Raw genomic sequence first — 60,948 nt, 5'->3', positions numbered from 1 at the left:
TTCTAACTGGTAGGTATCTGTCAATTAGTTGCTTGGTAACTGTTTCTATGGGCCGATCCCTAAGGGCTATGTGTATAGCTAGGGCAAGGCTGTGTCTCTGGTTGGCTTTAGTGCTTTCTTCATCCAGCAGAAATCTCGATGAGTTTCCACGCATTGCCTTTCCTTATCTGCCCATTGATTGAGCCCAAACTCATCCCACTGTTGCTTGCAGAGGGTGTTACAACGTTGTTCGATTTGTTTGTTACGTTTTTCGATTCTTTTTCTCAGCCTACGATTTAGCTTTTGGGCCCGCCACTTTCGGCTTATGGCTTCCCTGGCCTCTATTAAGTGGGCAAGTTTAGAGTCCATTTCCTGCGCATTACTGTTTGTAACAATCTTTTTGGACGCTGTTTTGATGTCCTTTCTGATGCCCTCACACCAGTATCTGAGGTTGAGTTTGGTGGCTTCATTTCCGCTTTGGGTTTCTTACGAAAAAGGTCCCAATATACGACTTGCAATTGTCGAGTTAGGCCTTTGCGAACTTCCAGTTTGACTTGTATCGCGCAATGATCACTGCCAAAACTCGTTTGTGTTAGTCCATGAAACATGCTCTATGTTCTTAACCAACGCGAGGTCAGGTAAGGCGTCTCTGCAGACAGAGTTGGCGTGCTCATTCAGTGACACCTTTCGATGGGCCGCTGGCACCCGCCGCGGTAGTTTAGCTGCTATGCCGTCGCGCTGCTGCGCTGGAGGTCGCGGAATCAATCCCGTCAGCGGTAGCCGTATATTTGGATGGGGGCGAAATGCAAAATCGTTCGTATTCTTACATGTAGATGCACTTTCGAAAATCCCCAAATGGTCAACATTAAGCGCGAGTTCCATCAGTACAGCGCACCTCATAATCATATGCAGTTTTTTTTTTTGGCCCGTAATACCAAGAATTTAATTTTTAAGAAGCAACTGGTGCGGGCATTACTCTGAGCCGATCCTGGTGGCCATGTACTACGTTTTTGGTTACGTTACGCAAACCGACGCCACGACCAGTCCAAGAGAATTCCCATAACTGGCTAACGTTAATGAAAATGCACAGAATTTGAGTGATTTAACACATGCAAGCAACTATTGTTTCTCTATTGCTCTAAGCCATTCTAGGGCCATGGTGCTTGAACCAGTTATATTAAAGAGCGGTAAAAATGGCTTTCAAAACTACTTATATATATCACATAGCTTGTCTGCGTGTGACCAGTGTGTTGGCCAGTGTGTTTTACCGGATCCTCCGACTTATCGATTGAATTAAATTCTAGGGCTTTGCGCGAAAAAACCACGACATGATTATGAGGCACGCCGTAGCGGGGGACTAAGTATTAATTTTGACCACATGGGATTTTTTAACGGATCTAGCAATGTTCTTGCTACATCAGCAAAGTATAAAAAGATAGACTAGCACATGTTTATTTCGGAAATGACTGGCACGCAAGGAATTAAAGCGCTGATGTTTATCCGCGCCGCCTTCCTATGGGGATCCCGACACCAACTCCAACTTGGCCCTGGCCCTGGGTGCCCGTGGCTGGGTGCCGCTGGTGCGAGCCCTGACCCCAGATGGAGATAGTGGGACCACGGTTGGGGCGGTACACGTCATGGTGAATGCTACCACTCACGCTGTGCTGGGACCGCCCACCACCTCCTTGCACATCGATCCGCGTCTGCACATGAACGAGAAGTCAGTCGTGGAAAAGTCCAGCCCTGCGGTGCTTCATTTGATCATCATTATGGGCTTTGCCCGAAAGTAAAACACTACACCAGTGCGCGGAAATGGGTGCCAAATAAGAAGCCTTGTGCAACTGTAGCTAAAGAGGGTAGCAGACGTTTGGCGAGAAAACGAAACTTACGACATTTCTAGCGAAAATAACGGTTGGTGCATCCTGTGGCAGGAGCACGCAACGCCTGCGCCTATATATAGGGTGTTTCCTTTACCTGCACCGAATGTTTAAACATTGCCTGTGTAAACGATAGTGCAATTCTAACCCTTGATCTAAACTACTCGACGAGGCGGCCGTTACTTCTACGAGAAGTCAGTGATTAATTGAATAATTAACGTAATTACGCTAAGTAATATTTTTGATTATTATTGAACGGCTCATATTTCAACCTACGGATTATAACCGGCGAGTCCGCAAGGCCTGTTCACTTTGAAAATTAACATCTCTAAACTGGTGCAGTTCTGAGAATTCGTTCCAAGTGGATACGCCTTGAGGACTCACTCACTATAATTCGTAAACTATGCACCATAAAATAATTAATTAAATAGTTAATTAGCGTAAGGATGTTGCTTACTCAATTAGGCACTCCGATTGATCGTAGAAATAATGGCCGCCTTATGGAGTAATCTAGATCAAGGTTTAGAATTGGGTTATTTGGCACAGGCAGCCTTTAAAAGTTTTACGCAGGAAAAAAAACAGAAAGAAACATGCACCCTGCATACAAGAACGAGCGGTCGGCCAACCACGACAGCGAAGGAGAAGACAACGAGGATTTCGGGCAGTCACGGGCTACCATTCTAATCAGACCCAATGCTTTTCGCACGAAGTCAGTTTGGCTATAGAGCCGCAATGCGGGTGTAATGTCGTTATTTTTTAAATATTCTCTAACAGTAACACGATGCGGAAGCTCTTCGTATGCTTTCGCAGTCACTTATCAGAATGCTGCGCTTCTTCTGCGGTATATGAGGTTAAGCCTACATATGTCCTGTTTGTGAATATTAAAATCGTGTTACATAAGTGAGAAGCGGTTGGCTTTTCTACACCCACCTTCCTCGCCTCACCCCACTTTTTTTGTGTTTTTGGGATCAGGATGCATTGATACACTGCCTTCGGATGTACTTCATTTCTATCAATATTAGTGCAACATCAAAAAACAAGGAAAGAAAACAAAGAAGAATTAAAAAGGAAATAAAACAAACGAAGAGCTAGCTGAGAGGCCACCATGGCTTGGAAACGTTGACTGTGCTACACCATTTTCCCCCTCTTAAGCAAAACAACTGCACCGGTTTGGACCTTTTGAGGAGGAATGAAAAAGATGCGCAAAACGATACGTTAAGCAGAGGTACCATTTTTAGCACCTTTGTAATACGAGAATGGGAGATTCAAGAGCACTCTCCCGAAGCGATGCCTTAGCAACAACCGTGTTGATCAATACGAGCACGACTCATCGATACGTACCCTTGGCGGCGGTGGTATTTTCGGCAGGTGAATGCGCGGTGGCGGCACTCGAATGGTGTCGGGCCTCTGCAAAATAAACATGAATGATGTCGTTTCTCTTAGTCGCGTAGCACATCAGTCATCTATAGAGATGCAGCAAATGCACCTCTTAATAAAAAAAAAATGCTGCTGCTTCCCATTTCAAGAATGTGTAGAACAGAAGAGAAAGAAGCGCGTCACCATCCCGCGCACGAGCCCGCGGACAATAGGTTGGAATAAACCAGTAGCACCGAGCAGTCGTAACCGAAGGACGCTCTGTCATTTCGTTCTTTGCAATATGGTTACATGAAACCCAGAGTGTGAGAGAAAACGTACAAGATTACAAGAAAACGAACGAACGAACGAACGAACGAACGCACGCACGCACGCACGCACGCACGCACGCACGCACACACACACACACACACGCACACACACACACACACACACACACACACACACACACACACACACACACACACACACACACACACGCACACACACACACAAAAGATTTCCAATGTCTTTAAGTTATTCCACGACGTCACCAAGCAGTTTTTACATAAAGCAAAAAGAATTGTATACGTAAACAGAGTGCAACATAGGATGGTTATTGCAGCTGTGCATGCTATAACCTCCTTAATTCGCGAGGCAACGCAATGTCGCACTCCCGGTAAGTGGCAGTTTTTATGAGAAAGATCGCTTACCACCTGCTGCGCGTCGATGAGGGCAATCACTGAAAAGACAAAAAAAAGAAATGAATGTTTGGTCGAATGCTCACCGCTGTGGTACGTTGCTCAAGACATTATGCAAACCTACACACTTGCTCATCCCAGCATTACACCTATATATGCTCACCCAAATATTATCTTTGTGGCTAACCTTCTTGCATTAATTTTAGTTTATATCAAAACAGCGCTAGGGGAAATGTAGACGAGGTATTCCTTTGGAGACGCCAGGCAGCAGATGAAACGCGCCAATGCACTCAGCCTTCGGCAAAAAGCCAGTCGGCATCAGCAGCCAGTATACAGTGCACGACCACAACAGCGTTTGGCAAAGATCAAAACAAAAGGAAACCGCTTCCTACGATGCCGCAAACGGTATTGGGTCAATCGTGTTCGGAATCCAGCGCGAGAAAGTTGCAAGGCAAGGGCCTCGAAATTTTTCGCTCACCAGACAGGAAAAGCAAGCACACGGCAGCTATCCTCGAAGATATGACGCCTGGAGTTGAGCCGACGCCGGCTGTTTCTCTGCTCTTCGGAAAAAAAAAAAGTAAGACCCGTGGTCCTCAGCCGCGGTGCCTTATAAAGCGCCGCTGCGATGGGACGAGAGCAAGAGATCGGCGTGCTATCTGTTGAAACCTTGCACGCCGCCGGTATTTCCCGCGGCGCACGAGCCTCTCTCGATGACGAGCGGACGCTAATCGGTGAGCCAGACAGGAAAGACCCCGCTTTCCACCTAGCGTTGCGTTGACCGCGCTGACATCCTTCTCGTGAGAACAGTGTGTTGTTTGCCATAGCGAAACGACGTTCTCAAAGTGTCTGCGCAAAGCGCTGTTTTGTTGCAGGCTTTTTTTCTCTTATACATGTATATACGAGGGGGTGATGATAAGTTTCTGGCTTCCACCGGAAAGAAGAGAGTCAGGGTAACGAAATAACACATTTATTCAACATATCCCCCCCCCCCCCCCCCCAACACGCCTTTTAGAGACTGATGCACTTAACTGGTATAGCCCAGTTGCAGCTTTTCTAGGCCGTTCAAATAAAAGTCCTTGGTGGGGTGGGCCTCAAACTAGCCCTCAGCCCCTTCATGGGTTTCTGCTAGATTGAGATCAGATAATAGTTCGAAGGGGGCCAGGTCAGTTAAGTACGATGGATGGTGGAGCAAATGGATACCCAGGGAGCTAAATTTGGAAGCCACAATGTTGGACGTGTGCGCAGGTTCATCATAGTGCGGAAAAAAAAAAAGATCCCTGTGGTCAACTTTCCACGACGTTTTGTCTAAATTGCCTCCTTCACCTGGTTAAGGACCTAAACATAAGATTGTCTGGTAATAATAGAGCCATCAGGTAGGTAGTTCCTAAACAGAATACCATACTTGTCCCACAAAAATGGACGCCATCAATTTTTTTGGCTCATTTGTGGGTGCAGAACTTCATCGGCGGTGGAGATGCGCTGTTGCACCACTCCTTTGAGTGTTCTTTCATTTCTGGATCATAGATGTGGAGCGAGGTTTTTATCTTCGGTCACTAACCTAGCTAAAAAGTTCCGTGCAGCTTCAAAGTGGGCCAAAATTGCTTTGGATGCTTCAACTCATTGTTTCTTCCAATTCACTGTTTAAACATTTCTGCAGCCGCTTCACTGACAGCTTGCGCATTTCTAGGATGGCGGAGACAATAAACTCCACAGGCGCACGTGAGATGTCCCCTATTGGTGGTCATTCGCCCGTTGTCAACAATCAGCTAATGAACAGCATCGCAGGTTGCCTGGCCAGTTGAGGTTCGAGGACGCACACTGAGGGGCTCATCTTCGATGGTGAAGTGCCCGGTCTTCAAAAGAGATACCCATCTTTTGACAGAGCTGTAGGAAAGACGCTTCTCCTCCAGTGCTTGTCAGATCTCAGTGTGAATGTCCTTTTGCCTCAATTTCCCTGTAGAAATCAAAACTTAATTACGGCTCGTAACTCCGACGACGTGCAATTTCCTTGCGTTTCTGCTATCACAGCATCTCGCTGCAAGAAAAAAAAAAGAACAGGTCCAATAATGGCATACATATGATATTTGCACAGCTAAATTATAATATATTAGTCCGTAATATGGCCCCAGACTCTTTTTTTTTTACTATTTCATTTAGGAGGGGGCAAAACCAGGAACTTATCAGCACCCCCGCGTAAACACATATATGTGAGGAACGAGGGAGATGGTAAACAGCGAATATTCCTGCGCTTTTTGCTCGCAAAACTTCTAGTCAACTTCTTTGAGGGTTGGAGAAAACCTATATTAACCGTAGTGAAAGAGAGCAACTTAATTAAAAAGCTAAATTTATGAGGGTAACGACTTCACCGAACACTCGCTATACCGCTGAACGCATTTTTGTTTTCCGCAGCAACGCGAGCCAGGAATTTACGGGACATGAAGATTTAACACGACTTCAACGTCTTTCATAGAATGGAATATATGTCAATCATTTCATATTTCGCGCCACGCACTTATTACACCTTGACAATCTCGGTGATTGCACTTTGCCGAATGTAACGTTATTTCGCGTGGCATCACCAGATTGTGCGTACTTGAATTCACTAGCGCAATCATACGTTTATCCCGCAGATGCGCTTCTAGGTGCACATAAGGAGCACGCGTGAGTGAATTGACCTTGGCGAGGCATGTTTTCTTACGAAAAATTGTCATTCATAAGTCATGGTCATTTTCGAGAGAAGCAGACGGAAGTACGAACATCGTGACCGTGAGAGCACATGCAAGCGGTCGCTAAACGTTCGGGTGTACTTAAGCGCTTATGTGAAATGCGAAGCCTGCCGGTGTAACGCATCCCTTCCCGCACTCAGTGAATTGAATATCCAACGGCCACCAAGTTTCGCACGCACAAAATTTTACCTCTAAGAAACAGCATTTACACGAAAAGTCACCTTCGCTCCGCGAAATGTTGAGTATGTGAAACCCTTAATTTGTTCATGCTGCGTTGAGCGAGAATTAGACACGTTTAACGATTATTAGCGTATGTGTAGCAGGCTGTTGAAGACCTCGAGTGTATTTGTTATAGACGCCAATTTTCGGCTGGCACTGCTACGAATAACCAGAGGGCAGAGACAAGCTTACACGTCCTGGTGGCTATGCAATTGCGCTGCTGATCACGACGTCACGGGTTCGGTACGGGCCGCGGCGGCCGAAAATTCGATGGGGCAAAGCGCGAAAGCGCCCGTGTACCATGCTTTGGGGGCACTTTAAAAAAATCTCAGGTGGCCAAAGTTAATCAAAAGTCTCCCACAACGGCGTCCGTCGTAAACCACTTTGCAGTTTAGGGACATTATACCCCACAGAGCAGAGAGACGGAGAAGTTTTTTTGGCGGTGGTAGTAGCATAAAAAAAAGAAGAAACGTGCGCAAACATTGTTGTCGCATTGATAAAGAATGAATTCTACTCGTGTCATAAGAAAATGGCAGCAGTGTGACGATGCGGGTCATGTGACGTCTGACAACATAGTAAAGCCTGAAAAACACAACGCCTGCGTATAGGTTGAGCCGTGGGAAATCCAGATATATCTTATCTCGTCCATCACAAAGTCAGCCAGAGTGATCCCCCCTCGACGCTTGTTTATCGCGCATAGGCAAACAAACCAATCCATACGCTCAGGCACGATGGCACAAGTGTAACACGCTGCATACAGGTGCTCGCCCGTGCAGCATGAAGTCTTTCAAAAGCAGACACCTATACGAAAGAATGTTATCTTCTATTTTTCTTTGAATTATTATTTTTCTTGACGGCCCGTGCGATACCAAACCGGTACGACCGCTTGAACCCATGCCAACCCGCCGAGGTTGCTCAGTGGCTATGGTGTTAGGCTGCTGAGCACGAGGGCGCGGGATCGAATCCCGGCCACGGCGGCCGCATTTCTATGGGGGCGAAATGCGAAAACACTCGTGTACATAGATTTAGGTGCGCGTCAAAGAACCCCAGGTGGTCGAAATTTCCGGAGTCCCCCACTACGGCGTGCCTCATACGCAGAAAGTGGTTTTGGCACGTAAAACCCCATAATTTAGTTCTTCTTAACCTATGCCAACAGGTGTTTGGAACTAAATATCTGGACGGGAAGGTTCATCCGCGAGAAGCCGGTGCCGCAGAACGCGCCCCGATCCATTGTCGAGTTGAATGTGAAAGCATTCGGCGAGTAATAAACATCGCTGCAGCTTTCCTTTTGCCGCGTTTTTCTTCGTCAATGGTTCGCCTCACGACCTCGCCCACAGTTCTCGAGGACGGCGTGAACATCTCGCAGATTGGTGCCCCCGAACAGAAATCTTCACTCTTTTATGGATGTCGCTAACAACGTTGCCAATCGCCCATTCACAGTGCCATGTGTGAAGCTTAACGAGAAAAAAAGTAATGGTTACACAAAAGAAACACTAGGCAAATGTAAAATTATTCTATTAAGGGAAACATCAAGGCAAAGATTCGGAAATATGTAGCGCTGAGTGGCACTTACTAATATACTGCAAGTTCGCACTGTACACGACCTCCTGTTGATGTGAATTGGAAGCCGTAGTTTGGTTTTTGCGTTGTATAAGAAATCGTTTGGAAACAAGTGACGAGGTTGCAACGATCTCAAATAAGCAGCCATAGTCCATCTCACAGCTAAACTCAATTCATTATACTAGCCATTTCCATGAAAATACGGCAACGAAGCAGTGCGGTGGTTAGAAATGCAGCAACATTAATTTGGTGTTCTATTTTCAGTATAAGCACAACATCGGCGTCGTCGAAAGCATGATGCCTGATGACACTATAACAGCAACATTCAAATCCTAACCAACACTGATACATTTCTAGCGAACGCCGGATGGCTGTGAAAAATAAGAACACAAAAGATGGTTACGGTAGACCTTTTAAGAGGCAGACCGTGAAAGTCGATCGCATTGTGGCTTCACTTATATTTTAAAACACTTTTGAGTGAACGAGCTCAGCGTGAGTCACACAGAAGTGTCCCAGGCTTGTGCAAGATGCTCAGAAAATGTATCTAAGTTGAGTGACTAATTACCACACAAAAAAGTATTTGAGTAGAGTATTATACTTTCGTAAAATGTCGCCTTTCTTATTCTAAAGCGAACCATGCATGCTGTAAGACAGCTTCAAGAAAGGCACTGCCGGTTGTTTACTTTTGGCACGTCAACCTTGAGAGCCGCGTTCCCATTCGTTGTTTTTTTTTGTTGTTGTTTACTGTGTAAGCCTGCCGCCCATAACAGTTGTGAGACACCCGAAATGGGCGGGACAGGCCATCTGCGCATGTCGCGTCTGCCGCGACGAGCTCGCTGCGCGCAGATATCGCACCTTACAATGACGAAGGGCGTATCTTGAGTACTGAGTGGAAGATACACTGAAATTGCAAACTACTGAATCGATGAGATGGTAAAGACAAGTGCTATCCAATATCCATTTTGTGCTCCCCCCCCCCCTCTCATCATAATATTAACACCAAAAAGTTTTCTAAAGCTGTGTATTTATACAGATGTATCTAATTTCTAGAAAATGAAAAAAAAAACATTCTTCACAGCGAAGGCGCCATTCGAAGTCGCATAAGTATCGTTCCTTAGTCACGTGAGAAGGAACGAAGCACAGCGGACATTTAAGCTCTGCAGTGTTTCAGCACCACACGTATTCGCTCTTGTTTAGCCTTTGAAGAAAACATAACTATGAAAAAATTGCTGAAAACACTGAAAGATGCGTCCGTCTTGTAGGTCCACGGAATACTGCTGCAACTAACGACGCCTACAAATGCAGAGCGGGCAGTAGAATAATTATTTGTTGGATTTATTCACCAATTCCGAATCGAACAGCTTTGACGAGTGTCAACTAAATACGCAATAAATATCCTCGTTTATTGTGATAACGCTAACTTGTACCGCGGACTGGCGACTTAGCAAAGTAACAGCCGCACTGTGCAGGAATCAAATATCGATCAATTGATCGATCATCATCGCTCAATATGCTCAGAAAAATGCTCATCTCTTTGATTCATAATTTGCGGCGAAATTTAATTGGTTTTCTCTATATGCTCGATCTCTCTTCCACGTCTCTGTAGATAAAATAATAATAATAATAATAATAATAATAATAATAATAATAATAATAATAATAATAATAATAATAATAATAATAATAATAATAATAATAATAATAATAATAATAATAATAATAACAAAAATAATAATAATGTACAGAAAAAAAATTACCTTTGATTCGGAATGTGAACGTGCGGGCAAAACAGCCGTTACAGCTCCCTTTCTCTAACCGCTTGTTCACAGCATACGCCAGAGATTGATCAACGGGTTAGATGGAGCGCGACATAGGCCTGTATCAAGGCTTACCAGCATGAGTCTTTTGTAATACGTTATCAATTCACTGGGAGGCCCGTTTCTGCCATCATGCGTTCTCTTCGCAATGAGCGCTGAAGCGCCGATAAATGATGCTAAAATGTCGAAGCAGAAACGATCAAGCATCGCACCCGGTCACGTACAAACAGGTGAGGGTCGAACTCACGACGCCGTCAGTAAAGCACGTCGAGGCTGGGGCAGACTTCTTTCTGGTTCAACCCGCCAGACGTCAAGGGCGCTTATTAAACCGCTCATTCTCCAGACGACAAAAGTTGTTAGCCCGTATGCTCAAGGCTACATGTACAAGTGGCTAGCACGACACACTTGTACATGTAAGTTGCTTTAAGCTGTTGACAGTCTGTCAACAATCTAAAAGATTGAAATATGAATCGGCGAACTTTGTGGCGCTTGAAAGAAAGCGCAACTGGATCGTGAAAGCGGCGGTGCTGCCAGAATGATTTACGGTCATCGAATACGATTGCATTGCTAGAGTACACAGCAGTCGGCGGTGTTCGCTTCGATTCCCAGAATCTGCTGCTCTATTCATGGCACTCTTACCACCGGACAATGACACATTCATCACGCTAAGAGCTACAACATTCCTGAGGCATACAAGCAAGCTGATTCGCCTGCGTGTCTCACACAGAAGTGAGTGCAGGATAAACACGCGAACTCCGGCATAACGAGCTTTGCAGCTTTATCTAACCGTTTCTGTCCATTTAGAGTTAGCTTTCTCTACAAATGAGCACATGGTAGTAACCAAGTAAGATAATCTCTTTTGCACAAAAAGCGATTCGTGCAATAGTACACTTCTTGATGTGCACCTGTTTGAGACCGCTTACAGAGTCCCTGTGTATACTCGCACTCAGGGCTCACTCTTTCTTTATTTTCCCCTTTCTATTTCCCCTTTCTCTTACTCCCAGTGTAGAGTAGCAAACCGGACGCTCGTCTGATTGAGCACGCTGCCATTCCTCTCACTCGTTTGAATATAAGCTTTAGCCATTATATGAGTAACGTATTCTTCTGGTCCAATTATCTCCATTCTTTTTTTGTCATTCCTGTACTGAACACTGTAACCAGCAAAACACAGTAACACAAATATAGGAAGATAACGAGGACACTTAGTGGTCGTATAGAGACGGAGAAGGGGGGGGGGGGTGGGTTGATAAAGTCAAGAAGAAATAACGTGTACATACTTAAACCGCGGTATTACAGCTCGAAACAACCTGTCACGTCATTCACGTATCCTCGGTGGCGTGACTAACATACATTTCGAGCATTGCCAACGCTGTTGCGTAGTGGCAACGAAACAACTTTACAGAAGAACTAAATAGAGCTGTTCTCTGAAAAGGATGCGTCCCAGCGCGGCTGACTGCCGGCAAATGGCAAAAGCGATCACTCTCGGTCATCACGGCAAGGCTCCGCGTTGGTTTCACGCGGTCGGTTTCGAAGATGAACTCGTACAATGCCGCGCTCTGTTTTTCCATCTTCCTGACAAACCAGGAACTGCTAAGCGTTGAATGACCGACCCGCGTCAGACGCGTATCACGGAACCGAAGGGCAAGCGCTTGCCGGGAGGGGGGAATCCCGACCGCGCGGCTCGTGCTAGCACGTCGAGGAAACCGAAGCCGCCTCGACGTTTGCCCGATGATCCCGCACGCGCTCGGGGTCGGTGGTGTATTGCCCGGTAGCGTGGCAACCTCTCTGCGTCCGTCCGGATGCAGCTATAGGCGGGACGTAATAACCGAACCAACAAGAGCTGATGCGAGCTCGCGGAATCAAGAAAAAAAAAAAAAGAGGCATAGCCAAATGAAGTTTGATCCTCGCTCCCTTGCGCTACGAGGCGGATCGAGTATAAATGTCTGAGCGACGTCCGCCAGCCGTCATTCACTCCTGCTCTACGCTCACCACGTGCGCCTTGGAGAGTCCTCTGTTGGGTAGTATCCTGCAAACATGTGCCGTGTGTCACTCTGTGTTTTCGTACTGCTAATAGGTAAGCTTTCATGCGTGTGCTTTTGTTTTCTCTTTCTCGTGTTCTTTTTTTGTTTTTTTACGTACCGTAAGCGATGGAATATCGTGGGCCCCTATTCGGAAAAGGCTTTTGCGGTAGAATTGTTCCTTAAGAACAAGTTCCCCGCGTTCGTTATGCGGGACACATTATTAGCGAAGGCGACAGGCCCATGGTAAAGAGCACTTACGACCGAAAAAGCGTCCTTAAGGAATACTACTTGTCTTCGTAATAATAAATAAATAAATAAATAAATAAATAAATAAATAAATAAATAAAGAAAGAAAGAGAGAGAGAAAGGAAGGAAGAACGAAGAAAAACAAGAAAAAAAAAACACTCGTACTTACGTAAATAAAATGAAATTACACCATGCAAAATTTTCGAAACTGCCTTCCTGCTAAATCAGAGCGATGTTACATAATTGCCCTAAATATTTTATGCATGTTTTTTTTTCTCTTTTGCTTTGTATAAGAGAAAGAATCTACTAACTGTCCTTTCGCTCATTTTGTTTTTTCAAGCCGTCACCATGGTTGCCGGGCAGGTGAGTACATCTTTCTCTTCAACTTAATTCGGACTTTAACTGGTAACTCGTAATTGCTCATTCACATTATACGTTGTGTTTTTATATGACCGTAACCACCTGCAGTCTGATATGACATTATTTATAAACAAAAATTTATGTCACCCACAAACGTAATGGGGAAAGACAATTATGCGATTTAACCATGTACCAAAAACTGCACCGTGGCCTATGACGGACGCCGTGTAGGAGGGCTGCGAGTTAAGTGAGGCCACCTGCAGTTCCTTAACGTCCATCCCGAAACCAGTACAAAAACGTTTTCGAATTCCTCCCAACTGTAAATGAGGCAGCCGCAACCAGGAGTAGAACCCATGACTTCAGCAGATCAGTGTCGGGGCCAGTGAGCCACCACGACACGCCAAGCGAAGAAATGTAAAAGAGCTGAAAACAAATAAAGGAGTTCTCTGTAACTTGTTAAAACCATTAGTCCTTCTCAACCTGCTAAAATGAGCTCTTTTTACCGATTACACAAAGCAGGCTGCACAGTTTATTTGACTGCCAGTAGGTAAAACTGCATGAGCATTAAAGGAAAGCGTTGTGATAGCTTTCGTACACATTGTCAATGTTTCTGGGAAGGTGTTACAGCAGTCTTACGCAACGATAAAGAAACAACTATTTTTTTGTTTGTTTCCAACAGAGACGACGTCCAAACTTTGCCTTCAAGCCGGAACCTCCTCGAGTAAGTGCTCCCAGCGTGTGTAACTTGCAAGTACACCGCGTAATATTCCTGTCACGTAGGCAGTTTCAATGTTTATCGAAACCAATGGCAATTAACGTGTACGCGCTATTCATTGCAAGCAGGACGGAGATAATTGACGATATGGATTTAAGTCGTCGCAGAGTGTTCGCATCGTTTTATAAAAGGAGTTTTATTTAACATTATCATTATTATTAGTATATTTATTATTATTATTATTATTATTATTATTATTATTATTATTATTATTATTATTATTATTATTATTATTATTATTATTATTATTATTATTATTATTATTACTTTTTCTTACGTGCGGCGCAATGTTAAATTTTTACTGATGAAAGGCTGTTTATGTGCACGAAGCACGGTTTCTGTATTTACGCTTTCCCCACAGCGTACTGCATGTATGCAGCTTGCACTTTACATAACTGAAAATAATTTATGCCTGAATTCACGGAGGTTTTCGTTCATATGCGCTGTTTGCCAGTTGACCGCTATAGCCTTCGCTCACACTTTTTCTTCCGTCACGATTCACTTGCGGCATCTGCTGACATTGTTCACCCGTCTGCTTCTGATGCCGTTGCAAGTTTCTCTCTTTTTTTTTTAGTATTGTAGATCCCTACCTGCTATCGTTTGAACGCGATCCCTCACAAGTCTCGCTCCGCTTTCCCTGTGCAGTGCTGTTGAGGTGTCCTCCTCTGAGAGACAGTTACGGCACTGCACTTCTCTCTTCCTCTCCTTCGAAAATCACTACACCTCACAAGTCTCGCTCTTGTTGCCGGGCAAGAACGAGTCTCGAGTCGGCGTTCCCATCCACGCGTGTCGCCCTGTCTGTTCACCTAATTGCTCGCCTCCTGCCCTCCTCGTTGTCCCGCAGCATCGGCTGAACGTGTTCGGATCGGCGTCCGGCAGCAGCGGTCGCAACTTCGACGCCAACGTGGGTGTCCGCGGCGAGTACGACTTGCACCGCTCCAAAAACGGCGGCCGGGTGACCGGCTACGCCGAGGGCTCGCAGAGCTTTGGCCGCTTCGACGGACACTCGTACCGGGGAAAGCCGCAGGGAGAGGTCGGAGTGCGGGCCCACATACCTTTCTGAGAGCGACGCCTCTGCAACCGGGTGCGACGACCAGGGAAATTCTGTGCTCGACCAGGGAAATTCTGTGCCACGCAGCCGTTCGCGCGCGAGGGCGTGCGTACGGGGACGACGGCGAGAGCTTTGTTCGGAACGACGGGTTTTTATTGCTTTTTTTTAGTTGCTGTTCTTCTCTATTGTTAAATAAAGCAAAAAATACGCCTTGCACGCTTTCACATTTTGTTTCAAACCAGGGACGCCATTAGGTGGCAATGTGCACGACGCCTTAACTGAATCGGGATTCACCGTTGTGTCTCAGTGGCTAAATCGTCTTGCTGCTGAGCACGAGGTCTGGAGTTTAACTTCAGGCCGCGAGCGCCACATTGCGATGGCAACGGAATGCAAAAAGCGCTCGTGTGCCGCGTTTTTTTGGGTGCACGTCGAAAGGACCCCAAGCGGTCAAAATTAATCGTGAGCTCTGGACTACGGCGTCCCTCGTGACCCACTCTGTTTTGGGACGTCAAAAGTCGCAAGTTAAGTCGGTCGCTGCCCTCATGCCTTTGCGATCCGCGATGCCTTTGTACACAAACAGTTTTTATTATCATTATCGTCATTATCATTATCATTATCACACCAGTTGTATCATGTATATATGTTTTTACCGAAACCCAATCACCCTAGCCCACATCACTAAATTATCAGTGTCATTATTACAACAAAGCTGCATATGGCTAGCTGATTCTTACGTCCGTCCGTCTGTCGGTCACCTGTATGCCGAAAACTCCTCCAGCGCAACCCCGTGCGCATGCGCGCCAAAAAGAAAAAAATAGAGGGAAAGAGAGGTGCGCGATTGGCTGCGCCAGTAGTGACGTCGTTGGACTCTGTCGCAGCCGAGCGCACGCACAGCTGTTTCTCTCCGGCTCCGAAATGGGTAGGCCATGTGTCATACGGTCTTCTTAGGAGCAGGCAGCTTTAGATCAGCAACGCCGCGAGCAAAACCGGGAACGAGCTCGTCTACGCCGTGCCGATGCTGCAGCTCGGGCACAAGAACGTGCTCGTGCAGCCGAGTGCAAGCAGCAACTGCATACGCAGGATCCGGCAGTCTATACAAAGCCTTCGTTTAATGAACCATCGGGATTAACCCAGTGATAAACACCGTGGCCGCACGTTTCAGCTTCGCTGGTTAACCATCTGTACGGATTGTTAGGGTGGTGATTTTTTTAGTACCTATATGTTTTACGGAGCCACAGATTTTAAGTCGCTTTCAGCCATGAAGCGTCTACCATAAGGAATTCATTGTCCCTCCCATACAAAATACATCCATAACAATGCCATTTGTCATGACGCTCTTTCGCCATAGCTGGCCTTCGTGCCATAATACACCGGACATCATCATCATTATCATCATTACTTAATTCCCCGATACCATTGTGAACGGAGGTGTTGATGATTGTGCAAGATGGTTACCGTGGTTTTTCTCGGTCGGTTTCTTGGTTGGTTCTTTAAGAATAGCACATACCTGTTATAAGGAATTTGCCAAGAATTAGGTGGCATTTGAAAGTACATTTACTCCTGTTTAGAAAGAAAAGTACATTTGGGAAAGAAAAGAAGTAAAACTGCTAAATGTAATGAGGACTTAGCAGACAGATCACCTTGAATCAAATATAGATACCTCGTCGCCGTAGCGCACATTGCTATGAAAATCTCCATTAAATGAAGCTTGCAAAAATAGATAATCAGGAATGGAAAAATAGCCCCTTCTTCTTGCGTGCGTCTTGTTGTTAAGGCAAAAGCCTGAGACGGCTCATGGGACTAAACATCTGATGTCGGGCGTTACACCGTCCGGCGTTATGACACAAAATTAATAAGGAATCGAACCCTTGATCTTTGATGGGAGTCAAATCCGCGACCTCTGGGGTTAATTAAGGCGAATTAGGCCGTTAGTTTCTTTATAAGCAAGCATGAGGCCGAGGTGGAAAAGAAACGTCAGCACGACCTGTGGTGCTAATTAAGGCAAACTTAAGTAAAGCAAGGTTGATTAAGACATAGTTCATTAAGACACTTGAACTCATGACCTTTGGTGGGAGTTGGAGATATGGCGAACCGGCCATATCTCCAAGTTGGATTCCGATTGACAATGTGAGGGAGGAGATTTGAACGAATATCCTTTGGTGTTAATTAGAGATAAGTTAGTTTAGGTACGGCTAATTAAGGCAGAGTTAATTAATGCAATCGAACCGTGACCTTTGGTGGGAGAAAATAAGTAACAGGAAGTGACAACGCATTAGAATGAAAATCTCAAGTAATGTAATGAATGTCTCGTGAGCGGGCAGGCTTTCCCCTTCATCATCGTTAGCGTATGCTAAAGTGACAGACAGGCAGACAAAGAACTTTATTTATTCCTGAGGAGCTACTGTCAGGACCTCCTAACGGGAGGCCTTTGTAGCCCCTGGCCGAACCCACGTAGAGGACAGAACGCCGTGACGCTCCGCCCTTTCCTGGGCCCTCTGGATAGCCTGGGTTCGATTTTGGAGTACCGTGCTTCTGATGGCCTCCTCCCAAGCTAAAGTGACTGTCAACTTTATTCTTGCGCCTTGCCCAGAAATATTTAACCAGGCCTTTCAGCAAGGCCTGCTGAAATACCATTTGGTTGCTTTGTTTTTTTAAATATATTTTTGCCTCAGAGAAATGTAAATTAATCGTTGCGTTTCACGAGATAAATTTCTTAGTTAAATGACGTACAGAACTTATTATGTGTGGTAAAAAAATTGTTCTTATAATAATTAGCGCATTCAGCCAGCCTGTACATAGAAAGCGGACAATAAAAAGAGATTGAGCCTTGAGTGCACGCCGGAGTACGCACAGGGACACCATAAGCGGTCTCAAACCGTAGCATATCAAGAAGTGTACTAGTGCACGAATCGCTTTTTGTGCACTGTTGTCTTGAATAGTCGGTGGGCTGAAATTTTTTTTTTCATTTTCACTCTTTTCAGCATACGGCTAATATTTGTCGCGTAGGGCAACCGGCACTATGTCAGCAAGCATAGAGCCCACAACAAATTCCGTTGTAAAACGGCATTTACTAATGAAAACCGCTCTGATTTCCAAGTTGTAATGAATCTAGGGGCTGCTTTGTGATGTACCTGATATGTTGCTCTGAAACGCGTCGGGTTTCTTTGCCAAAGTATATATATATATATATATATATATATATATAATCATAACAAACTAACAAGCACACCAAGGAGAGCTTAGGAGAAATTAGCTGTACTTGTTAAATGATTAAAGAAATGATAAATTATTAAAAATGAAAGTTGATGAAAAAACAACTGGCAGCAGGTGGGATGCGAAGACGAGGGTTCGTATTGCATCTGCGATCGGTTGTTTGTTTATCCACTTTCGTTTCCCTTAATTCATAACTTCTTTAATCAGTTAATGACTACACGTATTTCCCCTGCACTGTCCTTGGTGTCTTTGTTTGTTGGCTTCTTATAATAATAGTAATAAAAATCGGGCCCCTCACCTTCCGTTCTTCTCGGTCGTAAATATAGGAGGAGGACGTGTATGCCAAGTGAGCTACTGAACAATATTTTGCAATATAGCGAACGCAGTTTAATCATGTATGCGAGACGTAAAAGATGTGCGACGTACTGCTAACGCATTTAACTCTAATTTAGCCCTCAATCGTCGCCGATTGTTTTACTTGCGCTTTTCGCAGATGCAGGATTGCCAACCCTCGACCACTCGGCCGACGGAGCTCCGACAATGAGCTGCTTTAACGCTTACTCCGTTTAAACTGCCTTACAGTGCGCGCTACATTTAACTTTCATCCCCTATTAATTTTAACGAACAAGAGAATAACATACACCATGGGAAACATGTGGAAGAAATAATCGAACAACAGTTTAGCGCTTCCATCAAGAAATTTATTTTGAATCACTTTCCAATGACGTAAGACAAGGTTTCGTAAATGAACTCGTGACGCCTTCCAATCATTCGATCTTCCACGGGGAGCCAATGCAAATCCCAAGTGCCGATTTTCACTGGATGTGACCAGCGCTCTTCTACGATCACTCTGACGTCACTTGCCCTTGCCACTTTTCTTGAGCTTGGAAGCACCCGTCCGCTTGGCCCGCCGTGATTTCGACGAGGACCTGCTCGCCGCCTCCTTCGACTTCACCCGCCTACCTCCACGGCTCGATGACGAGTGGTTGCTACGGGCGCGGCGGTGCCGTTTACGTCCGCTACTCTTGGTGGTCCCGCTCGCGGCAGAAGAGCGACTCTTGGAGCGGTGGCGTCGGCTCTTGCTGCGTCCCCTTTTCCTGCCGCGGCTGCTCTCCGTGCCGGTGGTGGACGTCGCTCGGTGACTGCCTCTGTGCTTGCGGCCACCTCGGCCGCTGCGGGACGAGTGTTGGGAGCGGCCACGGCTCCTCCTCCTGGCATGGTGGCTGCTGCTGCCGGAGGAGCGACTACGCGAGCGGTGACGACGCTTGGTACCCTTGCCAGCGACCGAGGAGGCATCGCTCGGGGACGAGCTGCGTGCTCGAGCCTTGCGGCTCACTCTGGGAGCCTTTTTTGGGCGTCCCTTGCTGGTGAAGGGGGCGATCACACCGGCGTCGGCCGCCGGTTCATCGAAGGCCTTTCTTGTCTTAGCAGAAGCCCTGGTGGTGATGGCTTTCTGCGCGGCCGGCTTCACTGACCTGGACCTCGTCGTTGGTGTAGACGAATCCTTGGTCGCGTTCCCGCGCGGCCGCTTGACGACGGGCGCCTCTTCAGATGGACTGCCCCCATCGTGGGCAGCAGCCGGCTTCCGCTTCGCCCGGGTTGTCTTGGGCGGGGCCGCTTTCCTTTTGGCTGAATCATCCTCCCCCGTCATGGCGGCAACAGCTCGGCGCACTCCCTCGGCCTCGGTCCTCCGTCGGCGCGCACTCCCGCTGTCTCCCTGCCGTTGGCCTCCGCCTTGAGGCTGACAGGGAATCGGGTGGCAGGCCTGGCTTCCGGAGCAGCCGCGCCCACAGTGCGACGACGGCCGCCTTGCGCGATCCAAGCAAGGCTGCTCTGGCCGGTCGAGCCGCACTCGCGAGCCCCGTGGAACGGCGCGTGAAGTGCCGGGCTTCTTTCTCTTTCGGCGTGCCAATCTTCTAGCGAGGAGCCCTCGCTTTTGCAGCATTCCAATGCTTGGAATGGTTAGCCATGTTAGTACAAGATTCATAAAAAGTATGGCACATTTATTAGCAGTCTGTTTTAACCCCAATGTTTAGTATTTCCGGATGCTTCGGAGCGGGATACGAGTCAGAATTGTACTCGGGCATTTCGTAATCGCATGTGTTGCAGTTAGCAGCTGTGCAGTACGGTTCTAACACAAAATTGTACTGATGTATATGTGTATGGCTTCGCCGTCGAACGCAAGATCGCCCTCATCATTCCTAAGGTCAGTGGCCGTGTACTGCAACCGGTGGTATTGGCCCTAGAGGTGGAAGTGACCTCATCCTTGAGGCCCCGAACAAGCCCCGGTTGCAGCTCGATCCTGCACGTCCACCTCCGCCTCCGAAGATGACGACCATAATTATGGTGATGATGATGATGATCATGATGATGGGCTCATAATATGGCTCATACTTACATTGGAGGAGTGGTGGTGGTAACAACTTTATTGACAATCCGGCAAATTCGTGGCCTGGGCTTAGGCCGCCCCCGAGGAGGTCCGGAGATCCTGTCTCCTCGCCACCTCACAGGCTTGCTGGATGGCCCATAGTTGATTTTCGAGGTTTGAGCTGCGCAACGCGGCCGTCCATCGCGCCGCAGCTTCATCTGGGGAGACTACATTTTCTCTGCAGATAACCTCACATTCCCAGAGAATGTGCCTAAGAGATGCGTGAGGCCTGCCACATAGTTTGCAGTTATCGTCTGAGTAGATGTCTGGATACATCCTCCTGAGAGGGACGGGGTTAGGGAAGGTCTTTGTTCGTAGCGGCCTCCAGTCTACCGCTTGGGCCCTGTCGAGTTTGGGGTTAGGGGCGGATAAACACCCCTTGAGTTTTGATAAAATTTTGTAATATCACAGTACCTGGTCATTCTGTCCCTCTCTGTCCATGCCTCCGTTGGATTTCCAACCCCAAGAGAGGATCCTTCTTCGCGGCCGCGGAATGTGAGACCTCGCGCTACGCGGTGCACCTCCTCGTTGAGGTTGGGTACGGGGTGTCGGGGGACGTGTGAGCCTGGAACCATATAATGTGTCGTTCCTCCGTCTCCTCGGAGGTGACATAGTTCGCGTTGGCTTTGAGTATAGCCTAAGCCTTCGGCGAAATTCTGCCTTGTGTATAGTTTCTGACCACCGTCTGCGAGTCACTGAGTACGTATCTGCAACTGGGGTTAACGATGGCTAGGGCTATTGCCACCTCTTCTGCTACCTCGGGGTTTTTGACACGTATGCTACAAGAACTGACCAATTGTTTGTCGGTATTGAGGACGGCCACTGCAAAAGCACTTCGATCCTCGTATTCTGCAACGTCTACGTACAGTGCTTCCTTTTCCCTACCGAAGGCTTAGAGTAAAGCTTTGGCTCTACTCTCTCTTCGACCCTGATTGAATTCGGGGCTCATGTTCTTGGACATATGAGCCACCTGCTGCTTTTCCCTGATCGCGCTTGGAAGGGATGTCTTGTCGCTGTGCTGCTTGTGACAACTTATCCCGAGTTTGTCCAGGATGCTCCTGCCCGTTCGTGTCTTCGCTAGTCTCTCGAGTTGCGAGGTTTGGTGTGCCTCAATTAACTCTTCAAGCGGGTTGTGGGCGCCCAGCTGTAGCAGAAGTTCCGTGCTGGTGCTGTCTGGAAGGCCCAGTGCCCAGTAAGGAGTGGCCAAGAATTTTGGTTTGGGCATCTTCTTGCTCGCTGCCTTCTCGCCCATGATGCTCCACGCGCCATCCCCTTTGCTCTCAGTGAGTGAGTGAAATAACTTCATTGGATGTCCGGCAAGGACGTGAACTGGTCATGCACCCGGCTAGTGCTACGTCGGGATCGGCAGGTCTAGCCCACCAGCCCGGTCGCGGGCATGCCGGACAGCCGGGATTTGCTTGTCTTGAGAAGGCCGTGCAGAAATGAGTCCCACTCCTCATTGCTGAACGTGGGGTATATCGACCCGCACTACCAGAGCGTGCGTGCTAGAGTGGAAGAGTGCCCGCAGGACAGGCAGGCGTCATCGCGATATACGTCGGGGTAAGCCTAGTGGAGAACGGACAGACACGGATATGTGCTGGTCTGCAAAAGTCTAAGCGAAACGGCTTGCTCCCTATTCAACTTGGGGTGAGGGGGTGGGAAGACCCTTCTAAACATGTAGAAAAATGTATTAATCTCGTTGCGAGTAGCGGGAGCGTCCCTGTGGCCGTAGAGAAGAGGGTAGTAAACGTTCCTTATAGAGGAAGCGCAGTCGGTGAGGTCACGCGCAGCCTCGTTAGCAGACTCATTGTTGTTCGGGGGAGCGCCCTCGACCGACCCTACGTGAGCGGGAAACCAGTGAATCGAATGGCTTGTGAGAGCATGTGGACTCGAGCCGCTAAGATGACGAACAGCTTCCTTGGCGATGCAACCCTTCTGAAAAGCCCTAACTGCCATTTTGGAATCGCTATATATCTCGGACCCACGACCGCCTAGCAGGGCGAAGGTGATGGCGACTTGCTCGGCGACTCCAGAGTCTGAAGTGCAAATCGAGGCGCTGTTGGGAATCTTTCCGTTCGAGTCGAGCACAACGACGGCAAAGATCTTCCCATCGCTGTACTCCGCGGCGTCGACGAAGCTTGCTTTACTGTCTCGTTGCTTGATCTGTTTGAGGATGGCTGCTGCTCTGGCCTTGCGTCTGCCTTCGTTGTGGACGGGATGGACATTTCGGGGCGCAGGGGCCACTATGAACTTGTCTCGAATGCACCTAAAAACCGGGTACTGGCCATCGAGAATCCCGCAGGGTGGTAACCCAGCTCTACGAGGATGCGCTTTCCTGACACTGTGGTTGTCAGGCGAGTGAGTTGCGCACGTAACCCAGCTCTTCGAGGATGCGCTTTCTTGCCACTGTGGTTGTCAGGCGAGTGAGTTGCGCACGTTCTTGGGCTTCGGCAATCTCCTCGATGGTGTTATGTACCCCCAGCTTTAGGAGATCGTCGGTATGGGTCCTGATGGGTAGCCCGAGCGCCCTTTTGACTTCATTGCGGATAAGAGCGTTGAGCTTGTCTCGCTCCGCTCTGATTCAGTTGTGCATAGAAACCTTGTACGTGAGGTGGCATAGTACGAAGGCATTGATCAGCCTGAGGAGATTGTTTTCCTTCATGCCTCGGTGCCAGTTTGCGATTCTGCGAACGAGGCGGAAAAGCATTGTCCGTCTTTGCGATGATCTTGCGGAGAGCCGTTCCGTTCCCGCAGTTGAATTCGACAAACATGCCAAGGACCCGAATTACGTCGACCCTTGGTATCACCGTCCCTCCCCCCCCCCCCCCCCCTCGTCACAAGTGCGAAGCCTGATGGTGCTTTCGGAAACTAGCTTTAAATCTTCGGGTATGCCTCCTTACTCTTTTCTGTAAAGCAGAAGCTCCGACTTGGCGGAAGCAGCCATGCAATAGGCGATCGACGTGATCGAGGAGTATCTCCGTTCCACCCGACTTCGATGCTCCTCCGCCAAGAAACGGATTGCGCTCTATTCAGCTTGGCGTTAGGGGATGGAAAGACCCTTCTAGACACGTAGAAGAATTTCGTAGCCTGGTTGTGACTAGCAGGAGTGTCCCTGTGAACGTAGTGACTCTATATAAGGAACCTGTGATTGATTTCTTTAGTATCCAAACCAATGTAATCTCTTAGTACTGTGATCAATGAAGCTTCGTAGTCAGTTCTATTTTCTTAATTTCTGTTAAATGTGCATCAGCATACACACACACACACACACACACACACACACACACACACACACACACACACACACACACACACACACACACACACGCACACTTGCTTGTACTCATTAATTAATTAAAAAGTTGATAAATTATTGAAAACCCAGTGGGCGAAAAAGCAACCGGCAGCACGTGGCATGCTACCACGAAGCTTCGTAATCTACCTACGACCAGTTGTTTTTTTGTCCTGTTACATTTTCATTAATTTATAGCTTTTTTATCAATTAATAAGTACAAGTAATTCCCTCCCTCCCCCCCTGCGCTTTCCATGGTGTCTGTTTCTTGGCTTCTAAGGACAGTAGTAATGCAAATCGGACCGCTCGGCTTCATTTCTTCTCGGTCATATATATATATATATACGGGAGGGCGTGTGAGTGAGTGAGTGAGTGAAGACACCTTTATTGTAGGTCCGGCGAGGACGCGAACTCGTCGCGCACCCGGCTAGTCCCACGTCGGGACCGGCAGGTCTAGCCCACCGTCCCGGTCGCGGGAACGCCGGACCAACGTTACTAGACTAGCTAGTTTAGTAACGTTGCGCCAGACAGCCAGGATTTGCTTTTCTAGAGCGGGGCTACGCAGAAGCGAGTCCCACTCCTCCTTGATGAACTTGGGGTATGTCGACCCACACTCCCACAGCACGTGCGCTAGAGTGGAAGTCTGGCCGCAGGAGGGGCAGGCGTCGTCGCGATACACGTCCGCGTAAGCCTCATGGAGAACGGACGTGTATGCCGAGTCAGTGAATAAATTTTTATTGGGCCCAGAAAAACGCGATAAAACGCGCACCCCCGACTAATCCCACGACGCGACTGACAGATCTAGCCTGTCGGCCCGATGGCGGGCGCGCTGGACGGCCAGGATTTGGTCCTCGAAGACGGGACTTCGCAGGAGCGCGTTCCACTCTTCCTTGGTGACCTTCGGGCGCAGCGACCCGCACACCGCGAGCATATGAGGCAAAGTAGCAACCTCACCACAGGCCACGCAAGAACAAATCGGATAAATCTCGGGATATATGCTGTTAAGAGACACCGGATTTGGGTAGGAGTTTGTTTGCAAGAGCCTGAGTGTGACCACCTGCGGCCTGCAGCTTAGCTTGGAGTGAGGCGGCAGGAAAACTTTTCTCTCTAAGTAAAAAAATTTAGTCAGTTCATTGTGCGTTATAGTGAGCTCCTGAAGAATATTTTGCAATATAGCGAACGCAGTTTAAATAATGGTTCCGGGACTTCACAGAGGTGCGACGTACTGCTATCCCATTTTACTTTCATTTTACCCTGAATCATCACGGATTTTTTTTTTTTACTTGCGCTGTCCGCACAAGCAGCGTTGCCAACCCTCGGGCACTCGGCCGGCGGAGCACCAACGGGGATCTGCTTAATAATAATAATAATATTTGGGGTTTTACGTGCCAAAACCACTTTCTGATTATGAGGCACGCCGTAGTGGAGGACTCCGGAAATTTTGACCACCTGGGGTTCTTTAACGTGCACCTAAATCTAAGCACACGGGTGTTTTCGCATTTCGCCCCCATCGAAATGCGGCCGCCGTGGCCGGGATTCGATCCCGCGACCTCGTGCTCAGCAGCCCAACACCATAGCCACTGAGCAACCACGGCGGGTTATCTGCTTTAACGTTGTGTGTTTTTTTTTTAAAGTGAATATTAGGAGAGGTTGGCGCCTTTATGGTGGCGCCGGCTACTCCTTTTTACTTAGCAAAGGAAAGAAATTTGCGTGAAAAGGGAGTAGTGACACAGAATAAGGCACTCAGTAGCACACCAGCTGAATAAAAACTCTACAGTCTAACAGTACATGAATCGCAAAGATTTGTGCAGGAGTTGAGTACACAATGCCATATGTAAAGGCAGACATCCTGAATAGCTAAACAAATAACAAATGTAATTACACAGCAAGCACAGAACACAATCACACACTGCGTAAAAATCATGAACCCACAACAACACCCATATAACTCATTTAGCTTATTAGGATAGACTGAAACATATTTCCCCAAAATGTTGGTGTCCTCGAAAAACTTCTTGCAATGAATAAGTGCTCTTTTCTGAAGGCGCGGAGTTGGCCATGAACGAAGTATCCTGGTCATCAGTCTTTAACGCTTACCGATTTGACGTGCCTTACAGTGAGCGCTACATTTACCTTTAATCCCCTATTAATTTTACCGAACAAGAGAATAACATACACCATGGGAAACAAATCTTGAATAAATAATTGAACAACAGTTCTGCGCCTTCATCGAGAAATTTATTGTGAATCACTTTCCAATGAAGGAAGACAAGCTTTCGGGAATGAACTCACGACGCCTTCCAATTATTCGAACTTGCACGGGGAGCCAATGCAAATCCCAAGTGCCGATTTTCACTGGATGTGACGAGCGCTCTTCTGCGATTACTGTGACGTCACTTGCCCTTGCCACTTTTCTTGGGCTTGGATGCACTCGTCCGCTTGGCCCGCCGTGATTTCGACGAGGACCTGCTCGACGCCTTCGACTTCACCCGCCTACCTCCACGGCTCGACGACGAGTGGCTGCTACGGGCACGGCGGTGCCGTTTACGTCCGCCACTCTTGGTGGTCCCGCTCCCGGCAGACGAGCGACTCTTGGAGCGATGGCGTCGGCTCTTGCTGCGTCCCCTTTTCCTGCCGCGGCTGCTCTCCGAGCTGGTGGTGGACGTCGCTCGGTGACTGCCTCTGTGCTTGCGGCCACCTCGGCCGCTGCGGGACGAGTGTCGCGATCTGCCACGGCTTCTTCCCCTCCTGGAATGGTGGCGGCTGCTCCCGGAGTGGTGACTACGGGAGCGGTGGCGACGTTTGGTTCCCTTGCCAGCGACCGAGGAGGCATCGCTCGGGGACGAGCTCCGAGCTCGAGCCTTGCGGCTCACTCTGGGAGCCTTTTGTGGGAGTCCCTTGCTGGTGGAGGGGACGTTCCCACCGGCGTCGGCCACGGGTTCATCGGAGGCCTTTGTTGTCTTAGCAGAAGCCCTGGTGGTGATGGCTTTCTGCGCGGCCGGCTTCACTGACCTGGACCTCGTCGCTGGTGTAGACGAATCCTTGGTCCCGCGCGGCCGCTTGACGACGGGCGCCTCTTCAGGTGGACTGCCCCCATCGTCGGCAGCAGCCGGCTTCCGCTTCGCCCTGGTTGTCTTGGGCGGGGCCGCTTTCTTGTTGGCTGAATCATCCTCCCCCGTCATGGCGGCAACAGCTCGGCGCACTCCCTCGGCCTCGGTCCTCCGTCGGCGCGCAGTCCTGCTGTCTCCCTGCCGTTGGCCTCCGCCTTGAGGCTGACAGGGAATCGGGTGGCAGGCCTGGCTTCCAGTACAGCCGCGCCCACAGTGCGACGACGGCTGCCTTGCGCGATCCAACCGAGGCTGCTCTGGCCGGTCGAGCCGCACTCGCGAGCCCCGTGGAACGGCGCGTGAAGTGCCGGGTTTCTTTCTCTTTTGGCGTGCCAATCTTCGAGCGAGGAGCCCTCAGTTTTGCAGCATTGCAATGCTTGGAATGGTTAGCCATGTTATTATAAACTTCATAAAAAGTATCCCGCATTTATTAGCATTCCGTTTTAGCTTGAATGTTTAGAATTTTCGGACGCTTAGGAGCGGGATACAAGTGAGAATTGTTCTCGGACATTTTGTAATTGCACGTCTTGCAGTTAGGAGCAGTACGGTTCTAACACAAAATTGTTCTGATGTATATGTGTAGGGCTTAGCAACTCGATTTCTATGTTATTGTATTTTATAAGGTTTTCACTGAATAAGTCTACATTATTGGTTTGTTCCTCTCATTAAATGTACGGTAATGCATATACATTCGTAGCCCTGTTACTACTTTATAGTAGAACAATATACTCTCTTGTGTAATGTACGCATAATTGCAGAGCAATACTTCTCGGCAAATTTGATACGATTGCTGGACGCTTAGGAGCGGGATACAAATGAGAATTGCTCTCGGACATTTTGTAATTGCACGTCTTGCAGTTAGGAGCTGTGCAGTACGGTTCTAACACAAAATTGTTCTGATGTATATGTGTAGGGCTTAGCAACTCGATTTCTATGCTATTGTATTTTATAAGGTTTTCACTGAATAAGACTACATTATTGGTTTGTTCCTCTCGTTAAATGTACGGTAATGCATATACATTCGCAGCCCTATTACTACTTTATAGTAGAACAATATACTCTCTTGTGTAATGTACGCGTAATCGCAGAGCAATACTTCTCGTAGAATTTGATACGATTTTTTTTTATTGAAATGAATATTAGGAGAGCTTGGCGCCTTTATGGTGTCACCGGCTACTCCTTGTCACTTGGCAAAGGAAACAAATTTGCGTAAAAAGGGAGAATAGCGACACGAAATATGGCACTCAGTAGAACACTGGATGAATAAAAAATATACAGTCCAACAGTACATGAGTCGCATAGTTCTGTGCATTACTTCAGTCCACGTACGCATATATAAAGTCAGATATTTAGAACAGCCATAACACACAACACATGTAATGCACTGCAAGTACAGAACAGAATTATGCATATTGCATAAAAGTTGCGATCACCACATAAACCAATCATGTCCAGGAATTCTGGACATTCTCCTTCGGAACTTCACAGCAACGCACAAGTGTAACTAAATGGGAAATTTTTTTTTCGAATTTATATTTCAGAATATAGGGTGAGGGTCAAAAAGTTTCAAATGACTACAGCAAAAGGGTAGTCCCTTCTAGCAACATATGCATTTTGGCACTTAGTCGGTACATTGGTGGTACGTTAAAGCAGTTAAAGAAAGTCAGACAGGGGAGGTGAAGTCCAACGACAGGAGAAAATCGTTTTGCACCCTCCCGCCAGAGAGCAAATTGGCTTGAAAAAGCGCCAAATTTAAACCATAAAGCGATTTATTACAGTTAGCATTGAGAAGGTATTGGTAGAGGGAGTGTTATGCAGCCTGTTGGCACGTGCAGGCTTTTGAGAAGCAGCCGAGATGGTACAGAGTGGTTATGCATGTGCATGTCTTGAGCGTTCCTGGGTATGGTTCTATGCGCATGTTCGCTCTGTGTATGAGTGTGCGGGCGTGTGCCTCCGTATTTGCGTTTGCATGCGCGCGAGTGCGTGTATGCGTGTGTCAGCGTTCGCGACGTGTGTGAGCGTTCGCAGCGTGTGTGAGCGTTCGCAGCGGGTGTGCGTGCGCATGTGCGCGCGCTTACGGTGCATGCGTGGCCGCGTGTGAACGTGTACGCGTGCCAACGGGTTTTCGAATTTCAGCATGCACGATTGCGAAGAAATGTGTGCGTGTTTGTGTGGATGGCTGTGCGTGCGTATAGTGTGTGTGTGTGTGTGTGTGTGCGTGCGTGCGTGCGTGTGTGTGTGTGTGTGTGTGTGCGTGCGTGTGCGCGTGCGTGCGTGCGTGCGTGCGTATGACGGATGGAGAGAGAGTACGTGCGTGTGAGGGAGACTGCGTTTGTGTGCGGGGGAGACAGAAAGTGTGTTTGTGTGCGAGGGAGAAAGAGCGTGTGTATGCGCGAGGGAGAGAGACTGCGTGTGTGTGCGTGCAAGGGGAGAGTGTGTGTGCGTGCTGGTGCCTCCATACTTGCAAATGCATGCACGCGAGTACGTGTATGCGTGTGTGAGTGTTCGCGGTGTGTGTGCATGCCTGGATCTGCGTGTGAGTGCATGTGTGCGTGCGCTTGCGTGCTTGCGGCGCATGCATGGCGGCGTGTGAATGTGCACGTCTTTCAGCATGCATGCCTGCGGACAAAAGTGCGTGTTTGTGCGCGCATGGATATATGTGCGTGCGATGGAGAGAGCGTGCGAGTGCTTGTGAGGAAGAGAGTGTGTGCTTGTGCGAGCGAGAGAGAGTGCGTATGTGTGCGTGCGAGGGTGTTTGTGTGTTTTCGGGTGTGAGTGAACATTTTCCTGCTTACACCTACTCTTGGAAACAAACGCGGTGTGGAGAGCATTAAAACCCGTGTTTAAATCCTCGAGACAAGAACGAATGACACTGCATTTGTAGCATTATCTCTTTGTTAAAGCGAAACCGACAAAAAAATGCGCCTGTGACGTCAGTATTGCCGCCCTTGGCTGGCGCGGCCTCGTAAGAAGCAGCCAAGCAGTTCAACTTCGTTATTTTGCTTCCGTTGGCGGCAGCGCAATGCCTTGAGAGCAATGACGCGCTAAATCTGCACTATCATTCAATCGTGCATCGTTTCTGTGACCAAGCACGCTTTCGGCAGCGCACGTTCGTTGCTACATTGACATTTAAACTTTAAACGGCTTGCCTTCGGAAAAACGATGTGAATAAATATCGACAGTCGCCTGGCCGCAAGGAACATGCTCACGGAGCCGTGCCATTCATCGCAATATCTCGAAAGGCTGGAAGCGGTCAGGTCGATGCTACCCACGATCGTTTTCCGCGTCAGTTAGGCTTTCAGAGAGCGCCTAATTACAAAATATTTGTTCATAGCTCTTACAGAAGCATGATTATTAAGCATATATTCGCTCAACTACAATATGTCGAAGACAGGCTCCAGACTGCTAATTTGCTTTAGCCACTCAAAACAATTATTTCAATGGTAATTAACATACATTCGTGAATTGCGCACACAACTGCTCAACTTGATCCGTGTCCGGAGGTTACTATCTGAACACTCGAATGATAACAATAATGTCAGGAAGATTTACATTGATCTATTCCTTAATATTTGGTGCCGGTAAAGAAGACCGCCTGTATATTGTTGGTGCAGTAGGCACCTAATAAAGCAGGTGCAAATACTCGGACAGGTTTTCTTGACGCAATTCAAGTTGAACTTAGAACAGATGCACCGAACCGTGCACCTCTGCCTTTACAATGTATTCTCCTACATTGCACAAGAAACGCCTCCGCGCCATGGTACATCAAAAAAGGTGTGCGAGTGCATTATTTGCGCTAATAGATTTCTGAGCATTGGTGGCATCAGGCTTGGTTTCCTTGCGTCATCAGGAATGAAAGGATCACATAGCTAGGGGTCCAAGCAGGTAGACTACTTCCGCCACTGGGTCGGCGTAAGATTACAGACAGACAGACAGACGGACGGACGGACGTACGGACGGACGGACGGACGGACGGATATGTTCGAAATGGCTGAATAAAGGCAAATAATGCTATTTACCTTAATAGCAACTCTCTGGGGGAAAGCATTGGATAATGTTTTTCCGTAATTCGTAACAGATGGGGCAGTGCGGACCCGATTAGATCTGGGTTGGGACGGAAAATATCGGAATTTTAAGTTGAGTGCTTTGCCGCGAATAGATTGATTGTTTTAAGTGAATTATAATAAATCCTTCGATTTTACGAGCAAAAACGACGATATAATTATCAGGCACATCGTAGTCGCAGACTCCCGATTAATTTTGCCTACCTGGGCATTCTTTCAACTTCCACACAATGCACGGTGCGCTACACTTCTTGCATTTCGTTGCCGTGGAAATGCGCTCGCCTCGGCTGGCATTCCAACCCACACCCTCTGACTTAGCGGCGCCACGCCGAAGTCACAGCTTTAGGCTGGCTGGAAACGGGAGGCGTGAAAACCGACCTCTCCAAACTTGTCGCGATGCGCGATCACTTCAAAGTGGCACTGTTGTCGGAGCGGGGGGGGGGGCGACTGGAAAACAGTTAATTAGGGTCTGATTTATCTTGCATGAGTAATAGACAAATCGCGCAACAGAAGGTCCCCGGACTGATGTAGGATGACGACATTCTGCCACTAACGGACAACGCATGTGATTTAGACACTTGCGAATATTTGTGGCAAGGCAGCGACAAACCTAGACCTTAAGTTTACACAGAGAAATCGGGACTTATAATCTGTAATGAAAGGACGAATAATTACATGGTGTCAATTCAACAGCAAGTCATACGCATAGTCAAGTACTGTATACACCTATGCGTATATACAGGGTGTCCCACGTAACTTGAGAGAAACATTTAAAATATGCAAATGCAACGTAGCTGGACAGACTCAAGGTAATGTTGTTTGCCATCGCTTGGAGATACTCAGATTAATTTTTTTATTTGGCCTAAATAAATAACTACCCCTAATTAATTATTCAACTTCTCAAATATTATAATTCGGTTAAAAGTGTCAATGAAAAAACTGTATAGCAACACGAATACTCCCAATCAAACAAAAAATGCAACGCCTCATAGCCCCCTAAGACAGAGGCTACGAGCCCTCAGTAAAGTCAAGCGAACAGTATTTAAATTCTTTCTAATCACGCATACAACATAAAAAGCAGCATGTCGAAGAATGTCATCATCAATGGCTCATACCCCAGTAAGCAAGCAAAAAATGCAATGACTCATAGTCCCGTAAGTTTCATGGCTACTCATTTTGCGTGAATTAGCTGCGATGACACTACCTCTGTTGTTGTTGTCGGTGATTTCAATGTGTATGTGTGGGTATCGAAAAGGGAGTGGTTTACGCGTTCCGTGTTGCAGACATACCCCTTGCGATGCCACACTGATCCGGCCCAACCGTCCATCCAGCGGCGTACGTGCACCGATTTGACATTCTCAAAGAATGTGATTGCAGTTGCGAGTGAAATAATGCCGACCCTCAGGACAATAAATGAGTTTGTACCTTTTGTTCAAAATGATGTGTCACCTCCGAGTCATGTGCTAAATAGCTTCGCTCGTCAACCACCTTCACGGAGTGGAATGGCTCATGATTTTTTTTAACTTTCTCTTTGTCTTTCTTTTTTCGTTTCTTTCTTTGTTCTCTCTTTCATTCTTTTGTTCCTTCTTTCTTTCCTTCGTTCTTTTTTTCCTTTGGTTTCTTCATTCATATTCAGCCACTGCATCTTTGCTTCCTTACGAAGGTATTAGCCATTCCTGATTATGTCGTTCTTTTTTCGGGAAGGAGCCATTGCTGCTGGTATTTTTTGTACCATTCCTCTACTTTTCTTGTATCACTCTTCTACTTTGTATCACTGGACTAGACACCGCTTATTGGGGGAGGGGGGGGGGGGTGTAGGAGCAATTGCTACGAGCCACTTGAGCCCTTCGCCTTAATAAACCGTGTGCCAATGTAGCCGTGCGGTTTGGGGCTGCTTCCACCTCGGGCACTAGGGTCGGAACTCATGTTTCCCTTGACTAGCATACTTATGTCAACATTAATTCTTAAAAAAATCCGGTATTTTCTTTCTTGATGTGTTCACAATAGACACTTAAAATATATTCCGCAAGGAACTCACCCCAATACTTCAGTACTTTTTGTTCTAACACACACGTGCGCGCTGCTCTATTTGATACACTGTACTAAAGATTATCCGTTGCTCTCCACCCGGCAGCTTAATGACGCCAGAAAACCGACCCTGATGCCACCAACGCTTATATAGTAATCGGGAGCACGCACAACGTTCTCGCACACCTTGTGTGACATACCGTAGCGCTGAAGTGTTTCTTGTATAGCGTAAGAGCAGAAGCAGAAGTGCACTGTTGGGCACAGGTGCTTAAGTTGATGAAGTTGAATTGCGCCAAGAAGACCCATCGAAGCAATCGCACCTGCTTTTTAAGAAGCCTACTGCACCATGAATACCAAGGCAGTTATTTTTTAACGGTGCCAAACTTTAATAGAGCAATATAAATCTTGCTGACATTATTGTTATCATTCGAGTGTTGAAATTGCTAGCCTCTAGATACGGTGTAAGTTGATTAGTTGTTTGCGTAATAAACGAAGGTACGATAATTAAATTGTCAATAATTGATCTTAGGCAGCTAACGGACATGATTAGCTTGGAGCCAGTCCTCGAGATTATCTAGCTGAGCGAATAATTATTAAACGTGCGTCTGTATTGCACAAATGTTTTAGAAGTAATCTATTTGAAAGTATAACTGATGCTGAAAAAGAACGTTTATAAGGGCGACCTGACCGAGCCCAGTCTTTTGTGATAATGTGATAAATGGCATCGCTCCGTGAGTACTGTACATTCCTTGCGGCCTATCCGCTTTCGATGTACATTCGTTTTTTTTCTCTCGAAATCGAGCAGTTTAAAGCTTTAATGTCAATACAAAAGCGAACGTGTGCCGCCGAAAACTTGCTTGGTCGAAGGAGGGATGCACGACGCAATGATGGTGCACTTGCTGCACAAGAACACTGGCTCACAGTCGTGGTGAAAAGCTTTTGTATGTTGAGCAAATGAGTTGTATGCACTACAAAAAAAGTCACAGTGATAGCACACATGTTGCTCTACCAGGCCTGGTGCGGTTCCTACTGACGCTGATGCTGACGCGCTGCTGCTTGCCTCGTAGAATGTTGCAGGTGCAGTAGACATGGCAGTCTCTGTATCCATTGCTGCCGTGTCATCTGTCATGGTAACTTCAGGTGGTATCGGGCTCACTTCTGCAACACAGATGTCGTTTGCCCTTTGAGGGCTCTCGTCATCAGGGCCAATAATTTCGCAGGCATTGTCTCCTGCATCGAAGAACCAATAAGAACACCCTGAATTAATAAACGTAGTTCTAAAAAGTACGGACATCAAGACTTAACCACAAGCTTTGCACATTAGTGAAAAGGCTTAATGAATAATACTCGCAGGAGGAGTTACACTATTGTGTGTACATTACAGTAAAGCCTCATTAGAAGAGATACTCAAGAGGAACGGGAAACATGTCTCTCGAAACCAAAAATTTTAAAACAGTGAGGCGCCAGACTAGATCACTTTTTTATGCATCATCACTAAAGTATGTTTAGATATATCTGAAGGAATAATTGCTCAGGGTGGCTTAAAGGGCCCCTAAACCACTTCTCGACATTTTTTGAACATTTCAAGTAAACACGCGTATCGAAATCAGAATGCTGTCACAATTGACGATGCCAAATGCCACAGTGCGCAGCACTGTGGGAGCACCACAATATGAAGAAAACTAAGCCGTGCGCCTCTCTGGACCTATCCTGCACCCCCCAGTTTGTCCTGACATCACCAGGCTGTCTCTGATGATGTCACCAGTTTCCGGTGCTGTCGATTGGTCGAACGAAAGTGCACGACTGCCGGCAAGGCCTGCAAGCAAATACGCACATTCCTTCTTCCTTGTCGCGTTGCTCGCGATGCCATTGTGGGCAGCCAATGGGGGCAAAGAACAGAAACTCCAACAGAAGGGTCTCCCTATGAGGCTCTTCACCTAGAGTCACCGTACAGTTCCATTGTATTGGCGAGATCATTAGCGCCACCCCTCGCAGGACGACGGGCCTGCGTGGCAGCAACAGGGCTCGTTAGTGATGGCCTGTCCCGTAACATTTGGAGGTGTACTAGGCGAGGAAAAGACGACACTGTCCAGATGGCGTGTACCAGATGAAAGAGTAAAATGAGCGGGGACTACTTTTCGATAATCAAACACACGTACCTCCGCTATTACTGCACCGTTTCGAAAAATTCCCGTGGCTACGTGTTTGTTGCCTTACATGTACAACTGCAACACCGCAACTAAATTTCAACCTAGGTGGTTTAGGGGCCCTTTAGAGAAGACATCCACAACCTTTTAGTGACTGTAGATTGTGTTAGCTTCATTCCTAACTTCTGGAAGTTAAACACTTCACTTTGCAAGCCTTGTTGCTCGCAGTACCTTCGAGTTGCTCCTAGACGCTCGTCAGCTTCAACTGCCGACACTTTCTGCCCTGCACTGTCCTCGTTGCCCTCCTTTTCTAGTTCATGCTTAGAGACATGCGCAATTGACTTATGTGAGGATTGCGTGATCTTTACGCCCTTCGGAGCACACAAGGTGCATGAAGTGAATGTGTCTGGGTTGTGTCCCTTCGAAGTAGCGAATATTTAAAAAGTCATCGTTAGTAACAAAGGTGTCGCTTGTGTACAGTGTTGTTAACGTGGAAAACGTCGGAAAACCAACCAAACCATTTTCAGATGTCTTTTACAACCAAGTGTATCTTGTAATGAGATTCTACTGTACTGAATAGTTTTCATCTATGGATGATCTGCATGTACACATAGTCACAAAGACATGTTGTGTGGAATGGCGAATCAGGAAAAAGCTCATACTCTTACTTTTTGTCCCTAACATAAGCAGCTGATAACAATATGATAAAAAAGCAGGTAATGAGGCTAGCATGGAACACAATCCTTCAACTCTAAACAGTTTTTCGGATCCACATCACTCCCTCATATGACATAAGAAAACAACTTGATTGCAGTAATGGCTGCATGTGATCTGAGCTGATTGAAACAAACAATACGTAAGGTTGCCCTGTATGCAATTTGATCAGAGTGATGTTTAGATGTCCTGCTGGCGATCCTGGCTGCACGATGTTTCTGATGCTTTTTGGCACAATTCCTTTCTTTTCCACTCCACTCTTTGTTCTGGTTTTCTCCCCTTTCCCTTCCTCCTTGCGTAAAATAGCACACCTGAAGTATCAAAGCTGTTGAATTATTGTGTGTATAAAACCTGTTAACATGCGTGCTTCTCTGTGGACTGTGTTGTATTTTAACGCGATAGCGTTAAGGAGCTCGTGTCGCAGAAAAGCCGGTGTCGTCGGCGTCGGTGTCGGTGTCGGCGTCGGTGTCGGCGTCAGCGTTTTGCGGCGTTGACCGTGAGCGATAAATCACGGCAGGCACTCCATAAATAAAAACCAACTTCAAAGATGGGCTGGGTGGGAATCGAACCAGGGTCTCCGGAGTGTGAGGCGGAGACGCTACCACTAAGCCACGATTTCGATGCTTCCAAAAGGTACAAACGCGCCTCTAGTGAATGCGGTGTTGCCTTCGAAACGAGCCGTGGAAAGTTATACTGTGGTGTATATCGGTAATTATGAACATGTAACTTACAGAAGTCGCAATTACACGAGTAGCGAAGTGCGTTTCGCTGCATTTCTTCTGCGCTTTCCGCACACGGAGAGCCATCTTGCGGCAAACACAGAAGACCCCCTCCTCTCCATGTACGGCGCTGCCCCGACAGATGGCGCGCCACGCGCGCATTGGAGCTATCGCGGCTCGGACTCTCTCCCCTGACAACGCTTCGCCTGGCTCCCTCTGTAGAATCAAGCGTCCTTCCTTTCTTTAGATCACTATCTCTCTATCTCTCTGCCCGTGCCGATCACGGCGTTTGGCTGGCGTGCATCATTTCCCCCTCCGGGATACCGAGTTCTTTGGTTCGCTCCGCTTGCTCAGGCGCACGTTTCGTTGCTGCGCCGAACGCCGCGTTGCTCGACCATATGGCTCGACGCTCACCGCGTCTGATGCGGGGCGCCTCGTAAGTGATGGCTGCCCTGTAGCCCATTGTCTTACACCCATTGGCGGGTCGACGGGAACGCTATCGCGTTCCACTCTTGAAGGCGAAGCTTAAGCGTCCTCCAATTTTTTGCACTGTACATGGCAACTCAAGATGAAAGGTGGAATGTCCCTGCCTTTAGTTTTTCTGTATATATATATATGTATATATATATATATATATATATATATATATATATATATATATATATATATATATATATGTCTCTCTCATGTTTTGAAATATATGTACATTCAGGAGTGCCTGCATGCTCTTCTCCCCTGCTCCAGTGACGAAAAGGAGAGCCTTTTTATGTACCATAGTAAAACATTCACAGGTTTTCGCTGTGCCCAATACATCACTTATCATATGGATCTGTCACAATACAGAGTAGCAGTGGTCCATAATACTAGCCCATCCCAACATAACCATAAATTAGCACATACCGACATGCTGTGAAATAGCTGTTGCAAAGCCGCTGGTGCTGGCAATTTCCGGAGCACTGCATTGGTACAGCTGAGTGCCACCTGTATAGTGACAAATGCATATGCATGTTAGCAACTCAGTAGTTGCTGATGGTTTCATAAGCTTTACACTACACAATAAAGTAATCTAGACAACTTTGTTGGAACAAATACAAATAATTAGGACACCATTTAAACACGAACACGATTAATTGCCCACAATCTCTCACTCACTAAGGAATAATACTACTGAAACATCGGTGGAGAGCTCAGATTAACACAGCCCATAAAGGACAAGCTTTCTTTGAGGAAAACAGCTATAACAGCGGTTAGGTTTCTTGATCATTTTATGTGCTAGCTTTGATTTAAATGTCATGCAGTACTATAAAATATGAAGTGCCGCATTTCTAGCAGCAGAAGGCGTCGTCAGCCTCATGGTACAACTGATTTTTGCACTGTTTGTGTCATTGAGCCGACACATACAAAGAAAATCCAATTCACACATACATATACAGTGCCAAGTGTACTCCTCCTTCTGAAAACGCAGCCACCAGTTCCAATGCTGCTGAAAGGAAAGGTTATATAGAGTGCGAGACTGCATGGAACTACCACTTATGACTGTAAGCGTATGATCTGCTGATAGGAGAGGTAGTCATATGCTATTTCTAGTCTCTTTTAGAAGCATTACTAAAGGATGAATGAAAATCTATTCATAAGTCACGAATTTCACGCAGCAACAGTTTGGTTAAATAACTTGTGAGAAAAAGACATGTTTACCTGGAATACAGACTGGGACACGTTACGTAGAAGCGCAGACAGTGAAGGCGAGGACGAAGACCAAGACACCAAGATGTATGAGGCGTGGGCCAAAAAGCAACGCGAATGTGTAAAGAAATTTACGCAGAAGATTACTACGACCACGCAAATTCCTTTCGTAGACAGCAGGCTTAGTCACATGTGGGCGGCCAGGCACGGTCTTACTCGAAGGTGGAAGAGGCAAAGACATAGCAAGAAGCTTCGCAGACGTATACACGCGCTCAACAAGCAAGTGACCAAGTATGCGGAACAACTATGGAGGGAAAACTGGATGAAGATGTGTGACGACCTGCAAGGCACACTGTCTACGAAGAAGACTTGGAAGCTGTTGCGGCACCTCATAGATCCGTTAAAAACCAAGAATGCATGCGCTCGAGACCTCACAAGAACGATCAACAGTTACGACGGGTACGGGGAGAAGCTCATTCGTGAACTCACAAGTAAATACCTCAAGACCGAGAAGAGCGGTAACCCGACTCACGAGTATGAAGGCGATAGCAACGTCGAGACGGACGAAGCCTTCACCGAACTGGAGCTGGTTGCGGGCATCGATGAAAGTAATCAAGGCAGCGCCCCGGGAATTGACGGCGTTACATACAAGACGCTAGAAAATATGTGCGACAAAAGCCGAGCTTAACTGCTAATCCTCGTCAACGCGTCCTGGGAGAAGGGTTCGTTACCAAAAGAATGGAAAGAAGCGGAGGGGCATTTCATTCCCAAGCCGGGGAAACCACCCCACGTCGACAATCTACGCCCCATCTCCCTCACGTCGTGTGTAGGGAAGGTGGTCGAGCGTATGGTGTTCAAAAGACTGCAGAGACATTTGGACGTCACTGATGAGATGCCACCGACCATGTACGGATTCCGGAGGCACCTGAGCACGCAAGACGTCTTGGTGCAAATACACGAGCTGGTCATCAAGCAAGCGAAGACCCCTACGCCAAGAGCTATCCTGGCGCTCGATCTCAAGGGGGCCTTCGATAACGTCACACACGAACGTATCCTCCGTAACCTGCGCCAAACGGGATGCGGAAAGCGAACATTCAAATATGTGCAGGATTTCGTAAGCAATAGAACTGCAACGATCAAAATTGGAGAGGAGAAGTCGAAACTGATAGCCCTGGGAGATAGAAGCACCCCGCAAGGATTGGTTCTTTCGCCGCTTCTCTTCAACCTGGCACTCCTCCCTCTTCCGACTTTGCTTCAAGATATAGAGGGCATAGATCACCCTCTCTATGCAGACGATATCACTGTGTGGACGTCGAGGGCAGGGTCGGAGAGTTGGGTGGAGGAGACCCTTCAGAGAGTGGCAAAGACCGTGCATGAGTTCGCTAAATCGTGTGGCCTCAGTTGCTCGCCACAGAAGTCAGAGTTACTCGTCATCAAGCCAAGAAGAAAGAAAGGAGACCAAGAGAATGTACGCATCACCATCGACGGCACGACCATTACACCAACCACGCAAGCACGTATCCTGGGTGTCATCTTCCAGAACAATGGCAAGGTGGGGGCATCGATCGACAAAATCAAAGCTTCAACGGAACAAATTTCGAACATGATCAGAAGAGTCACGAACAGACAACGGGGATTGAAGGAGAATGATGTACTGACGCTCGTCTAGGCCTTCTTGACGTCGCGCACCGTTTACACGGCACCGTACCTCAAGTTACTGAAAAAAGACAGGGACCAGTTGAACGTCATTATACGAATGGCAACCAAGGTGGCGCTGGGCATTCCGAAGCATTTTTCGACCGACAAGCATCTCGGCATGGCCAAGCACAACGTCGTCAAAGAGTTAATAGAAGCTCATCTGTCTAATCAAAGAGTTCGACTCAGTCAGACGTCGGCGGCACGTCGCGTTCTTGCCAAGTTGAGCTGGCAAGAGGCAGAGCGGATTGAAACGGGGCCGTTACCCAGGTTGTGGGCGCATAAAATCGAGAGTAAGCCACTGCCTCGAAACATGAGGTCGCGTCGTAACGACGGCCGCAGAGCGGCTCGTATAGCGGCCTTGACGGAGACTTTGGGTCAAGTAGTAGAAGAGGAAGAGGGGGTCACTCTCTTCACACACGCTTCGTTACCCAAGTTTTCATCGAAAGCAACGCTGGCAGTTACGACGCGATTTGTGCTCGTAACCTGCGCCTCCATCAAGACGTCTTTTCCAGAGGTGGCAGAAGAGGCCGCGATATCGCTAGCACTCGCGCAGCCCAATGTGGGAAGAATTGTCACCGACTCCCAAAAGGCGTATAACAACTACAGAAAGGGGCGGGTGTCTCTTGCACCACAAGATATTCTCAAAAGTAAACGCGACGTATCTGAAAGGAAAGTTGACTTAATATGGACACTGGCTCACGCTGGGCTGGAGGGCAACGAACTTGTCCACCAGTTCGCCTGAGAGAAGGAACACCGGGTTGAGGACGGTGAGCCACAGTCCATATTTAGTTACAGAGACATTACGAACCATTATAAGACGGAGAGGCGCCGTTACCCCGATCCTCACAAATCGCTTAGCAGAGAACAGCAAGCGATCTACAGGCAAATACAGGCAGAATCCTTCCCGCACCCTTACCTTCAAAACAAGATGTACCCGGAAAGGTACGAGGAGGATTGTAACTTCTGCAAAACTCAGTTAGGCACGCCCCAACACGTCATTGGAGTATGCGATTTCATCAAGGCGATCCCCCCACCTCTTACCTGCCCCGCTACCCTACCCCATCCCTCATCCACCCTTTCCGAGCGATGGGAGACCTTGCTAACCAGCACCGCCCTGTAAGACCAGCTCGTCCTGATCTCCAGGGGCCAGGCGGCTAGGGAAGCATATGGGTCCCGTGAAGAGGGAACCACTCCCATCGACGGCGTCTAAGAAGATGTCGAGCTCGGCTCAGTAAAGTTGTTTCTCTCTCTCTCTCTACCTGGAATAGCAACCTTTTTTCCTGCAGCAAAACTTTCCTTCGAATTAATGAAATAACTTTACAGCGTCATAATATATTGCGTTTCTCGCAACTACTTGCCGGCAGTGGCGAGTTACAGCGTTTATATCTGACTCATTGTGCGACAATACTGCCAAACACAAATGCTTCACGAACACGAGAACACGTCCCTCGCAGAGAATAGCAACCCTATATGCCTCTGTGAGACATGATCGCACCTTTGTGGTCAAAATGTACATTAGAACGGCACCACCATCTCATTAAAAAAAAGCCTCAGTACAAGGCAGCAGCCACCTGCATAATGTGAAATTGCAACTGATGTCCACTTACTGGTCGCTTGTGTTTGAGTCACTTCTGGCAGTTGACTGGGTGCTGAGAAATGCACGTCCTGAGTTGTCCCTACAAAACATACAGGGTTATGTCAAATGTTGAAAATATATATACACCGGCATTTCATAAGTCGCAAAACAAATGAGTAAACTAATAAACAACTGTAATGTAAACATAGTACACATGATAAGATAGGCTGTCAACTGGTAATGCATTACGCGAAAAACCTAATGCACAGGAAAGACTATATGTACACAGACGAAGCTGACGCACAAATTAATTCGCTCTAGATTTTTCCGTGCAATATATTCAAATTATTATGTCTCGTGGTTAGAGCAAAATTAGTGTAAATTACGCACTAAATTATGTACCCTCGAAAACTTTTCTTCAATATTGACACGTGTACTTATCTTTATCGGGCAACTACGTTTCGCCGCTTCACAACTGTAATCGCAGAGCGAGGGACGCGCCTGCATGTATCCGACGTTTCTAGAAAGTTATCGACGCTTCTATCCGCGTGTCTGTTGTCGCCGAACCTTGTGGTATCAGATTTCATCGCGTGACACGAATAGTGTAGAACTTTGTGGAAGACACGCGGGTCCCATCCGTTAATCTGGAACATTCGACGACTGATCTATAAAAGCCGACGCGCTTGACCCGCTGATGAGATTTTCGACGATCGCCGACTGTGTTCGCCGCTATCGTTGTGCTTTAAGTGTAGCCTGTTTTGTGGGCACAGGTTCGCCCAATGAAAGCTAGTTTTGTCTTTCACAGTACTGCTACTGTGTCTCTCTTTACCGTCACTACCACGTGACAATATGCACTTGTGCGCGCTTCTAATGAGTAGCGTTGTAAAATTTACGTACACGGCATTTAACATAGTTGCTGAACACGGATTTCCTTTGCCCTGTGTCGTGTACAGTGAGCTACATATATCTGCCCCCTCCCCTTTTTTTGTACTAGCCATACTGCGTGCCACTGCACCTATACGCACGTCAATAAACCTCACGACACAGAAATAAAAAAAGGGCCAATCACCCATGCCTGCATGTTGTAGTGGGCCTAACCTAACCAAGCATGGGCTGTTGCTTTTTATAGTAAACACAGGCACCGTGCTCATTGCAAGTATGTACTATGTCACTAAGCAAATACGCAATTTCATTGTACCACTATTTTCTTATCACATGGATGGATCTGTTGAGAGACAAGACAAAAAGCAGTCACTTCTCAGAACTAATCAGCTTTTTTAAAATACATTTCTAACTTTTCAATGACACTTGGTGCTATGTGTTTGTCTCGAGAGAGCATACTTAAAAAAATTGTGGGGTTTTACGTGCCAAAACCACTTTCTGATTATGAGGCACGCCGTAATGGAGGACTCCGGAAATTTCGGCCACCTGGGGTTCTTTAACGTGCACCTAAATCTAAGCACACGGGTGTTTTCGCATTTCGCCCCCATCGGAATGCGGCCGCCGTGGCCGGGATTCGATCCCGCGACCTCGTGCTCAGCAGCCTAACACCATAGCCCCTGAGCAGAGAGCATACTTGATTTGACTTTCCAATCAGAGACATTACATAAATATACCATGTTAAGAAGGCTGCCTAGAGCACGTGAGAATTTTCCGCTTGGTGTAACATACTGTATCTTGATTTTGTTGACATTTGGTCAAATGGTACACCCAATATACCCACATACTAGTTTTCTTGTCCGAATTGCATGCCAATGTATTTTGATTTTTTGGTATTGGCTCCTCTGCACTGCGTGAAGTCGCGCTGCACTGGCTCTTTCACATCCTCCTGTCCTTGCAGCTGCCTTCTTGCGTTATATAAAGCGGGTGCCTGAAAAATATCGTATGCAAAAGTCAACACAAGGGCATGGTGCAAAACAACATCAAGACAGTCAAGGCCATGGCAATAAAACAAAGTCTTAGCTCTTAGTCTTCCTAGTGAAATGCATGCAAAACATCCAAATGACTGCAACAGTCAACTGCTAAACTAACTTCAATTTTTAGATTTAAGTAAAAACCAAATAACCAACAGTTCATCCTTGTTTGTCACGAATGCTAGAATACTCCTGCTAATGAATAGAATATTGGTCATTTCAAGACGTCATAGGTCTGTCATAAGTCTGGTGTATCGCAAGCACCACTTGTGACACATCCTAAGCACGTGCCCAGTGTGCCCCCCGCACCATCCCTGGTTTTGCCACTGCTGAAGCCATAATTTGAGGATTATAGCTGCAAACATGATGCTCAGTAGGGATGAAAATATTGTCCTTCAGTTCAATGGATATATGGATATGCCTATAAAAAAGGGCAACAAGGCTTGTTATGGTAAGCTTACCCACATTTCAATACTAACAAGAAAGTTCACTACGGCCTGCATCTAAGCTTACTAAAAGGCATGAACTTATTTTCATGTATGAGGTGCGCAATGGAGTTCATTTTTGACAGACCCGACGACTGCTGCAGTTTGATCTCTAGCATTTTAGATTCTTGAAGGCATGTAAAAGTTGCAGTTAAACCGCAGTTATTAGTTTATTACACCAACCTATTGTTCTGTGTACGACAGGCGACTGGTAACACCAAATGAGAGCAACATTTTATTTTGATATTTTATTTCTCTATTAAAAATATTCAAGCGATAAACAGATTTTTATCTGCCATGCAATAGCAAAATGCACACATTACGCTTGTAACCCCCAGAGGAAGGCTGATTTAGCTGTTCATATGACATAACTCTGACACGCTAACTCATATTAGCAAATGCAAAGACATGTCCAAAACAATAAGCGTATGCAAAGCACCCCTGCAATTGTAATTCCATACAGCAGCCGTTATATTCGATGCCGATGCATAACTAGCTGCTCGACAATTCACCAAGTTCGTAGACATAAGCATCCTTTCAGTTTCGCACCGTGCACGAAATCCACAACAGGAGACAAAACCAGACCTATAATCACACCATTTCAATACATGAGCAAAAACAGTTCAGTCTTAGCGATAAACAAAGTGAGAGCGATTTAGTGCGCGACGGCGACGTGCGACGGCTTCGAGCGACAGCTTCGAGCGACAAAACGGGCCGTCGCTTGAACAGATGGCTCAGTCCTCGAAATCTAGAAATCGTCGCTCGTCGCCCGGAAGTGCTATGAACGGCTAGCCAATAGCGCGAAGCCGGAACTGGATGTACATTGCTAAAATACTACCGATTGTCGCGCGGAACAAGCAAATGATCCAATTTTTATACGTGCAAGGATAAGAACTTACTGCAAGACCTCCGGAAATATTTTATGCTACTTTTTATAGTAAAATACATCAACGTAAATTACTAAAGCACGCGTCACGCGTGATTGCAGCCCTCATGCCGGCAACACCGGAGAGGCGTCGCTAAAATCGTCACTCGCACGGAGTACGACTTGTAGGCGACGAGCGAACGCGACAGCCATCTCCATCGCGTCACTTGTAGCTGCCGCGCGCAAGATCGCTTATATGGGGTTTATACTTTTTTCAGCATAAAACATGGATTCCTCATGCGTTTTCAGTAAGTTCATGATAACGCGCCCAATTGACCTCTTGCAGCATGCAGCTGAATGCCTGCGGTAAAGTTCCTAACTAGCACTTGTGCTGCACGTAACTTCAGTGGTCGCTGATTCCCCCTGCGCGAGACACCGTCAAGCGCGCGGCTTATTTATAACAAAAGCATGCTGCCAGCAAAATGACGCCTTCTGTTATCTGATTCCTTAGTTCAACAGCATTCCGTACACAGTAGACTGCCAAACTGAATAAATGCAAACACACAAAACGCACGCTAATAACGCTCCGCATAGGCTCGGAATCACGGGCTGGTGAACAAACCATTTTAAGCGTCCTCTCGCCTGGCGTCTTATTGAACATACCATAGGTCTGGAAGCGTTTGCGAGGCTTCCCTCAGCGGCACGGACATCGTCTTGATGCCAGCGTCGCGATAAATCTCCACCATCATTGCGTCATGCATAGTTCCTGCGACCAAGCAAGCTTTCGGCGGCACACGTTCGCTGCTATATTTACCCTAAAACAATAATTTGCTCGCCTTTGAAAAACAGCGTGCATAAACGAAAGAGGACTGGCTACACGGGACATGCTCACGGGGCCATCTATTGAGAGCATCAGAAATTGCTTGGTACGGTCAGTTTGACTGTACAGGTTTGTAAGGATTGGCAGATTGGGTAGTTGGTTCATAATCACAGAAAGAATAGCGCAGTGTGTGTTGGCTTCCTCCTTTGTGTCCCGCCTTGAAGCGCTCTTTCATTAACCTTACAGACGACCTTTTTCTGCGTCATTACGCTTCCCATGAGTGTTCACTTGGAGTATTTTTGTTCGCATATCACTTAGAGAAGCATGCTTAATCAAAATTCCTTTGCTCGGCTAGATAATCTCGATGACCGACTCCAAACTGCTCATTTTCTTTAGCCCCTTAAGATTCATTACCGAAAAGTTAACTAACGTAGCTTTGTTAATTACGTAAACAACTTCTGCACTTACTCCCCATCCAGAGGTTACCAATCTGAACACTCGTATGATAGAATTATGTCGCCAATATTTCCACTGGTTTAATCGTTCTGTTTGGTGCAATTAAAAGCGGTCAGCCTATTGATGGTGCTGTAGCGTTATTATGAAGCAAATCTGAAAGCTTGGGCCGGTTTTCTTGGCGCAAATCAAGTTCACGAGCTTGAGCACATGTGCCCAACCGTGCACTTCTGTCTTAACAATGGACTAGTCTACAGTATACAAGAAGCACCTCAGCGCTACGGTACATCACACAAGGTGTGCGAAAACCTTGTGCGTGCTCCCGATTAGATTTCTGAGCGTTGCTGACATCAGGCTCGGTTTCCTGGCATCATCAGGAATAAAAACAGCTGCTTGGGGGAAAGCATTGGATAAATTTTCAGTACCTTCTAACGTATGGATCAGCACGGACAAGTACGTTTGAACAAAAAGTACTGACATATTATAATTAGGGTTTTGCTGTCTATGTTTTGGTTGTCTGAGGTTAAGATATAAAATGAAAGCACAGTGATTTTGCGACAATAAATGCTGACATGTGTACAGTCACGGGAAATATGAGCTACGAAACAGTACCCCTGGTGGAACTGATCCCTGGACAACAGGGCTACATTGAACCCCGAAATGCTGGCTTGATAAATACCAGTAATTGGAACGTGTTTTGCTCTTGAATTTTTGGCATGTTGGAGCCACTGTGCAGTCTTGGGGGCCCTTTTTAATTTGACCACTACGTTTCAGCTAATATTCAAAGCAACTGCACGCTATCTTATTGTGTGGGCGGGGAAGGAGGGGAACGAGTTTTCTTTAGCGTCTAACCACTGTTCCAAAGTTATCGGTTAGCTCAAAATGCGCCCGCATGTGTATCTTATATGCAGTATGTTATCACGAATTCAATAGCGAAAGAGCGTTAACTTATCAGATTGCGCACGTGATATGAATACTGGCGTACATTCTCCATCAAACTTGAGGACCCGAGTTTGTGGTGCAATGTACGAGCATTCCAATCTAATGAACCGATGCCTTGATCCCTAGCTCAGATTTATAGGAAGCACTACTTTGCGAGCAGCCATCGTTGGGCTTTGAGTGTTTTCTTTTCCAGCGCAAGCTCGCATTATAATGAGTTATATTCGTGACTCACTCGTTTGGAACCGTTTTCTTTTTCACATCACTAGAACGTGACAGTAAGACGTGCTACAACTTCATTTAGCGAATACTGGGAAATAGACTATAGACTTTTTTTTTATGTGCCTTTACACATTTAACGCAACAATTTATTTTTCATAACTAACTTTTTAATTTAGGAGGCTGTAAGAGACAGCAACCTTATATTAACAGGCGCTCTCAATAATAAAAAAAAATTAATTGCTTATTAGGCGGCTTTCACCTCATGGCAAGGAATCTCAATAAATATGTCCTTATGACAATTAAAAGCCTATCCGCTTGACAATGTTTCCTGAGTTCCCCCTTTGCAAGCTGATACTGTCTTCCTGGCGGTTCGTATCGTGGGTCCTTGACGTATGTCCAACCGCCAAACAAAGGGTAATTACGAATGTTTCATTTCTGGAAAGCGTGTTTGTTACTCCCCTGCCTTTCACTCCCGCTCGGGAATACGCATAAGACGAAACTTCTGCGCGAAGAGCGTCACTGGTCCAAACCCACGAGCTACCGTAACTCACTTCACCTATATCGCTGTGATTTAGACTTTGAGAAGAAATGTACATTTTAAATCGACGCATCACGAATACGAAAAGAGCTGCCCGCGACCAGCCTGTCGAGGTTTCTTTCATTTCGTAGACAATATGGCAGACACTATACATTTTATGTCAGACAATATGGGGTACACACAAATTTCGCATATATTACCACAAAATAATTTTAAATATCGGTCTTCCTTCACGCACATGGATAACCGTGACAGGAGACTACTTTGGGAACTAACTGCAAGTACCATAATGTCATACCCAAAGGTGTACTTGGCCCGGTGGCGAGTAAATATGACGTAATATTGCGAGCAGCTTTGTCCATAGCATGCTAACGGACGACGACAGCTGGCTTCCAACTATGTAAGCGCAGTAAGTGATGTTTGAAACAATGGAATACCAACTAATCTGTACCCAAACCCTGCTTCATTTTAGCTTTGGTTGCTACCCCATTAGTTATCGTTGGCACGAAACCGCGGAGTGGGAGCAACTGAAATTCCAGTTCACCTGCTGGAGTTTTCACGTAAAACGATATTGTCTGCGCGCACCCTCCCGCATTCTTAACTACATTGCACGAACACAGACTTCGTTCTCACTCGTTGCCTTGCAGCGGTGGTAATCTGATAGACCGGCAGTAGTACGCGCAGGCTCACAAAGCACTTTCCAGTACAAGCCTCGCATGCTACGATGTTTCCTTCACGACTACGAGCAAGGCGCGAAACAACGACGGACGAAGGAAGACGACACGGTACAACCACCTAGGCCCACTATTAACATAGTGTTTTATTTCTTGACACAGGAATAAATAGCTACCGCCAAAAGTCAAAACATAAAAAGCGGTGCCACCATCTGCATCACGCAACGAAAACACGATACAGAACAGCTCTTAAGTGCCGCTCCCAAGATACGCCAGTTGCTTCATCGATCGATAAACTGATGGTTCTCTGATGCAAGCATCACCACGCGTCTTGATCTCAAGCGCTTCCAATATCTCCCTTGTAAGTTGCTCATCTGCTCTGTTCAAAACACATGTTCTAAAACACAGGTTCCAAAGCGCTGTGTCCTGCGAAACTTTGGACGTCTTTGACAGAGTGAGGTACAGGAAGAGATGTGACAGAATGAATTTTCTCCGGATCAGGTTGAATACCAGAAGCGTCGACGAAGTGGCCCAGCACTGTAATCTGCCGATGACCGAAGTGACACTTCGAAAAATTTAGTTGCAGCCCAGCCTCGCGGAAGACTTGAAGAACAGTTTATAAGTTCTCAAGGTGTGTCTAAAATGTAGGCTAAAATACGCAAACGTCGTCTAGGCAGCAGAGGCATGTTGACCATTTGAACCCTCGAAGCAAAGAGTCCATCATATGTTCGAACGTTGCTGGGGCGTTCCATGGATCGAATGGCATGACTTTGAATTGATATAGACCATCAGGAGTGACGAACGGAGTCTTCGCTTGGTCGTTTTCATCCACAGAAATCTACCAATAACCAGACCGCAGGTCTATTGATGAAAAGTAGTTGGTGCCGTGGAGACGATCGAGGGCGTCGTCAATGCGAGGTAAGGGGTAGAAGTCTTTCTTGATAATGTGGTTTAGATGACGATTCTCTACGCAGAAATGCCATCTGCTATCTTTCTTTTTGACAAGCACCACGGGCGACGCCCAAGGGCTCGACGAAGGTTCAAGAATGCATTTGGCAAGCATCTTGCTTACTACATATTGAATAACCTTATGGTCTGCAGCAGAAACTCGATCTGGCCGGCGATGAATAGGACTGGCATCACCAGCATTAATGTGATTGCTTTATAATTAAAGTCCGGCCCAATTGGAGATTGCTGAGGTCGAAGAAGTCGTGGTAAGAAAAAAAAAGCGACACAGAGCTGCTGCTTGTTCAGGCAATAGGTCCGCCGCAATCATGCGACGAAATATTGCGTCAGAGCCAATGACATACTGTGGATATGGTGAGGAATCGGAGCACACGTTTATGGAAAACGTTGTGACGTGGTCACCTCCGATAGCACGGAGCACTGAAACCGATATGCCTTTGCGTAGAACTTATTTTGTCAGGCCAAAATCGACGACGGGGAGGCGTGTCCGGTTATCGGTGACGGTGACGACGGAGTGGAGCACAGTGATATGACGCATCAAAAAGACATCAGGAACAGGTGTGGCGACATAATCACCGGAAAAGATGATAGGAAATCGACGAAAGTCAAGGCTTTAGGCGGCAGGCGGACAAAGTCGGTCGTACTAAAGTTGTTCGGCAGTTCGGCACGAATATGCGCAAGTAGAGGAAGTTCGACGCAAAGGGTACCGGCAGAACAATCGATCAAGGCTGAATGCGCCGTAAGAAAGTCGAGTCCGAGGATTAGGTCATGGGGACAATTGGTAAGCACTCTAAAAAAACAGGAACATGGCGGTCAGCCATACTTACACGGGAAGTACACATTCCAATAATGTCAACAGTGCTGCCACCGGCCATGCGTACGGCTCCAGTAGTAGGAGGCGTGAGAACCTTCCTCAGTTGACGACGGATGTCGCAACTTATTATTGACAGCTGGGCTCGAGTATCTATTAACGCCGTAAAAGGGACACCGTCGACGAGAACATCAAGAAAGTTCTGGTTCGCTGGGAGCGTCAATGGAAGATTTCGACATTCGACACGATGAAGATAATGCAGCACTACCTACAGGAGTTGCATTGTATAGTTTTCCATCCGGGAGCGTCCATAATTGGTCGGCGACGAATAGCGGCGTGGCTGGGGCGACGGGGACCGACGGCGCTGATGTGACGGTGAGGGTACGTCAGAGGTAGGGGGCATACGACAAGGCGAGTAACGGCGCGGGTCGGCATATGAGTGAGGAGACGGGGAAAAGGAGCTCGAATACGGTGACGTCCAGGAGGTGCGGCCGTGGCGAGCGACATGGATAATGTGGAGACATCGGAGGCAAATGAGCTTGTCGTGCGGAGTTCTCCACTCGGAAGAGTTGCGGCATGTGGGAGGGGAATACAGATTGGCGTGAGGCGTAGATGTCGGCACTGGTCGGGCGTCAGGTCGCGAGACGGAGCAGGCAGCGGGAAAGCAGCTGTCGTTCTAAGCAGGAAAACCTAGGTTTGCAAATTCTTGCACCTACAACTGCATGAATGAGAGATCGCTGGGGCTGGTTGGTCAATGGTGGGTTCAAGTGGGTGTGAATGGAACGGCGCAGGACTTGTTGCCTCGAGTTCGCGGCGAACAATGAGTGTGACGTGCTCATTTAAGGGTGAAGTGGTAAGGTCGACGCAAGACGTTGTCGCAGCCGTGTTAGGGAGCCGGGAGAACTGTGGAAGGACGTGGCGGATTTTGGCGACCTCAAAGTGGCAGCATTCCTTGAAAATGACGTCGATCGTGGACGAATTGTTAAAGGCCAACAAGTTGAACGCGTCGTCCGCGATGCCTTTGAGTACGTGGCCGATTTTGTCAACCTCGGTCATTTTCTCGTCGATTTTCCGATTAAGAGCGAGCACGTCTTGTATATACGAGACGTACGATTCAGTAGAAGACTGAGCTCGGGTAGCCAGCTCTTCTCTAGCAGCTAGCTGGCGGTCAGTGGGATTTCGAAAGAGGTCTCTGAGCTTCTCCTTGAAAGCATCCCAGCTAGAGATTTCGCCCTCGTATGTCCGGAACCAGACACGAGGAGTTCCGACCAAGTAGAATAGAACATTCGCTAGCATAATGCAAGAGTCCCAGTGTCTGTTTCGGCTAACACGCTCATACAGGCTGAGGCAATCCTCAACGTTCAGATTATCTTGGCCGAAGAATATACCTGATTGCGGGGACTGGTAACCGTAACGTACGTTGTTGCGGTGTTGCAGGAGTAGAAGCAGACGCGGTGTCGTAACCGGGAGCCACGGCGGAAAGCAGGGCGGTGCGGCTGCTGCGGAGCTCGGTGGTGTGGACGAGGAGCGGCACCCTCCACCGAAATGTTACGCGAACGAAGGATTAAGACTGGAGACTATTTACAAAATATATTGACAAAGGGTAACTGCAACGCTGGCCAGTTCGTCCGACATCTCGAGAGCCAGAGAGCGTTCGTCGTCGTTGTCGGGGCGCTCGCATGCATCGGCCACAAGAAACATGCAATATGCATGTATCAATATAAACCGGGAAAAACAATGGAGACAGAGGACATCCTAGTTGACGCTCTTGGAAAATTTCCAACACTTCATTGAATTTCCGGCCTTCCCGTAAAAATTGCAGGCTGTTGTCCCTATATAACTCCCTCAGCAGCTTCCCGAAATCGTCATCTATGCATCAGTGCTTGTGAATATCCCACAACAATGTCGTCGGCTACCTTAATATCTGGTAATTCTCGCGATAATGGTCTATTCTGAGCTATTTTAAACTCTATACACTGAGTTCGTACAAAAGATATTCACGAAGCGACTGCCTGGTTTGAACCCATTATGTAGTTCCCGGAGTATATCATGCATCTCTATCCACTTCGACAGGGATAATTCTATGGTTTGCATTACCAGTCGATATATTGCCTACCTTACAGTAACTAGGGAACTCCAGGCGGGAACAGGGCGACTGCGACACGAAGGCGCACGTCCCACCCCTTTTACGTCTACTTGCACTCGCTTTATTGGGCGATCAATTATGCGGACCCTCCAAGCGCATTTCTGCCGTCGGCGTGGCCGTTAAGTTCCGTATAAAGTCCTAGGGCAATGAAATCGTCGCCGCGCGCCATGTGCTGTATGTCCGAGTGAAAGCATGCGAGAGTCAGCTGGCAAGCGCGCCCTCTTCTGTCGCGCACGAGGCACGAACAATCGGCTGATGGAATCGGAATGATGGTATATCAAATAAATATGGCTAGCCAATTCGTCCATCCATCTGTCGCCTGTACGCCGAACTGCTCCAGCACAGCCCATTGCGCAAGAGCGAAAACAGACGTGCGACTGGCTGCGCCAGTAGTGACGTCATTGCTCTCCGTCGCAGCCGATTGCGCTGATTAGAGCCGGGAATGAGCTCGTCTACGCCGTGACGATGATGCAGCCTAGGCACAAGAACAGGCTCGTGCAGTCTAGCAGAATCAGCAACTGCACACCGTGGATCCGCGAGCCTACCAAGCCGTCGCGTAACGAACCGTTCGGATTAATGCGGTGATAAACACCGGGGCCGCACGTTTCAGATTCGCTGGCTAATCCTCTGTACGGAGTGCTCGGATGGTGACTTATTTACTTTCGATGAGACGTAAGCGCCAAGGATACGTGGTGGTGTCTGCTAAAAGCTGAAGCGGAGGGCATGTGGCATTCACCCATATCCCTTGAACTAATGCCCCTCTTAAAGTTCAATGCTCTAGCATCGGACCTTTAGTATGCCCGTGTTACATGGGTGTTAAGCTACGCTGCGCCAGCTGATATGCTTGGCTCCTGGAAATAACCTAAATATACTAGACATATCGATGATAACGAAAATCAGTGCTGAGGTTTCACGTGTGGAAACCACCGCCTAACTATCAGGTACACCGTAGTAGGGAGCTCTGGTAGAATTTTGACCACGAGGAGTTTTCGTGCATCTAAATCGAAGTACACGGGCACTCTTGCATTTCGCATGGATGAAAAGGGCACCGCCTCGTCCAAGACGAAACCCGCGACCTCCGGAAAGCAACACCCAAGCCATTAGGCTACCGCGGAGAGTGATAATGAAGGATTTATTTGCTTAGCACATCAGTAGCAACGTTTTCGGTACATTTTTGCAAAGGTAATTAATACTGAATAAATGAGAACTTCCAGCTGATCAAGTGGAAGTTAAGCTACACGTGGTCAAGCTGAAATTCATATTTAATGACCCATTGTCTATGGGAAGTAACTTTTGTCCAGGAAAAGAAAAAGAACAAAGCAGACACGTGCGCAATCACTTGCGTTTATTCCAAAGCACTGCATAGGTGGTTACAAGTATACGACACATGGGAAGCAATAATCTCAAAGGATCTATGTCGACAACAAATGCCACGCTTACTTCTCGAGTTGCACATTGGGAATGTCAGTCAAATATGAGATGTGAAACTTCAGTTGTACTGTTCGAAGCACGTTCATATTATATTGTCACACAAGAGTAGAACATATGGGCGCTAAGGCAATTAACAAGCAGAAAATGCTGACCACTGCAATATTCGTCAGATTTTTTTCTGATAATCAGTGGTATGGTTTCTGTTTGCGTTTACACAAGAAAGCGTATGAGTCACACTAAGAGCCCAGGAGTGGAAGAATTAGCACGGGAGACTTCTGGAAGGAAACCGGTCGCAGCCTACCTAGATCATTTCTTGAAATACGTCACAAGAATGTGGCACGTAGCATTCTTCAACTCGACTTACAAGGCTAGCGCAATGGCGTTTATCAGAGGCTTAGACATCTGCAAAGAGTTCGCATCACACCACAAAGGCCCGAACGGAAGACATAGTGAACGGTCTATTCATTGTATCTATTCATTGTATTCTATGCAAGGTTTCTTGCTATATTAGCTCTAAACAACGCCAGAAGGCCAGGACATGCATCTTTACCGTGCTGCCCCCACGAGTAGATCAACATGCACATCAAGACCTTATCTACCGGCTGTAATACGGTGAAAAGTTCCTGCCCGCCACATACCCACAACTGGAATCTCCGTCATTGCGTGCTGCACGCTCATGTGCTACAGTGCATCCGGACGGTGGACAAGTTTTCTTTGCCACAATATTTTTTGGTCTTTTAAAGCAAAGCTTTCTTTGCCCTTCCGACTTTTTCACTGCTGCAGTTGACTCCTTGCACGCAGCGTCGGGATGTGGTTCAGAAAGTGCTTATTTAGAACGTGCATATTTAGGCGACGCGAGAAACTCGTCAGGACTTTGCACGTCTAATGTGGACAATGCCCTATGGAGTTCCGTGGGCGTGGTCATGGTACTCTGGTGATGGCTGTTTTATCCGTGACCTCCCAGAAATGATTGCAGAACTGCAGTGCTTACCTTTCTGCTAACAGGAAACCGTCCAGGAGGGAAGTGTAGAGTGGTACAGAGGAGGTAGGGAGAGGAGGCAGAGAACGGATAGAAACGACACAGCCACGAAACGAGTGAATAACCGCCTTGGCACTCTTAGCTAGCAACGAGCAGCTATGGAGGAGTGCGGGAGTGGAAACTGCGATGTGCGAAGGAGAGAAAACGCTACTAGGGTGCCTGGACGCGCGTTGCCCCGCGACACGCCAGCTGCCACTAGACACTGCGGTTGCGGACAAATTGTATAAACTGAAGTTCATGGTACGGTATGATATGTTTTTGCAATTTATTAAAGTAAAAACCATGCGAATTTGTCAAGTGGATGACTAATGCGGCTTCGAGACTGCACGTCCTGCGTCAAAGCACCGTAGCGTCTAGGCGACATCGTAGCATCGTAGTGCCTAGGCCTCGCACTTCAAGACCTCTGTGTCCGCCCTAGTAGCTTTGCGGCTATAACATTGCTCGAGATCGCGGATTCAATCCTGACGAAGGCAGCCACATTTCGATGGGGCCGAAATACAAATACACTCGTTTACTTCTGTTATGTTCGCTTTAAAGAACGCCGGGAGGAGGGTGGGGTCTGAATTAATCTAGTTTGCCACTACTGGATACGTCATAATCCAATAGTGGTTTCGTCACGCACAGTTCCATTATTCAATGGATCTTTAAGACTTTTGCCAAGATGCTATCTGCCGTGTGAGGCAATGACACGATTAACCTTGTAAGCAAACGCGTCTCGCTACGCTGTGTTGTGTACTACGCAAAAAGGAGTGGTGCACGCTAGGTAGCATTTACCCCCAACTCCGGACTCTTATTACAATAAAACCTGAAGAAATTAAATATTCGTCGTCAACATCATGTATAAAATCAGGCATAGGCATCGGGCAGATAAAATAGCTAGGTAGGTAGGTAGGTAGGTAGGCAGGTAAAATGAAGTAGGTATCGGGTATAATATCGCATTTCTCTTAAAATGACAATCAAAAACACGTAAGCTTACGGATGTCAATTAAATGTGTTGCGCAATGATGTGGCTGCTACGACATGCCAGCCTTTTTTAGAGGCCAACACTGAAAATGACCGTCGGCGTCAGAACAGACAGGGGAGAAGCCGACTGGCATGAAGAGGAAAGAGAAGTACGGGAGCTTGAGGGGGGCGGACCCGCCGGGCGCAGGTGATTTGGTCGCTATTGGAGAAAGGAACCGAAGAGCATGTATTGTAGCAGTGCTTGTACATGCAACTTAACGCAGGACCAAGTTATTCTATCAGGGTTCCTGCACATTCATTCCATCCGCAAAACTGCTAGGTTAGCGTTCCCACAAAGAGATGGCGACCCCACACAGAGTACGCTACTGCGAACTGCAGCCGATTTAATAAAGAAGACGAGACAAATACTAATTGGAGCTAAAGTGATAGATCAGTGCTCGAGAATATCTAAGGTGTCAATATTATCACGATGAGAGCCTTAATAATCAAGAAATTGAGGCAAATGACATGATAAGAGACTCCCATGGGACATTCAAGCACTCGACCGATGACGAAAGAACATATTTAAATTTTGTGACTAGCACTCAACCACTCATTGCAAAAACATTCGTTGTATGGTTTGACTAAATTGCGAGCTGGGTAATTCTATTTCATTTTAAGAACAAGAACTCATTGAAATGCCCCTTGAAAGTGACGGGGTTGGTCGAAAGGTTTCGTTTTGCTCGATTCTGCACCGTCGACAATTTCGTGTTTAAGTAGTTTCGTTATCGCGTAGTGCTGCACTGGTTTTTCTGGCTCGCGAAACTCGCAGAAATGGCAAGTGGCAGAGAATTCAATTTCATTGTGATGTAGCGGGATGCCCGAACGGTCTACGCCACATGACCGACATGCAGCTGGCGCGGGGAATCCACCGCACTGTCTTGGCTCGGTACCGCCGCCTGTCGGACACCGTTTACTCACCGAAGGCAGCAAAGGGTGGTGATGGCGCATGCAACGTCACCACTCCCCTATTGGGTGGTCGGAGATTTGAATTTAGAAAAAGGTATTCGCACCCTTCAGATGCAATTTCTTCGTAAACTCTTCTTGGCACGAAAAAAGCGCTGCGCTGTTTCTGCAACTGTACTTGAACAGTCCACGTCGACTTAGTATTTGCATTTAGTGTCCCTTTACCCAGAGAATTTCAGCGTTTCTATCTGCAAGCCAAAGCTCACACGATCACTGGATTGATTTCAATGAAGTTTGCGGTATTTCAGAGATAGTTAATTTCTACCAATGGCCCATAACAGCCTGGTGTTCGGCAGGTTGTTTCTTATATATCATGCTATAGCTATTACAAAGAAATTGCAAGTAATTTCTCCCAAATAAAGTTTATTTGGAGCATAGAATTGATAAGCATACAAGTACACGTATGGGCATACAAACGCAACAAGGACGCGACGTGGGCAGGTCCCTAATTCCTCATGGGACTCGGCAGTTATTTGGATAAGAATTTTAACAAGGAGTATTTAATTTGTCGTATGTGCATAATGCTTTAATATTTAAGACGCGCAATCTCACAGAAAAATTTGTGGTTGGGGAGATTTTATTTGTTTTAGACAACGTGGCTGAGACCTGCCCTTTACACACGAACTCACGCGGTCCGGATCTATTCAGTTTTCAATATTAAGCTGCAGTTCTTTCGGAAACAAATCACTTGGGCCTATTACCTGCTGAGAGAGAAGGACCTGTTCTATTGATTTGCATGTTGGAAGATTGTCAAAAGGCGATTGTTGCCAACTGCAATTATCCTGCCATCAAGAACTCCTGGCCACATTTGATTTCGTTTAGTTTTCGAATTCTTGCTTCGCTCATTTTCCATGAGCAGGACTTACTGAAATGCTCCTACAAAAGCTTGTAAAACGCAGAACTAGCTGGACTAGGACCGAGACCCAACAAAAAAAATGTGAGGTCTGAAGCGATGCCCTCTCCGTACAAGATCACGCACAACATCAAGAAAGTCGTTCGGAGACGCGTTGCGCCTGTTGTGCTCTCCGTCCCTACCAAGCTCAAAAATGTATTTTCCAATTTGCTATGATGATGTAAAAAGGAAGAAACGACAAGAGACATTCTACGACATCCACGTAATGTTCCACAGCAGTGGTGTGTGAGGTTCTATTCTCCAGTGACAAGTCCCATGTTGGGCAGACTGGGAACTGCGCGAGTCATATTAGGGAGCATGCGTAAAATTTGAATAAGATTGACTGCGCACAATTAGTGATGCATGTTAACAGGCGTGGAAGCGAGCTGTAATTCAGTAGCGTACGAATTCTGGACAGGAGAAAGAACTCCCCCGCAAGAGAAACACTTGAGCGTTTGATATAAGAAACATGGTGATAAGTGTGTATGCGGTACGTCTTTCTTTTTATGCCACTGAGTTTGCTCTTTCGGAGTCAAATCTGAGATTCGACAACGCGTCAGGTGCCTTTTGTACGATAAGATACGCAAGCGTGCACTCGTAAAAGTGTAAAGTTTTTTTTTGCGTAATATAAACTGCTGCTGATAATGACGCTTGTTCGTGTACTTTTCAAAGTTCTTCGTGCCAACCATACATCTAGGTATCCAGCAACACAGGATACAAAGCTTTCATTTAGAACCTCGCATGCTTTCCACAAATGTTGCCGAAAATTGATGTCTCAGATTATGCAGAATGTTTACAACATTACAACTCTTCACCAAACCAGATATCTCAGTTTTGTAAACTGTACCTGTCAAAGAGACTAAAGCGCATGAAGTTAAAATTTCACGACTTACTCAATACTGTAGCAATGCTTATGAGTGTTTAGCAAAATTGGAACTCCCAAGCTAGCAGTTCCGTTCGGATCAGTCTATAATACATTATCTTGCCCGCTTTAGTGTCTCTATAGGTGCTCTTCAGAGAATTGAGAGAAATATTTACAACCAAAGTGAATAGTTGAAAACAGTGCTTAGTTTTGCAATTCATCAGCTTTCGTAATGTCATTCACGGCCTAGAGTATGCGCTTCCGATAGTCAGTAGGATTGACCTTTTCGTTTTAAATGAAAAAAAAAACAAATTCATTGACTGAATGTGTGGTCTTTAGTGGCGGAAGCGCCAGGTATGGCCAAAGAGCACCATGCCAGTTTTAATGAGGTCGAAGTGGTGTGATAAGTTCTTTGAAATTAATGTGACGTGGCTGTAAAGGGGCCTAAACGTGGCCGCTAAATTGCGTAAAATCTGTGTGTAATAACATTATGGCAATGACTAATGACGTGTGCTATGAGAATTAAAATGCGTTGCGAAAGAATGATGTGATATACAAAATACGTAAGCTGCTAACATTGGCTTGAGCACTGCTACCCCATCAGGGCCCTTGAAACATAAGGGCCTGGAGGCTCTGGCTTTTGCAGGCCCGCTATTTGTATTTTTTTAATATATGCACAATAAGGATTGTACTGTATTGTATGCGCTATGAAAAAACAACTATCAAAGCGGCATCAACTGGAAAGACGAAGCGCTACGAAACTTCTGGGCTTATAACATGTAGGACAACATCAAGATAGCGAGGACTGTTTGTTCTTGAAAAGCTGTTCTTGACCAAGGAACATAGCCGGATGAAGAGGGACGCAATAGCGGTAAGCAAAAGGAAAATGCTTCTTCCTCTTTCGGCTTCCCCTCAATCCAGGAAGACGAGGAGGACGGTCAGCCTGTCACATCTACCACAGGTTGGGGGCTCGTTACTAGTCAAGAGAAAGTTATGAGTGCCAAATATGTGTCCTATTCTGATTCGAGTGAATAGGACATGTGTTCGTGTTTTCGTAGTTGGGGGCCGGAAACCCAACTTGGGTTTAATCACATAAAGCTTATTGCTTGTTTCAGCATCCCACTAGCGTTGCCAGTGGCGTCACTGTTTGTTTCGTATGAAAGGCTTCAGATCTGTGGCAGGGGGAGCAGCAGAACAGTTAATACCTTGCGATTTCATCGGCAAGCACATTACCTTCGACTCCTAAATGTTCAGGAACCCAGCATATTACATTACTACGAGATAAATATTGTTGAACAAGAGTGAGTAGAGTTCAATAAAAACAGGATTGGTAAAGACAATAACGCTTTTACAAGGCATTACGAGTGAGAATATTATTGCTCTCTAAAATAATTTCTTTATGTGTTTTACCACAGACAGTACCGCATATTTGCATGGTGGTCAGGTTTGGAAGAGGAGTGGCCAAGAGCAGCGTAAGAGACACCAGCCCGTGACGTTAATGCGTCCGTGTAGAATTCTGAGCAAGAATACTTCGATTGGAGTTCATGAAAATGCATTGCGATTTCGGGCTCCGGAGCGTGCTTTGTGACCTGTAAAAAGGATGAATCGCGTTCTATCACTTGCTACTCCCGGGGCGGTAACAGCTTCCCGAGAGACATTCGGCGATGTACGAAAAGTGTGACACTCATTTCTTCGCCAAGTTCTTTCACGCGCTGAGAGAAAGGTAGTATCAGAAGGTATATTACGAAAAAGTGTTGCACAGGGGAAATTGTTAACGCTTGTAGAACCCGGACGTTCTGATTACAGTGCACATTCAGAAAGTAGGCGAAGCTCATATATGCTCTCTGCAAGTGGAGTGACAACTCGTTTGATTTTACGTATAAGATTTCGGCAGGGCTTGTTCCGAATGCGCAAATGGTCAGGCGGGTACCTAGAAGGTTGACGGGATCTAGCATCTTCAGCGCGCTTGGAGCGGCACTGATATACGACGGCACCATAATCCAATTGTGATCTAATTAGGCTCTTGTGAAGATTCATTAAGCATTTCCTGTCCCTGCCCCAGAATGTGTGACGTAAAATTTTCTGTAAATTCATTTCTTTATGCATTTCACTTTGAGATATCTTGTGTGTGGAATGAAAGAAAGTTTAGAGTCAAGTATGATGCTTAAAAACTTGTGCTCTTTGTTCACAGGCATTTGCTGCCAATACATTTCGACAGTGGGATCTGCAGTGAGTCCTTTCTTCCTGGTGAAAACACAACTTTTGTTGGGGCTCACTTTGAACCCTTTTTCCATCTGCCCCCTTAGGAAGTTGGTCCAAGCACTGTTTTACTTGTCTGACAAAGTAAGGTTGCAGGATTTGAAACCCATTTGTATGTTGTCTTTGTAGACGGAACAAAAAATAGCTGCTTGTAATATTGTACGAAGCGTCTTCATCTTAACGACAATTAAAGAGCGCGCAACTGAGTACGGATCCCTGGGGCACACCAGTATACACGCGGCAGTGCATTACCTATCTTCGCCCGGAATGTACGGTTGTGTAGGTAGCTTTCTATAAATAACATGTTGCCA

At 46.9% G+C, this 60,948-nt stretch overlaps 4 protein-coding genes across 4 annotated transcripts; 1 reads left to right on the top strand and 3 right to left on the bottom strand.

Annotated features, from left to right (window-relative positions):
• Positions 1 to 1,421: 1,421 nt before the first annotated feature.
• Positions 1,422 to 5,782, bottom strand: LOC139055816 (uncharacterized). Its single transcript, XM_070533361.1, has 5 exons — positions 5,779 to 5,782; positions 4,389 to 4,502; positions 3,923 to 3,951; positions 3,198 to 3,263; positions 1,422 to 1,682 (listed from the first exon to the last, which is right to left on the bottom strand). The coding sequence occupies exons 1-5, from the start codon at positions 5,780 to 5,782 to the stop codon at positions 1,476 to 1,478; spliced, it is 420 nt and encodes a 139-aa protein (XP_070389462.1). The 3' UTR covers positions 1,422 to 1,475.
• Positions 5,783 to 12,195: 6,413 nt separating this feature from the next.
• LOC139055640 (uncharacterized) lies at positions 12,196 to 14,899 on the top strand. The gene is made up of 4 exons (XM_070533169.1): positions 12,196 to 12,306; positions 12,840 to 12,862; positions 13,539 to 13,580; positions 14,479 to 14,899. Exons 1-4 carry the CDS (start codon positions 12,267 to 12,269, stop codon positions 14,695 to 14,697), a joined length of 324 nt encoding a protein of 107 aa, XP_070389270.1. The 5' UTR covers positions 12,196 to 12,266; the 3' UTR covers positions 14,698 to 14,899.
• A 3,855-nt stretch (positions 14,900 to 18,754) lies between these two features.
• Positions 18,755 to 19,549, bottom strand: LOC139055815 (arginine/serine-rich coiled-coil protein 2-like). Its single transcript, XM_070533360.1, has one exon. The coding sequence runs from the start codon at positions 19,547 to 19,549 to the stop codon at positions 18,755 to 18,757; it is 795 nt and encodes a 264-aa protein (XP_070389461.1).
• Positions 19,550 to 26,011: 6,462 nt separating this feature from the next.
• Positions 26,012 to 26,800, bottom strand: LOC139055813 (micronuclear linker histone polyprotein-like). The gene has a single exon (XM_070533359.1). The coding sequence runs from the start codon at positions 26,798 to 26,800 to the stop codon at positions 26,012 to 26,014; it is 789 nt and encodes a 262-aa protein (XP_070389460.1).
• Positions 26,801 to 60,948: the final 34,148 nt, after the last annotated feature.

Source organism: Dermacentor albipictus, chromosome 2 (genome assembly GCF_038994185.2).
Source record: "Dermacentor albipictus isolate Rhodes 1998 colony chromosome 2, USDA_Dalb.pri_finalv2, whole genome shotgun sequence".
Taxonomy (NCBI): Eukaryota; Metazoa; Arthropoda; class Arachnida; order Ixodida; family Ixodidae; genus Dermacentor; species Dermacentor albipictus.
This window is presented reverse-complemented; position numbering and strand designations above follow the sequence as displayed.

Coding starts and splice junctions, on each gene's coding strand:
- LOC139055816 (XM_070533361.1), bottom strand. Junction 3,952..4,388: donor GTGCTTGCTTTTCCTGTCTG/GTGAGCGAAAAA, acceptor TTGTCTTTTCAG/TGATTGCCCTCATCGACGCG. Junction 1,683..3,197: donor AAATACCACCGCCGCCAAGG/GTACGTATCGAT, acceptor GTTCATGTGCAG/ACGCGGATCGATGTGCAAGG.
- LOC139055640 (XM_070533169.1), top strand. CDS start 12,267: ATGTGCCGTGTGTCACTCTGTGTTTTCGTACTGCTAATAG. Junction 12,307..12,839: donor TGTTTTCGTACTGCTAATAG/GTAAGCTTTCAT, acceptor TGTTTTTTCAAG/CCGTCACCATGGTTGCCGGG. Junction 13,581..14,478: donor TCAAGCCGGAACCTCCTCGA/GTAAGTGCTCCC, acceptor GTTGTCCCGCAG/CATCGGCTGAACGTGTTCGG.
- LOC139055815 (XM_070533360.1), bottom strand. CDS start 19,549: ATGACGGGGGAGGATGATTCAGCCAAAAGGAAAGCGGCCCCGCCCAAG.
- LOC139055813 (XM_070533359.1), bottom strand. CDS start 26,800: ATGACGGGGGAGGATGATTCAGCCAACAAGAAAGCGGCCCCGCCCAAG.